At 41.0% G+C, this 60948-nt stretch overlaps 6 protein-coding genes across 13 annotated transcripts in view; 1 reads left to right on the top strand and 5 right to left on the bottom strand.

Moving 5' to 3' along the window:
* Positions 1-747: 747 nt before the first annotated feature.
* On the bottom strand, positions 748-10119 carry LOC137133300 (DNA ligase 1-like). 2 transcript variants are annotated; one of them, XR_010915228.1, is made up of 6 exons: positions 9913-10119; positions 9421-9606; positions 8984-9126; positions 8542-8668; positions 4402-7538; positions 748-1198 (listed from the first exon to the last, which is right to left on the bottom strand). XR_010915228.1 is itself a non-coding variant. In XM_067516779.1 (5 exons), exons 1-5 carry the CDS (start codon positions 10021-10023, stop codon positions 7107-7109), a joined length of 999 nt encoding a protein of 332 aa, XP_067372880.1. In that variant the 5' UTR covers positions 10024-10119; the 3' UTR covers positions 748-7106. The 2 variants fall into 2 exon arrangements, 1 of the variants encoding a protein (XP_067372880.1); XM_067516779.1 differs by having other exon boundaries at positions 748-7538.
* On the bottom strand, positions 10061-11812 carry LOC137133302 (coiled-coil domain-containing protein 141-like). 2 transcript variants are annotated; one of them, XM_067516787.1, is made up of 5 exons: positions 11648-11812; positions 11235-11360; positions 10828-10968; positions 10449-10634; positions 10061-10339 (listed from the first exon to the last, which is right to left on the bottom strand). In XM_067516787.1, exons 3-5 carry the CDS (start codon positions 10924-10926, stop codon positions 10148-10150), a joined length of 477 nt encoding a protein of 158 aa, XP_067372888.1. In that variant the 5' UTR covers positions 10927-10968; positions 11235-11360; positions 11648-11812; the 3' UTR covers positions 10061-10147. The 2 variants fall into 2 exon arrangements, with proteins under 2 accessions (XP_067372888.1, XP_067372889.1); XM_067516788.1 differs by lacking the exons at positions 11235-11360; positions 11648-11812 and having other exon boundaries at positions 10828-11017.
* An 815-nt stretch (positions 11813-12627) lies between these two features.
* On the bottom strand, positions 12628-26467 carry LOC137133299 (coiled-coil domain-containing protein 141-like). The gene is made up of 12 exons (XM_067516778.1): positions 26377-26467; positions 25373-25503; positions 24901-25068; positions 24313-24522; positions 20418-20485; positions 19539-19665; positions 18688-18807; positions 18233-18583; positions 17639-17815; positions 15691-15867; positions 15387-15509; positions 12628-12897 (listed from the first exon to the last, which is right to left on the bottom strand). Exons 1-12 carry the CDS (start codon positions 26450-26452, stop codon positions 12664-12666), a joined length of 1962 nt encoding a protein of 653 aa, XP_067372879.1. The 5' UTR covers positions 26453-26467; the 3' UTR covers positions 12628-12663.
* Positions 26468-31360: 4893 nt separating this feature from the next.
* On the top strand, positions 31361-32611 carry LOC137132809 (trace amine-associated receptor 13c-like). The gene is made up of 2 exons (XM_067515797.1): positions 31361-31437; positions 31777-32611. The coding sequence occupies exons 1-2, from the start codon at positions 31361-31363 to the stop codon at positions 32609-32611; spliced, it is 912 nt and encodes a 303-aa protein (XP_067371898.1).
* A 434-nt stretch (positions 32612-33045) lies between these two features.
* LOC137133301 (coiled-coil domain-containing protein 141-like) lies at positions 33046-42918 on the bottom strand. 6 transcript variants are annotated; one of them, XM_067516783.1, is made up of 6 exons: positions 42808-42918; positions 41504-41704; positions 41246-41406; positions 38727-38849; positions 37134-37367; positions 33046-33724 (listed from the first exon to the last, which is right to left on the bottom strand). In XM_067516783.1, the coding sequence occupies exons 2-6, from the start codon at positions 41577-41579 to the stop codon at positions 33662-33664; spliced, it is 657 nt and encodes a 218-aa protein (XP_067372884.1). In that variant the 5' UTR covers positions 41580-41704; positions 42808-42918; the 3' UTR covers positions 33046-33661. The 6 variants fall into 6 exon arrangements, with proteins under 6 accessions (XP_067372884.1, XP_067372887.1, XP_067372881.1 ...); XM_067516786.1 differs by lacking the exon at positions 33046-33724 and adding an exon at positions 33756-34529; XM_067516780.1 differs by lacking the exon at positions 33046-33724 and having other exon boundaries at positions 34538-37367.
* Positions 42919-59990: 17072 nt separating this feature from the next.
* Positions 59991-60948, bottom strand: part of LOC137133294 (trace amine-associated receptor 13c-like) — a 3010-nt gene continuing 2052 nt past the window's right edge. Inside the window, exon 2 of the mRNA XM_067516774.1 lies at positions 59991-60948. This exon is cut by the window's right edge and continues 47 nt beyond it. Within this exon, the coding sequence (XP_067372875.1) occupies positions 60188-60948 (761 nt within the window). The 3' untranslated portion in view covers positions 59991-60187.

The raw sequence follows: 60948 nt of genomic DNA, 5'->3' as shown, positions 1-60948 counted from the left end.
GCCTGTGTCACGATAAACTTTTAAACTCAAGAAGCTGGAGGAAACTATGCAATTACCTACTTCTGCAAGAACACAGGAACCCAGGTGATACTGAAGGAGCAGGCATTATTTATGTATTCACAGAGTAAACAGTTTGTCTCATTTACATAACATACTCCTGTGCAGTACTTCCTCTATTGTTATTGTGGCAGAGTATATTGTGTTTCGTTTCCACAGCAATGGCTATAATTTAGGAGAAGTATGCAATGAGCAATATGGTGAGCATAACTGAAGCTTAAGTCAGTAATAAGACATAATACACAATGAAAACATGCCTCATATTATTTTATTCAACAGATTTATGTTCTACTGAAGTCTGTCATACATGAATATTTGAAACCAAATTACAATATTTATCAGGTGAGGTGAGAGAGCAGCAAAAATCTCAATTTTAAATCTTTTGTTAACACCTGCTTAACACTGTTTTTATTAGGATTTATTATAAATACTCTATTCACAAGTATTAATCTTTCAGTAAGACACAGCAACACACAGTAGTTCAGACACAGTAGGTCAGGTGAGCACCCGGGATGGCTGCCAATGCCATAGGTGTGAAAGGGTTTTATATATATATATATATATATATATATATATACTAATCTACTAATAATTAGTACATTAATATTAAAATTAATAATTAATATTATAATTAAATTAATAATATTATTAATATTATTCCCAGTACTAATAATTAGGGAATAATACATAACTAAATAACTTAAATAACTACCCTGATTTTAGAAACCAGTTTTCCCATTTACACGACAGTTAAGAAATCAGCAATCCAAAGAAAACTGGACCTGGTTATTTAGGTCCATGTAAATGCACTGAATGACTGGCAGTTGCTGCATGAGCTGCTGCAACCTTTCCTTACATGAATCTGAATCTGTGAATAATCGTTATCATAATCATTATAACAGGTCATTTAGTAATTACACCCCTAAACCACGTCCCCTCTTTCATACAGACATCAAACTGGTGTAAATACAAAGTTTTACCGCCACCACTGACAGTATAATGCAGGTCCAACAATGTCTACCCCCATCCTAGGTTTGTATCATATATACATATATACTCTGGGCTAAACAGAGAGTCCTTCCTTTCTGCACAGTCCAGTGCTTGGCCAAGGCTAGTAGCTACCACCTTTTCATCTTTAAACCTAAAGTGATGATGATGACAGAATGTCAGACAGAACACAGCATTACACCAAGCCAGAGGAGCCACTCTACAGCTCTTTGAATATTTCTAAGAGCTGTAGTAATTGAGGATCAGTGACTATGTCACCAGACAGGATAGCAAATATGTGTGATACTGGATGTGGTTATGGAGCAGTGCTGGTTTGCTTTTTACTGTCTACAAAAAACAAAAAACACATTTACAAACTTGTGCCAATCAATTGCTATTAAAAAAGTCCTGGAGAAATGGTGCCTTAAAATGATAAAATGCTATCATCAAAGTGATTTGAATCATTAACACACATGTCACTGCATGTCCAAGCCACATTTAAATTTTAAATAAGTGTTATGCACTAATCAGCCACAACATTAAAACTAATGTTTTGCGGGTAAAGTGTATGGTTTATGTCAGGTTAAAGTAATGATACTACTATAATATCAAATTAGCCCAATAAATAATTAATTATACAAGATTTAATAATGAATATCCACATTTAATAAATAATGGACTAATAAATATTCATATCAAATAAAAAACAAAACTGAAATTATATTCATATGTAATAATAACAACCAAATATTCAAACAATAAATCTAATCATTTGTTTGAAGACTTTCAGTCAGGATTTAGAGTTCAGCATAGTACAGAAACCGCACTGGTAAAATCTCATGGCCTCAGATAATGGACTAGTCTCTATACTTGTTCTGTTAGATATTAGTGCTGCATTCTATACCACTGATCATAACATTTTATTACAGAGACTGGAACATGAAATTGGGATTAAAGGAAATGCACTAGGTTGGTTTAAATCTTATCTATCTGATGGATTTCAATTTGTTCATGTTAATGATGAATCCTCCATGCACACAAAGTTTAGCTATTGAGTTCCACAAGTCTCTGTGTTACGACCAATACTTTTTACTTATATGTCTCCTTTAGGCTACATTATTAGAAAACACCATAAATTTACATTGCTATGCTGATGATACCCAGCTATATCTATCTATTGAACCAGAAGAAAAATAATTTTTTTAGTGCCTTGCACTACTACTGCAAGGCACTGTCCCATTTGTCACATATAAAACAAATCACTAAAACAGCCTTCTTCCACCTACGGAACATTGAGCTGTGTGTTTTCCAGTGCACAGTCCCACTGGTCATACCAACCTGCCCAATGTTGTTGTTTCTTTTTGTTGCTCTTTTCTTTTCTGTCCCCACTTTCCACTCACCCCAACCGGTCAAGGCAGATGGCCGCCCAGCCTGGTTCTGCTGGAGGTTTCTTCTGTCTCCACTGTTGCCTATAGGCTTGCTCTGCTCAAGGGGGATTTGTTGGGTTTACATATCTGTATAGTCTTTACTTTATTATGTAAAGTGCCTGGATATTACTTTTTTCTTAATTGACTCTATATTATTAAAGTTGAATTGAATTGAATAAAACATCCACATCCAACAATAAAAACCAATGAATTCAGCAGTATCTTCAGCAAAAGATTTGCACGTGCAGCACCATGCCCGTGAACATGCAGTGATTCATAATATTTGAGCTGCGGCAGAGTAAAAGTTACTGTGTGTATGGAATCAAGCAACAGGTAACATTAGCACAGGTAAGCAGGTGTTTTAGTAGAGTTAGTTAATGAACTAGCTGAATAGAAGTCTCTTTATTCACTGAGTACATTCATGTCATCGGCACTGACCACCAAGAAGATGAACTTTAGTTAAATATATTTATTAAAATAAACCCTAAGTATCACTGAATATCCGTCAGGACACAGATATTTTTAGATTTTTTACTTCAAATGTTCTCAATGTATTTAATGTAAAAGTCCAGCTTGCTTAGTACCAGGTTTGACTAACAGCCCAGCAGTACAGCACACCCTGAATAATGAAACACCACATGGAACAATGAATAGGGCAGCAATAATAAACAAAGGCCTGCATAAATTGATGTAATTGTGACATCAAATGCCCAAAGTGCAAAACTTAAAATTAAAAACGGTGAAGCTGTATTTAATTTTTCTGGAAATTTTGTATTTATTGATCTGTTTATATGACCTGGATTTTCATTCAATGCAATGTGCATTTCTTGTGTTTGGTTTTCATAGATAGATGTCGATATTTATAGTTTGAAGGTTTTTTATTATTACATATGAATATTACAAATGTAGTTTTTTATTAGGTATGAATTGTTATTATTTTATTACTTATTAACAGTGGATATTTGTTACATCAAGGTTTATACATACAAACAATTAAATAATAATAAATATGAAAAATAATTCCGGCTAAAACTGACATGAATCACATTTTATTTTATTATGTAGACTTTCGGGGGGATGTGTGTCATTTACAACAGGATCCAGATGCACTATGGGAGGAAAGCAAACCAGTGGAGGCAATGTGATTGTCTTGTTATTTGATTCTGCCATGTGGATTTTAATGTGACACATACCTCCTAAATAAACTTGTTACAAACCAAGCACTCCATTTCAAGGCAACAGTACTTTCTGATGGCAGTGGTCATTTTTAGCAGGATAATGATTGCTGGCACAGTGCAAATATTATTTGGGATTGATTTACTCAATAAGGAAGAGTTCAAGGTGTTTCCCACAGATCTTAATTATTTTGAACAGCAGTGAAATGTGATAGAAAGAACAGCTCCAATTCATAGAGGTCCCATCTCACAACTTACAGCACTTCGAAGATGTGCTGCTGGCATCTTGGTGCCAAATAAGACTAAACATTCAGAGGTCTTGTAGAATCTTTTCATATATGGCTATTTGAAACATGAGGACCGACACAATATTATGCAGGTAGTTTTAAAGTTGTGACTGATAATTGTATACAAATATAATTGTTCAGAGAGAATGCTTTTTCTATTTTATAAATGTTATTTCCCAACAGTTGACAAATTTTCAGGCACCCCATTCCCTGGTAAGTGTTTGGGCAAAACTGAATAGGCCTTAGAAGTGTTTCTTTTTATGTAATTTCCTCCAAAAAATACAAAATATAGACAAATTGCTCATTGTTCTGTTAATCAGTGGCCTATTGCACAGAGAGAGGATAGAGTGTGAAGAAAGAAAACACGTGCATTGGTACGTAGATTGGGAATTATACAGCTAAAGGCAAGTCATACAATCATATTATACAGCTTGTGTGTTATTGTGAAGCTGGTTGCATGCTACCCACCAAGTGAGAGTGGGCTCTGGCTGTCCTGTCACTTCCACCTCTAGCATCACTGGAGAGCCCTCCATGATGGTGGCTCTAGACAGGGGTCTGGTGAAGAAGGGAGGGCCAGGTTTAGAGGCTCATCCCTGGGGAAGAGACTCTGTCTGGCCCATGGAAATAAATGAAGGAGGAGCAGGAACGGGAGGCCCTTGGATCTGAGGAGTGAGCTTGATCTCCTCAACGATGGCCATGGTCTGACAAATGTCTGGATCTTGTTCCGGAGTTAGAAGATGAAGTGGAGAGGAAGGCTGTTGGACGGGGGTGACATGCAGCTTAGCCTGCTGAACAAAAGCATGTGCCTCTGTCTTGAGCTGAGGTGAAGGAGCTGGTTTGGGAGGGCTGCTAGTGGATATGCCAAGGCCATGCACATACTGCTGGGTACACATAGAGGTCAGGGACTCATGGAGGGAATGGACTGTTTGGTCGCTCTGCCTTGTGCTCAATTTATCACTGCTGGTGATGGTGCTATTGGGTGTCTTGATGCTGCTAATGTGGCTTGGTTCTGGAAGAACTGGCCAATGAACATCAGCTAGGTATTCACAACCACTGGAAGATGGACTTTCTTGCTTTGTCCTAATAGTGCTGCTTGCTTTTGGGCAGGCAAAAGTTCTTTCTGCTGGGAAGGACTGACAGTAAACAGTTTGCTGGGTGACAATAGTGCTTGTGGCAAGGGTGCTTGGCATGGAACTTGAGGTTGTTCCTTTGCCGGTTAGGAAAAAAGGCACCCCTTGATCATGGCCAATACTCGAATCTTTGCATGGTTGTGGAAGATTCCTGCTTTTAGAGACAATTGTGCTGGTTTGGGGGAAAGCTGCATAGGGCTTTAGGAGCCCAGAGTGTTGAGGGGGGGCTCTTGCTTCATGGAGACCTGAATCTGAGAGTATGGGGATTTGATCCGAACCATTACCCTGGGGGGCTATATTAATTTGTGGCAAGGTCTTACTCTGGGATAACCTTGATGTGAACTCTGTGATTGATTGGGGTGAACTGTTGGTAGCCTTTGCCAAGGTGCACTGATAGTTTGAAGGGTTGGACTGGAAATTGGGTAGTTGTGTTGGTTTGAGTGTCCATTTGAGATTCAGAAACTGACCATGGCTTTCTTGTTTGGCAATTATTATCCTGATGGAGGCAACTTTCCGAGTAACTTAAAGACTCTATAAAACTGATGTCTGGACAAATAGCAGTTCTGATTTGAGGAAAAGCAGTGATGCCTTTGTGGGACCTAGTATTATCTGAAAGAGATTTTCCCTTCTGTAAATGTGGTCTGTAAACTAAGGATTGGCTCAAGATTTGTAGTGTTTTTATATGGTTTCCCCGTATGTTCCTGAGGCTGGTTAGACTGGGTGTTGTGCTCCAATAACAAGCACTCAGTTTGTGAGCAGTGTTGCTCTTGTGGACTGGGTGAGAGTTAAAGCTCAGTTCAGTGTTGCCCATAAAAAGGCCATCACCACGAGGAAAGCATGCTGTGGTGGTCTCTCCAGTCCTCAGGATCCTGTAAAGAGTGCTGGTTAATGTGCTTGGAGCAGGAACCGTCAAAGGATTCTGGACAAACGAACTGGACTCTGATCTGAACATGTAATATACATAAAAGGAATTAAATCTTAAATCTGGATTAGTGTGCCCCACTCATACAAAAGAAGAAGGCTGGGATCAAAAGTACCCATCAAAATGGGGTTTTGTTTTTGAGTCTTTTCTTGGCTTTTTCTTGCCTTTCGATTTGAAGAAAGCAATCCTAACATCCATGGAGAGTTGCAAAGATAAACAAGTCTAGTATTAAGTAGCGATAACATAGTGTCAATGTGTCCCACTCTGTTAACTTATACAGACAGTGAGACAACAAGGATGCAACAAGTTCTTTTTCTCTATGGCCAGAATAATACAAGGTCAACAGTGACTCCCAAACCCTGGTTTGTTTCTTTATATACAGACAGTGATGACAGCAAAATGCTGCCCAGTGCTGACTTGAACAGGCACTGTAAAAGAGGGGTTGGATATCCCTGCCAACACCTAATGTTTTGTCTGTCTTTCCTCATATGGTCAAATCATGTCCAGAAATTACTGAATTCCCACAACAAGCAGCAACAGGAGATGAAAATTAGATTCAGAAGTAGCTTAGTTTCTGTCATTTCTCTTGAGTCTATGGATTTAGTCTGTTTTTATACAGTTAAGAACTGACTATCTCCACTAAGTCTGCCATAAGTCTGTCTGGGGTAAGATTGATGACCAACTGAACTTTACTGACCAAATCCCCTCTTTCTCTCAGCAGCAGTTTTGCCCTCCACAACATCAGTGCAACCCAACTTATTGTGCCGGCGCCGGGCATTTCTTGTCTCAGCTACTGCAATGTCCTACTGACAGGGCAAACCCTCCAGATGATACACACAGTTCAGCAGCATGTCTCATTTTACATCAGTCAAATCATGTCACATCATGTCAAAAAGGACACGTCACACCACTGTTCAGATCTCTGAACTGGCTTCATCCAGTTCAAAGATCGGACTCTCCCCTACAGGGTGTTAGACTCAACAGCACCATCCTACTTCAACTCCCTCATTCAGGTCTACTATCTCTCCAGTCCACTGCTCTATGTCAATAAACGGTGCCTGGCGCTTACTTCACCGGACGGCAAAAGGTGGATGAGCTACCAAAAATTGCTTCTTTGTACGTCACTTGTAAGTCACTTTGGATAAAAGCATCTGCCAGATGACTAACTTTAACACATACAGAGTGCTCAGTTTTTTTGGACTTAACTCTGTAATTTCATCTAATACAGACCTTGTGTTGCTCTGAAAGCTTGTGGGAGGAGATGGACCATTCTTTTTCTGTCTGGTCTGTTGTTGAACCACACCTTTAACAATATCAGTCTCACTGTGCTCTAATTGGGCATGATACTGGCTGCTGTGGATGCTTTGGGAACTGAAACAGATACCCTCCTCAATGTCTGACTGGACCATGCTGGACTCAGGTGTGTCTGCCAGCGGAGGCAGTGAAATATCATCAGGTGATGGACTCTCGTATTCATTATTTGACAAAGAATCCTCAGTCATTTCTTCTTGTTGCTGAAGCTCCACCTCTGTCCACCCTGCTACTGATTCCTCCTGGGTAAAAAGTATAAAGGAAGACACTGTAAAATGACCATGTACTTGGCTCGGATTGCAGCTGAGCTATGGTATGCAACAGAAGAGTAGAGCAGTTCATGCTAGTTTGTGGGAGATTTATGTTTTACTGGTGTCCTAAAATTTTCTTAAGATTCCTATGTGTTAAAACTAAAGATCTTCACCTAAGGGATAAAAATGTAAGAAAAAAGACATCAATTCCTCTCATTGCCTTTAAGAGCAGTAAATGAGTGAGAGTATGGAGAGAGACTGGGAAATAAAGATCAATATTTCAGTTCAAAACTGAAAGATAATACACTACAAATACTAATGTTTATGATTACAAATATGCTATTAAAGAAAGAATCGACAGGCAGCTGATTATTGGTCCAGCAGCTGCTAAGCTATTGTGGAATCGATATACAGAAAAATTAATTTTGATTTATCAAAATTAAATTATCGGCTGTAACCCAGTTGGCAAAGGCAGTCGTCCATGGACCACAGGGTGAGTGGTTCGATCCCCGGCCCTGGCTATAAGTCGAACTGTCCCAAGGCAAGACACTGAACCCCTAACAGCCCATTCCTCTCCCCAGCTGTGCAATGGCGGTCCAAGCCCGGTAGAAATTGGGGAGGGTTGCATCAGGAAGGGCGTCCGGCGTAAAAACTGCCAAATCAACATGCGGACAATGATCCGCTGTGGCGACCATGAACTCACGTGATAAGCCGAAAAGACAAAAAAAAAAAAAAGTTTAATAAACCACCCAAAAACACTGTATAGGTCACTGTCAGAATCAAAGCATTTTTTTCACACGCTTTATTAATAACTACAATTCCTAGATCATAAGGCTGTACAGTTGTGAAGTGTATATTTACCGAATCACCACGTTTAAGAGAAACATAAAGTTTTGTATCATCTGCATATAAATGAAGCAGCATGTTTTTAAGATATAAAAAAATGCAATCTTGGATAATTGAGTAGTATTATGTTTGAACGAAAGGACATCACCTGCATCCCCGTTTCATGCTTGTCCTTTCCCTGAAACTCCCTCTGGATGTCAGAGAATGATGGGCCAATCACTGAAGAAAGTAGTGTGGCCGGGATGGGGTAAACATGTTGGATAGTCTCAGTGGGACTAAGGGAGAGACACATTAAAAATTAGATTAGCCCAGGAATTGACTTTCAGCTGGCCTCAAATTGTCATGTCAAATTAAAACTCACAACAACTGTATTAATCAACAAATGAAAAAGAAAACAAAGAGTTAGATTTCTACTCTGTACACTGGACAGAACTTATTCATCACTTTATCCATGAAGATTTTAAAAATAATCAAAAACTGTATTGTGTATAACTGTATAACTAGTTTTTGCTGTTTTTTTGTGCACATCTAGAATGTGAGGTGGTTGGGGACAAATTTCATGCAGCGAAATGTTAACTAACTCTGAGTACCTGCTCTTTGAGGCATTTGTCAGTCCATCCACCTCACCGGGGTTCTTCTGTAAATGAGGCTTCCCTTTGTTTGCAGTCTGCCTCTTCATGGGAACCTCCTTCCCATTATGATTTGGGATCAGTTCGGGGGTGTGGCCCATCTTCTTCAGCTTATACTGGAAGCACAGGGCAGATTCAGATGATTCAGATCTTTGTACAATGTTTTTTTTATTGGATTTCACACACATATATAGATTTAGCTTCATAAATATAGACACGCTTTTTGCATTTGGCCTGTGGAAATCACCACACTGAAGATGTGACCAAGGTCTTGACTCGAAGATGAAAATGTAAAATTTGTTCCGTCACTGTATTTCTGTTTGTTTTTATTTAAAACTTTGAAAAGCAGAGAGTTGTTGATTTGAGTTCCAACAACAGTTGGAAGTGATCATTTTTACCATGTCAACAGCCTCCTGTGTGCTGCGATTATCAGTCTGCTCCCTCTTCTTTATCTTTCTGTCTTCCCTCAGCTTCTTCTGTCTCTCCTCAGCTCCTCGTGTCTCTTTCTCTATCCTCTGCTCAATCTTTTCCTTTTCTGTCAGCTCTTTCCTTCCATCATTCTGCTGCTGTTTGAGACTCTCCAGCTGAAAACATCACAAAGATGTTAGTGTAGTTGTAATCACAAATAGAGGTAAAAAGGCAAAAAACGAGCATGTCCACATATGAATACATTATATCATTGCTCTTTCCCACCATGGCGACTTGTTAATACATAAAAACAATTCATCAATGATGCTGCTGGGGTTCTGTCTCTTTTCAGACTGACTACATTTTCTCTTTTTGAAGTTGTTGTATGCAGCTTAGGTCTGCGTAGGTTCACAGCAGGTTCCTGTAGAATTATATAAAACCTCGAGCCATTTTTATAGATGAATCATAAAATCTCATGTTACCTTCAGTTTTGCCTTCAGCTCCATCAGTTCGTCACTCAGCTCTCTGATAGACGTCACCATCTCTAAGTGTTTACTGACCGTCTTCTCTATGTACCGATGCCCCTTCTCCATCCCTAAAACACATCCACATATTCATTTGATACTCTTGCTCTGAAGGCAGCGCTGTGTAGCAGAGCAGTCAGTGCAGCTGCTTTGTTTTACTTTACATCAAACAAGGCAGCTGTTTGATGTAAAGTTACTCGCCGTGGAGTCTGACAGCCAGCTCAGTGAACTGACTGATCCTCTCCTGCTGCTGTGGAACTGTTGGCCAGACAAACTTCTCAAACTGGTGGTGAAGAACAGTGATGGCATCTGTACTGCGACACTCCATTGCAAACTTCCCAACTCTAGTGATGGTGGCAATGGCCTCCTCAGACCACAACTGATACTGTTAACACAATCAATAAACATGATGTGCACACACACACTGTATTAATTGTATTATAAGTTTATTAACTGTGGACTAAACCTCCCACTATTACACCAGCTTTTATCACCTCCTCTATGGATTGCTGCAGCCTGCAGGTCATTTCCAGTGACTTTTGGTGTTGGCTGACACTTCGCTCAAACTCGCTCATCTGTCTCTGCAGCTCATTGATGGCATCCACCTCTCGAGCCACTCCCCCATCCTTGACCTCTAAGCCTAGCAGAGACATCACAGCCTGTAGATGTTTCCTAAGGACCTGCAGGATCAGTCAGAGCAGCACATAACCAAACCCACCAGAGTTTTCTAAATTCCTCATATCTAAATGGCTCATTTCTACTTTTTTTAAACACCTGCAGGTTGGGCTAGATTAAACATATCCAGCCAGGGTCAACACAGCCTCGTGCAGTTTAGAAAATGTCATGAAGGAACAATGAGGAAAGAGGAAATACCTGCAGTTTGTCCTCATACAGATCCACCTGCTGTAGCTGGTTCCTGACAGCCCTCATATTCCTGGTCTGGTCATTTCCCTTCAGGTAGTTAAACTTCATGTTACGAAAATGCTTCTTCAGATCCTTAAAGGAGTCAAGAATCTGAAAAAAACAACAGTTTTAGTCAGTTTTACATTTTCTCATAACATAATCTATCACAGCCGAAAATAACTGATCGTCAGCTACAAGTTATTTTTGAAAACACCTGCTCACCTTCTTAATGTGAATAAACATGCAAGGCCCAACAGACCTTTTGGAAGTCTTAACCCTTTTACCAGGCATTTCTTAAATGCACAAGTAGTTGACAGATGGCTTCATGAGAAATGTAGCAAAGCAGCAGCTAAATGCTGCAAGACCAAACAGCTCACCCAGTGGATGTGGTCGCTGACCAGCTTCTCCTCATGTCGAGCTGCTTCGTTCAGCCAAGTGGAAGAGAGAGAGTCCAGGGTGAGAAGACGAGTCTCCAGCTGCTTCACTTTGAAACATGTCCGGCCCTAACAGAAGTGACACAGATGTTTGATTCAGACAGTGAAAATCAGCTACATGGTCCATTATCACATTATTAATCCTCAGTCAGTCACTTTGTCACTGTCCATCCACATTGTGCTTCTTCAGTGCTATATATTCAAAAACAGGAATGAAGATGTAAAACAAGCAAGAAATAAACCATTCTGTCAAAGCTGTAACTCCTGTTAAAAAGAACAGAACAAAAAAATAAATAATAAAATCTGTTACAATAGATGTTCTCTACAGCGTGTGTGCATATGTGTGTGTGTCGTACACTGTGGCTGACAGCAGTACTGATTTCTGTCTTCAGTGCTGAAGCCTTTTGACAGACTCTGGATCTGCTGCTCTTCTTCTCTGAGTTGCCTCAGCTCAGCCTCACTGGATCCACAGAAACCAGTTGAATCAGTTGAATGTCTAGCAGGGTCTGACTGGATCAGCGCCGCCCTCTGGACACACAGAAAACAACACTAACATCAATAAAGATCAGCTTTCTGTATATTGACAGAGTTTATCAGATGTTTTGGGACATTTCTCACATAATAAATGCTTAACCTCCACATCATGACCTGTTTTCATTATATATGATTAATGAGCAATTTGTCATTTATTGGCTCAAATTACAAATACTTTGTCACATTCAAATGGTTATGAACAACTGCCTGGTGTTTCCTACATTTCCTGTTGCTTGTGTCACGTTGATCAAAATGCGTTTTACTGGTTCTCTGTTCAAGAGTCTGAATTCCGTTTCTATAAGAGCTTTCAACAAAAAAAAGGGAATTGACAAATTTCAGGTCATTCCTGAAGTTCACTAAAGAAGTGTTTGATCATAGGTGCATTTTACAAACCTTTAGTTGGTAAGCAAACTGGATATAGATAATTTCTGACAGTGAAAGAAAAAGAAAATAAACAGGTTTTCTTTGTGCTGCACAGTGCTCTGAAACATTTTATTCTGTATCTCAGTGACAGTAAAAGCAGTGAAAGTGAAAATGTGAATGCTGCAACCGTCCCCTGGTGGATGGGCAGGGCCCCACCAGATGGGGTTACATTCGAACCCTCGGCATTCTGCATCCCAACCTGCTGCTCTACCCATTGAGCCACCAGGCCACTTGAGAAATGAATTCACGGTTTTTTCAAAATGTACCCTTAAAAGTACCAAAGCAACTGAGAAAAACTGCTTGAAAACTCCTTACACTGGAGGAGCTGCAACCAGAGATGACTGGTAGCACTGAAGAAAGGTGAGGGGTCTGTAATGTCAAGTCCACTGAATAGTTCGGATGTGCTTTTGCACAACTACTTCTTTGCTCCACTAACCTGTTTGGATGTAAGGTGGAAGCTACTGCTCAGCTCCAGAATTAATTCAGTTTGCTGGATTTTGTCATTTACTCTCTTATGGAGCTTCAGCAGCTCTGACAAATCCTCGTCCCCCATAGTTCTTCCCATCAAAGCTTTGGCCTTCAACCTGTCCTGGACGGCTCTCACAGTCTCCCAGCTCTTCTCCATGTACTCCACCTCAGCATCAAGTTGCTGAAAAAGAGAAGAAGTGAATTAACAATGAAGAAATGCTCTTCTAAAATCAAAGAATAAGCAGGTGAGACATTCATCAGCCCCAAAAGCTCCATTGGTCACAACTGTCACAGTCCTTAAGGCCTCAATTTTCCCCAAGGTCCCCTCTACAAGCAGTGTCCAATGATCCTAGGACTCCTAGGATGGTCAATGTCAATGTGTCTTTGGGCAAAACACTAAACCCCAAGTTAAACCTGGCAAATCAGGATATTGCTTTCCATGGCAGCTCTGCTTTGTCCAGTAGGTTTGGTAAAAAATAACTATAAGTCCAGACCTTTTATCATAGTTAAACTGAGTCCCAGAGCTCATTGTTTCTTTTAATTGGTTCTAGCTGTCCCCAAAGTCAAACTTTCCTGGTTATTCCAACAGTCCCAGGATTCCCCAAGGTCCAGAACTACCAACAACGGGACATCTAAACTACCAGTTATTTATGTAGTCAAAAGTACACAGCCGTCCCAAAGATCAGTCCTATTCACTGCTGTAGTTCAAAGACCAAAATAGTCAGTACAAAGGTTCCTGACAATCCAAATTCCAAACTTTCCTCAAATCCTCGTGATCCCAGCTCATTTCCAGAATTCCAACTGTCAGAGCCCGACGAGTGGAGATATTTGTGAAACTAATCCCAAAAGTTAGACTTTCCAAATATTCCTAACAGTCCCAGAGGCTCATGATCACAGTCATACAGACCAATGAGTCCAAAATGCCTAAAGGTCACAACAAACTCTGCAGTCCACAGGTCAATACGTAATATAATTAGCGCTGTGGCATGCTTCTTTGATTTCTTTCCAGTCATAGGACACCAGGGACTACAACTGCTCATAGTCCCAGAAATTCCAAATCCCAAAGATTTTTGTAGTCTCAACAGAAACAAAACCCTCTGTTCCCTAGGAAGCCACAGTCATTAACAATCCAAAATCTCTAAAGGTCGTAGTAGTTCCAACAGACACCACAGCCCAACGTCTGAAGTACACAATAAATACCAACTTAAACTCAGACAAAACTGAAGTCATAGTATTTGGGCCCAAAAATCTCAGAGATATGATGTCCAACCATATTGCCCAACCATATTGTTACCCTAGATGGCATAAGTCTGGCCTCCAGTACTACTGCAAGGAACCTTGGAGTTATTTTTGATCAGGATCTGTCCTTTAACTCACATATAAAACAAATGTCTAGAACAGCCTTCTTCCACCTACGGAACATTGCCAAAATTAGGAGCATACTGTCTCTAAGTGATGCTGAAAAACTGGTCCATGCATTTGTTGCCTCTGGGTTGGACTACTGTAATTCCCTACTTTCAGGATGCCCCAGTAACTCCCTAAAAAGCCTGCAATTAATCCAAAATGCTGCAGCAAGAGTGCTGACTGCAACTAGCAAGAGAGATCATATTTCACCTTCACTAGCTTCTCTCCATTGGCTCCCCATTAAATTTAGAATAGAATTTAAAACCCTGCTTCTTACATATAAAGCTCTGAATGGTCAGGCTCCATCATATGTAGAAGATCTCATAGCACCATATCATCCCAGTAGACCACTTCACTCTCAGACTTCAGGCCTACTTGTGGTTCCCAGAATTTCCAAAAGTAGAATGGGAGGTAGAGCCTTTAGCTATCAAGCTCCTCTCTTGTGGAACCAGCTCCCAGTTCAGATTCGGGAAGCAGACACCCTCTCTACTTTTAAGTCTAGGCTTAAAATCTTCCTTTTTAATAAAGTATATAGTTAGTTATAGTTATGCTGCTATAGGCTTAGACTGCTGGGGGACCCACCCCCCAATGCACTGAGCTCCTTTCCTCCTCTTGACCCTCTCTCCTCTCCTCTCACCCCACAATTGTCACCACTGTATGTCATTAACTCTGTGTGTTCTCTCCCGTAGTTGTCTTTGTCCTCCTCTGTCCCCCTCTCTCTGTCCCTTTCTGCAGGTGTCCCCCGGCTTTGAAACTGTGTGTCTACCAGCGTGCAGCTACTGGTCCTACCAATCTGCCCGATGTTTTGTTGTTGCTTTTGTTGCTCTGTTCTTTTCTCTCTCCCCTTTCCACTCACCCCAACCGGTCGAGGCAGATGGCCGTCCACCCTGAGCCTGGTTCTGCTGGAGGTTTCTTCCGTTAAAGGGAGTTTTTCCTCTCCACTGTTGCCTATGGCTTGCTCCAGGGGCAATTGTTGGGTTCTCTTTATATATCTTTATAATCTTGACTTTATTCTGTAAAGTGCCCTGAGATGACTTTGTTGTAAATTGGCACTATATAAATAAAGTTGAATTGAAAATTGAATTGAACAGTCTGAACAGTCCTTCAGAGCAGTAGACTTGAGTATGTGATATTTAAAAGTAGAATTCTCACAGGTCTCATTGAGTATCAGCAAAGGTCTCTGAGCTCCAAAGTTCTAACCATTCACATCACTCACCAAAAAACTGCAATGCACCAAAAATTCAAGTTACAATGTACAAGACTTACAATAAAATGAGGTCTGGCCTGGCTGAAGCGTTCCAGCAGGCTTGAGGTCTGCAGGTCTGAACCCAGATCCATCAAAGTGCATGAGTCAAGCAGCTCAGAAACACATTTCAGGTCTTGCTGGTTCTGAAAATATACAGTAATATTGTAGTGGAACATAACTAAATACAAGTACTGCAATGAGATTGAGATGAGATGCTTTGTATATTTCTGTTTCTTTCTTCATGTTAGTGGATACATACATCTAATGAATTTCATACTAAACCATATTTTGTTCTTACTTACTTCTATCTGATACATTGAGTACCTTAAAAAGTCTCTCCTGGTACTTTTTGCAGTACTTCATGTCTTCCTGCTGATACTGGATCTGGATTTGCTGGAAACTCTGCATCTTGTTTACTTCCTGTTGGGTTCTTCGAAGTCGCTCCATTGTCTGCTGCACCACTGACACTAAAGACAGCAGGTTTAACCCAGATCCTGACACCTGACACACACACAAACACAGTAGATGATATACTTCATCCTCCCTATGTTTGCATTGCCTATTCAGTGGCATCTAGCAATGAGATAACAGATTGTAACAATCTGATTATCCCCCACATCTACCTTCAAACTGCAAGAGTCTGCGGTGTCTGCCAGGTGTCATGCAATTAACATTTTCAACTGGTAACGTTACAAGCTAACATTAGCAAGGGGTTGGGAAAAAGCTGTTTTATGTGAGGAGTTTACACTGGCTGCGAGATAGGGTTAAGGGGGTATTTTTTTAGTCCCTCTGCAGAGTTTAGAGGGAGAGGCAGCTCTCATGGAGTATTTAGGGCCAAGTGGGAAATTATTTTAGAGCCAGTTATTGGCTACTGCTCCTGTGTAGATATAAAAGACTCATTGTAAGATAGTGAAGCACAAAAAGTAAATACTGTATAAAATGTTCTCTAACAGAGCCCTCTAGAGTGGCTGTAGCTCAGTTGGTAAATCAGTCTTCCATGAACCACAGGCCCAGAAGTTCGACTCCAGGTCCTCCTGGCTACATGTCCAAGTTTCCCTGGACAAGAAGCCGAACCCCAAAGTTGTCCCTACTATCTGCTACTTATTTGTAGGTCGGTTTAGATGAAAGCATCAGTTAAATGACTCATTGTAATTGTAAATCACACTGCGCCTTCAACTGGGCCTTTTGTACTATTGTAATTGCAACTTTAGAAGAAACTTTCTCTAATCACAAATCAACTATTCTCATACCAGATCATATGTGATTTATTAACAGCTAATCTCATGTCCAATTCAATCTCACCATCATCTGTTCTCTTATGTATGTATATATATATATATATATATATATATATATATATATCATGTTATATCATCTCATCTAAACTGAGGTTATGTAATTTTTTCCAATCTCATGTTATAACAAAGAAAGGATAAAACGAAGTATGCCATCTAGTATATCATTTTTAATAATCATTTATCTAATTTTTTAATTTTGTAATTTCGTGCCATTTTTTTCATTTGATTGTATTTTGATCTCATAATCCCTCATTGTATTATTAAATGATACAATTACGATTTCATACCACCCTGTCTACTCTGTCCCTTTTTAATTATGTTCTGGTTTTTATATCAATTAGTTTTACTTAAATTTTATGTTATGTAAATCACTATTTTATGGCTTTTCATATCATGGTATTTAACCTAAGTGTATTCTCATATTTTATATACCTTTCTGTCATTAATTGAATCTATGGAGGGTTCTTTTCTTCACTTTATAGATGTTTCCTTTTTATGCAAAATTATCATATCATGTTATATTTATCTGTGAAGCCAGATGAGACAAATCAATTAGGCCCATCCTGAGCCTAGTTCTGCAGGATGTTTCTTCCATTAAAAGGAGTTTTTTTTCTCACCACTGTCACCTCAATTCTGCTCAAGGGGAATTTGTCAGACTCTACATATCTGTATAGCTTTGACTTTATTATGTAAAGCGCCTTGTGATTACTTTGTTGTGAAATGATGCTGGATCAATAAAGTTTAATGTAATTATTGGAGTCTAATCTTTTAACATATCATCTTTGATCATTGCCTGGTTATAGAATCTGCTTTAATCTAATCATTTTCTATTTTCAACTTTTTCTCTTTTTATTAAACCTCATGATATTTCATGTTGTCTCGTCAACTGAAATAATGTCACTGTATAATCTCATATTGTCTCGTGGTAATTTCACACAACAAATTAATGTTAAGAATCGAGATAGTCTGGTTACCATGGTAACGGTGTGGACGTAGTCGTTTCCCAGATACTGAGCAGTGAGAAATGTCTGTAGCATTTCCTCTTTCTTCTTCTGGGGTGACCCAATGTCACTACAGCTGACTTGACTCTCCTCCTCTTTCTCTGGTTTCCTCCTGTAGATCTCCCTCAGCTCTTCCATCTCCTGCTCCACCTGGACAAAAGAAACTGTGTCAGGTAACAGCACAGTTACTGTCACTACACTGAAGCGCTCTATGCAGTGATGAGTAATTCAGCAGAGGAGGTCCAGTAAATAGAGTTTAAACCGGGTGATTTGCCACCAACATTGCTTTGGGTTAACTTTACGTATTAGATGGCTTCAAACACACCCAATATGATTAGGTTTCGACTCAGAGTTAGTTATATATTTATTATTACTGTTTTCTGTGTGACAAAAATATTCTATCAGTACAAAAATCTGGGATCTGACTGATTGTGAACATGTGTATCTTTTGTAGTCATTTACATGACATACTTGTTACATGATACATGATATATGTTGATGTAAAAAGTGTTGACCTTCCTGTGTCCAACAGTATTTAAAACATGGACACTGGCTACAGTTTCTGACCTGCTGTGCCTTTCTGAGGAAAGAGATATAAGGTTGGAGCAGCTGCAGGTTTGCGTCAATCTTCCTGTTCAGACTCTGCAGCTCACTCAGAACCACCTCAACTCCACCAGCAAGCTCAGGACTTATTGTACAAGGTGCATCAACTACTTCTGGACCAGACCAAGTGGACCTGGATCTGGTCTGTTTGCCTGTGATGCCCCTCTTCAGCTGCTCTGTCAGGGCCTTCAGAGGGGACAGCTGTCTGTTGGCTTCACTAGGACAATAGTGGCTGGTTCTGGTCACCTGATCTGTTTGCAGAGCTCTGATCTGATCCAGGATCTGCCTCAGCTTCTCTGCATCGTGATCTGCAGACTTGACACAAGCAACAGTCTCTGCAGTGGTAATTCACAAATTCAGCATCAATTACTAAATTCATCCAAAATGAATCCAGAATTGAGGAACTAATGTGTGTGTACCTGAGCCTGTGTGTGCAGCTGCAGGTGTGTGTTCAGAGAGTCCTCAGCTTCAGGGAGCTGCCGTCCTACTTCACAGCTGTAAGATAACACTCTGTTTCCCTGTTGCACCCAGCTCCACACCTGCAACACACACACAGTTTCCACTACTTCAGAGGACCTGCATAGACTTACATTAGTTCCTAGAGACTTACAGTGATCCTAACTTTAGACCAACCTATCTACCTCCTAATCTTTCCCAAAACCATTGTCCTAAAATGTATTCACACTGTTTGATTTACTGCTAGAAAAGTCCTGAGCCAGTGCAGAGAGCAGCCGTATCAGCACAGATCTTGAAATATTTAAAGCATCAAAATCCTAGGTGTTAGCCTGCTCCTCCTTCAGAGCTGGACTCTAAAGAGTAGCTTCCTCCTGCAGATGAGAAGGGACATTATCACGTGGATACAGCAGATAGTGACTGAACTTGAACCTCCAGTATTTGAATCAAGTATGTCTTGCAAAATCCAGCTATGTCAATGTGTCCTGTGTCTAATGGAAATATAATGTATGTAGCTCAGTTGGTAAGGCATCCACAGATTACAGGGTCAGTGGTTTGATTCCCGGTCACTCCGAAGTGTCCCTAAGTTGCTCCTGGTGGGTCAGGTGACTTTGCATGGCATCTACTGCTATCGCTGTGTGTGTGTGTGAATGGGTGAATAGAAGGCAACATTGTAAAGCGCTTTGGATAAAAAGCCCTATATCAGGGGATATTTACTATTTACCAGGTAAATAAGCATGAGGTTGGATTCTATTAATGGACCCTTTCCTGCTATTAATAGCAGAGAAATTAAGTTATTAAAAAACACAAATGTCACCTTGTCCATGAGCTGTTGACAGGACAACAGCAGCTGTTGTCTCTGGTTGGTCAGGAAGGTTTGGTGGGTGTGGACTCCACTTTGAGTCTCCTTTCCCATCATGCTCTCCTGTCCTGCCACCTGCCTACTACAAAAGAAAACAACATTCAAGTGGATTGTCTGGACTTTGAGGGAACTGAGTGTTGAGAGCAGGAACATTACAGAAAGCCTTTGTGGATTTTTTGCTTTATGATGATCAGGTCATTCACCGTCCTTCACATGTCCAAGGACAGAAAACATCGGCTGAGCCTGGTCCAGATTAATTCATGCTGTTGTTGTATCAGAGCTCACATATTAAATAATGCACTGTTGGCTATTATAATCAATTTATTTACTTTTATTTACACATTCATTTACAGATGGAAACATCCAAATGATTTAATACAGAATAAGCCTTTCAGACTTTGGTTTCCTTCCAAGTTCAATCAGGAGAAACAGAATTCTCCATTAATGCACAACTATATTTAACAGAGATTCTGGTGTCGACCCTGTCTATTACGAAGGAAAGAGGTGGAGCCCCCTTAACAGCAGCTGGTGGGGTTAGGGGCCAATGACAGAGTAAAGGAGTGGAGGTGTTTTCCTGTTTGAACGTGTTCTAATAGCTTCACTCTTTGTGCCTCATACAAGTTTGATCTAACTGCTACTGTACACATTTTTGTGTACAGTGTGTGTGTCCCAGACATCTGCAACATCCTTCGTACAGGAAGATCTACATCCCTGATAAGATCCCTTATTAAATGGGATGTGACAAATACAGTGCTTGTGTTATTTACATGAACAAAGGTTTAAAAATCTATCTCAGAGTAAGTGAGACGTTTCAAAACTGCAGTGTTTCCTTACCTGGTAACTTCTCTGTGCTGCTTGGTCTCATCCTTCCTACTCAGTTCAGAAAAACTGACATCTGCAGCCTGAGACACACAAAACATTGGTAATAAATATTCACTGACAACCTTTTTAACAAATACCATTAAATCAAAATGTCTGGAAACAAAATGTAATTTAACATTTACATCACCAAATAAAAACAAACAAACCAGAGAAACACTGTCATCCATCGACAAACTAAAGCTTTAGTTTAGCTTCAATTAAATAGTCCCAGATCCCTAAATCTGAATCAGATTCTGTCTGCTCAAACACTAAACCACTCACTTACCTCTGATCTCGATCCAGGCTTCACATAGGATTTGAATCCTTTCTTTAAAACTGATGGGGAACCAGACTGAAAATGTCCCGTCTCTTCTGATTTAGATCTCACCTGCTGCCTTCCACCCTCTGAGCTGGATCCAGGATTTAAATACGACCCAGATGTTGACTGCACATTTTTTCTGGAACCAGGCTTCAGAAATGATCTGGTAACAGATTCAAAGGTTCTGGTCTCCTGTGTTCTAGGAACGGACTGCAGTTTTAATCTGAAACCAGACAGCAGGCCTTTGAATGCAACCGCAAGGGGGCACAAGCCAGTGTCTTCTTGTGCCAGTCCCAAGTCTGGATAAATGCAGAGGGTTGTGGCAGGAAGGGCATCCGACGTAAAACACATGCCAAATCAAACATGCGAATCGTGACAAAGGCTTCCATACCGGATCGGTCGGGGCCCGGGTTAACAACGACCGCCACCGGTGCTGTTGACCTACAGGGTACCGGTGGAAATTGGACTACTGTTGGTCGAGGACGAAGAAGAAGAGGAGGAAGGTGTGTTCGTAGGCAGAGAGAGAAGAGGAAAGCTAAGAATGTAGGACTGACAGTAGGGACTTTGAATGTTGGTACTATGACAGGGAAGGCTAGGGAGTTGATCGACATGATGCAGAGAAGGAAGGTGGACATACTGTGTGTCCAGGAGACCAGGTGGAAAGGTAGCAAGGCTAGGAGCTTAGGAGCAGGGTTAGAGTTGTTTTACCATGGGTCAGATAGGAAGAGAAATGGAGTAGGAGTTATATTGAAAGAGGATTTTGTGAGGAATGTTCTAGAGGTGAAAAGAGTATCAGACAGGTTGATGAGTCTGAAGCTGGAAGTTGAAGGGGTGATGTTCAATGTTGTGAGTGGTTATGCCCCACAGGTAGGATGTGAGTTAGAAGAGAAGGAGAAATTCTGGAGTGAGTTAGATGAAGTGATGCAGAGCATCCCCAGAGGTGAGAGAGTTGTCATTGGTGCAGATTTCAATGGGCATGTAGGTGAAGGGAACAGAGGTGATGAGACTGTTATGGGCAGGTTTGGTGTTCAGGACAGGAACGCAGAAGGTCAGATGGTGGTTGACTTTGCAAAGAGAATGGAAATGGCTGTAGTAAACACTTTCTTTCAGAAGAGGCAGGAACATAGGGTGACGTACAAGAGCGGAGGGAGAAGCACTCAGGTAGACTACATCTTATGTAGACGTTGTAATCTGAAAGAGATCAGTGACTGTAAAGCATTGGTAGGGGAGAGTGTAGCCAGACAACACAGGATGGTGGTGTGTAAAATGATGCTGGTGGTGAGGAAGATAAGGAGGACTAAGGCAGAGCAGAGGACGAAGTGGTGGAAGTTGAAAAAGGAAGAATGTCGTGTAGTTTTCAGGGAGGAGCTGAGACAGACTCTGGGTGGTTTGGAGGTGCTTCCAGATGACTGGACTACTACAGCTAATTTGATCAGGGAGACAGGTAGGAGGGTACTCGGTGTGTCATCTGGAAAGAGGAAAGCGGACAAGGAGACTTGGTGGTGGAACGAGGCAGTTCAGGAGTGTATACAGAGAAAGAGGTTAGCTAAGAAGAAGTGGGAAACTGAGAGGACTGAAGAGAGTAGACAGGAGTACAGGGAGATACAGCGTAAGGTGAAGATAGAGGTGGCAAAGGCCAAACAAAGAGCATATGAGGACTTGTATGCTAGGTTGGACACTAAAGAGGGAGAGGTGGATTTGTACAGGTTGGCCAGACAAAGAGATAGAGATGGAAAGGATGTGCAGCAGGTTAGGGTGATTAAAGATAAGGATGGAAATGTATTGACAGGTGCCAGTAGTGTGATGGGAAGATGGAAGGAGTACTTTGAAGAGTTGATGAACGAGGAAAATGAAAGGGAACGAAGAGTAGAAGAGGTGACTGTTGTGAAGCAGGAAGTAGCAAAGATTAGTAAGAGTGAAGTGAGGAGGACATTGAAGAGGATGAAGAGTGGAAAGGCAGTTGGTCCTGATGACATACCTGTGGAGGTATGGAAGTGTCTAGGAAAGGTGGCAGTAGAGTTTCTGACTAGTTTGTTTAACAAGATCTTGGAGAGTGAGAGGATGCCAGAGGACTGGAGGAAAAGTGTACTGGTACCAATTTTTAAGAACAAGGGAGATGTGCAGAGCTGTGGCAACTACAGAGGAATAAAGCTGATGAGTCACACAATGAAGTTGTGGGAAAGAGTAGTGGAAGCTCGGCTAAGGGCAGAGGTGAACATTTGTGAGCAGCAATATGGTTTCATGCCTAGAAAGAGTACAACAGATGCAGTATTTGCTTTGAGGACGCTGATGGAGAAGTACAGAGAGGGTCATAGGGAGTTGCATTGTGTCTTCGTAGATTTAGAAAAAGCGTATGACAGGGTGCCGAGAGAGGAGCTGTGGTATTGTATGAGGACGTCTGGAGTGGCAGAGAAGTATGTTAGAGTGGTGCAGGACATGTATGAGAGCTGTAAGATAGTGGTGAGGTGTGCTGTAGGTGTGACAGAGGAGTTCAAGGTGGAGGTGGGTCTGCATCAAGGATCGGCTTTGAGCCCCTTCTTGTTTGCTCTGGTGATGGACAGACTGACAGATGAGGTTGGACAAGAATCTCCATGGACTATGATGTTTGCAGATGACATTGTTATTTGTAGTGAGAGCAGGGAGCAGGTGGAGGAAAATCTAGAGAAGTGGATGTCTGCTCTGGAAAACAGAGGAATGAAGCTTAGCCGCAGCAAGACAGAATACATGTGTGTGAATGAGAGGGACCCAGGTGGAACGGTGAGGTTACAGGGAGCAGAGGTGAAGAAGGTACAGGACTTTAAGTATTTAGGGTCAACGGTTCAGAGCAACGGTGAGTGTGGAAAAGAGGTGAAGAGGCGAGTGCAGGCAGGTTGGAACGGGTGGAGAAAAGTGTCAGGTGTGTTGTGTGATAAAAGAGTATCAGCGAGAATGAAAGGAAAGGTGTTCAAGACGGTGGTGAGACCAGCAATGTTGTTCGGCTTAGAGACTGTTGCACTGAAGAAAAGACAGGAGGCAGAGCTGGAGGTAGCAGAGCTTAAGATGTTGAGGTTCTCTTTGGGAGTGACGAGGATGGACAGGATCAGGAATGAGTACATCAGAGGGACAGCTCATGTTAGATGTTTTGGAGATAAAGTCAGAGAGGCCAGATTGAGGTGGTTTGGACATGTTCAGAGGAGAAACTGTGAATATATCGGTAGAAGGATGCTGAGGTTGGAGCTGCCAGGCAGGAGGTCTAGAGGAAGACCAAAGAGGAGATTTATGGATGTAGTGAGGGAGGACATGAAGTTAGTTGGTGTGAGTGAAGAGGATGCAGAGGACAGAGTTAGATGGAGGCACATGATTCGCTGTGGCGACCCCTGAAAGGGAGCAGCCGAAAGGAAAAGAAGAAGACAGCAGGCCTTTGCTTTCTGCTGAAGCATATTTGCACTGCATGTCATTGTTTACCTCTGATCTGGACTCAAACAGGAGGTTTCTGGTCCTGTCTGATTTGGATCTAGGCTTCTGGTCCTTTGTCTCGTTCAGTATGGAGTCAGGCTGCTGGTCACTGACCTGCTTCAGTGTGGAATCTGACTGTGTATTTAATGCAGGTTCATGCTGAAGCTCTTTAGACTTGTATCCAGAGTCTAGGACTGCAGCTTCTCCTGATCTGGATCCAGGGTGCAGATCTTTGGTTCTAGAATGTGTCGCCAGGTCACTCATCTCTGCTGGTGTTGATCCAGACTGCCAGGTTTGGTACGGGAACTTGTCAGGACTCCAATTCTGTGGTTAAGAGAGTTTAGAGTTAAGAGATTTTAGGTTTTAGGCTTTAGCCAATTTCTTTGTACAGCTGCTTGGGAACACATAGACATTTTGAACCCTGTCATCCGAGAACTGAGATTGCAGCCGGAGAAATATTCATACCCTGAACAGCACCTGAATCCTGACAGACTGATGACTGTACCTGTGAAAAACTGTACACAGTGTTTAGAACATCTGCACAGGATCCAACCAAACACATTTACAAAGAACATGGACACAAGAGCCCACACTCTTTCTGATAATGTATTGACACTGTTTTATTGCAGAAGTCAAAGTTCTTTTAATCATTTTTGTACAATGTCTTTAAATAGATTAAAACATTTTTAAATGGTAACTTACCATATAGCTGCTCTGCCTCAAGCTTCCTTCTTCCTTGCAGTACTTGATGCTGCTCTCCACCAGCTGGATCTGCAGCATGGCAGCCTGATCCAACTTCCTCCTCCGATCATGTAGCTTCTCCACCAGCTCCTCCAGCTTCAAAATCACCCCTGTGCTGCACTGGGAACCCTAGGATGAAATGCAACCAGGTAAGAAGTTATAATGTTAAACTTGCTTTTATAACTGGAAACAGCTCCTCTGTTTATTGAGAAATGCATTCTGGGAGAACATTTTCCATGGTCGCTAGATGAGGCATTTATTAATGTATTCATTGACTAATTCTGTGTGTGAACACACCCTCCAATGATGAAAAGAAAAAGCAAATATAGTAGAGACAGAAATACAGCTGCTCAAATACAGATTCTTTAGCAATCTGCCACAAATTTAAAGAAAAGCTCAGGTAATTCTGGAGCAGAGCTATTAGATGTTGGACCTCATCCTCCTGCTCTTTGTCCTCCATTACTGCTCCTCTCCTCTGGAGGGCCTCAGTCTTCTGCAGCTGCCTGAGTTTGTGCAGCAGAACACTGCTGCTGCTTAACACCTGCAGCGACTTTTCCAGAAGTTCTAAGACAAAAACACAAACATACAATAACTGGTCGTGAGGGACAAGAGAAACATGATTTATGCTGCACTGAACCACAACCTTCCACTGTACGACTGGTATTGAAACCACTCTAGTCCTTTTGCTTAAGACCAGTTTTACACCAGGTACACACACATATATATATATACACATATACACACATATATATATATATATATATATATATATATATATATATGTGTGTGTGTGTGTGTGTGTGTGTGTGTGTATATATATATATATATATATGTGTGTGTGTATATATGTATATATGTATATATCCCAGTTTATGCATCATTTAATGTATTTGAAAAGTTTTAGTTTACAAATGGTGAGCACTGTTTTAAAATCTCTATAAGCCTGATTTAACCAGTTGTTATATTACTACTACAACTACTACAACAAAAACCAACCACCCAACAAATCAATTAAACAGTTTTTAGATGGGCATCAACAGTTTCCACCCACATACTAATTCAGCCATTCATCAATGAAAACCAGTTACACCAGTTTAAATTATATGCAGCCTTTCAAGTTAAACTATGGTTTAAACCACTTTTTCCTAAACCAGACAATCTAGAATTTTACCTGGTTTAAACCATTTTTAAACAAAATGAACAGAGAAAAATTTGGAAAAACTAAAGCAGTGATAATAAACAGTTGATCTCAGGTTAAAACTGACTAACACCATCTTAAGCAAAATCATTATAAATACACGCGGCCCTTGATTTTAAATCAGTGTAAGATAAATCAGACCAGTTTATCTCTGCTTTCAACCACAAAATATATGGTTTTAACAAGTTTTTGAAAATGGGTTAAATACAACAGTAGATTGCGTCTGTTGAACTGGTTACCTTTTCTCATGGAGCCATATATGACCTGTATTTCACCAAGTTGTTTGTGGTCTGGTCTGATCCTTAGGTCCTCCATTCTGTCAATGCTGGTATTAAACTGCAGACAGAAAGAAAGATGCAGAAATTTGTTTTGTCTCTCTTTAACCTGGATTAGCCTCTTTGTCTGTTCCATAGACTTCTATTTTCTAAAAACTATTAAATAAAACATCAGGCAGACACCACAATAAATATATTTCTTCATTCCAAAATCACCAAAAATATTAACATAACATAACACAGGCTTTCCATGTAGGAGACAGTGGGTTTTAAACTCACCCATGTCATAAAATTGGAAATGAATTAATATGGCACCACAGACGGCCATCTTTATCCAATGCTCTCTAGAACTCTGTCTATTTTTTTTACTGTATTAGGCTATTCAAACCCAATTCCATATTATACATAAGATGGTGACATGTTCGGATGCAGCGGCTCAAGGCACTCCACAACTGTGAACCTTTTTGTGATTTCCTTGTTTTGTTCTGTCATGGAAATACGACCCACAAGCTGTCTTGATAGGCATTGGACCTCCATTTAGCGCTGAAGTCACAAGTGCTTTAACATGGACTCTCAGCATCCTGCAGACTGTCAAGAGCCCCGTAGATTGTTGTTTGGCCCAGCAGGCGATGGAGATAGCGCAGAGACAGGAGGCGGGGTGTAGAGGTACAACTTCCTAATCCATGACTGCTGTCAATGTTTTCAGCAAGAGCAAAAGGTTTATCTGTGTTTATCTGCTTGATAGCTGATATAGACAACCACTGATCACCAGAGTTTGAGGTCATGTCTGTAAATGATAAATGGCCTGCTTTTCTACCTATTAGCACTCAAAGCGCTCTACACTGCTTCTCATTCACCCATTCACACTCATAATCACACACACTCACATACCGATGGGGGAGCAACTAAGACCAACTAAGTTTCAGTCCAGTGTCTTGCTCAGAGACACATTGACATGACCAGAGGAGCCATGGACAACTGTGGGATTGGTAGACGACCGCTTTACCTCCTGTGCCACAGTAACCCCCTGTACAGTACAGACCATTTTATTTGTAAGAGCTAACAGTAGTCATTGTTATTGCTGTTTACACCCGATAGATGCTACTGTACCACGGCGCTCAGACATCTTCAATATCTTATAAAGAAACAACAGAGGGCCTGCAAAGTTTCAATATCTTATAAAGAAACAACAGAGGGCCTGCAACGTTTTAAAAAAGCTTTTGTCAGTGATGCCACAGGACATGGTAGTCCAGCTTTAATCTAATGTCAGCTTAGTTATCTTCTACACTAGCTCCAGCAGGCTCCTTGCATCTCTGCTTATAATTTATCTGAAGTGGTGGGTCTCTGTGATTGACAGTCACAGGCAGCCAACTACGAATGGGTCTGTTGTATTCATAAAAGTTCTTTTAACATAGTCCTTAACACATTTGAGGTTGCAGAAATTGACAACAGGCCTCTGATGAGACTGTAGTAAGGGACTGGGATTTCTCCAGTGAATGATGGTAGAACAGAGGATTTACAATGCTTTGTAGAAAATGTGTGGGAGCTGTCGCTCCATAGATAGCAGGAGAAGACACTCTTTGACACAGCCAGTTTTCTGATACTACTGGCAGATGCATTGGACAAATTATTGAACTTGTGTCATCTATCCTCCTATGGATGAGCACATTATTTTGGATCAGACGGGATCTGAGCTCTTCTGCTGGCAATTTACTCTGCTTACATACAAGTTAATGTGCCAGGATGAGCATCCGTATTGTGGGCAGGCCTCAGGTCAGCAATCACCGTGTGAGGTTGAGAAAACATCTTATAGTTCTTATGGATCTGCTCTTGGTGTAAATGGTGTAGCATCTGTTCAAATTTACTCTCCATGTAGCAGCTGGCAGTAAAGCTGGCAGTTGGTTTGTCAGTAAATTCACGAGGACAGGCCTGACTTTTAGCCCCCACAGCATATTCCTGCTGTGTGATGGTAACAGCAGTAATGCAAGTTCCTGCAATGCCTGCATCCTCCATCCACAAGAGTCTGTCATTTCAGACAAGATGCACTCCATTCTCTTCCACAAGGACAGTAAGTTGCTCCACAGAAGTTGGTCCTCTCCAGCAGACCCATCTTTTTTTGGAGCGGGTCAGCCAGGTGCCCAGGGCTCTGAATATTCCCTCCAGGGAGAGGTCCCTGATCAGTCCATCTCAGTTGAGGTGACAACAGAGGTGCACCCGTTTGGTGTGTGTGCTTTATGTGCCAGAATTTTTTTTTAATATCATGCAAACACTATATTCATCCTGCAGCCAGACATAGGTGGTCAGCAGTGTGCACACAGCTTGCTGATGTTGTCTGTGTTGAGCAGGTGGCCTGTAGTAGCCTTTCACTAGTTGATGAGCTAGAGCACTCCACCGTCATTGCTGACACAGCTTTATGCTCTAGCAGGAACAGCAGGCTTATGGACAGGTGCCTTGATAGATTGTATCTGGTTATGAATATCCACACTTTACTGGCCAGCACAGGTGCTGTTCTGGCCCCATATCCCCACTACCTGCACGGTCGAGGCGGATGGCTGTCCACCCTGAGCCTGGTTTTCCGTTAAAGGGAGTTTTTCCTCTCCACTGTGGTCTATGGCTTGCTCCATAGGGAATTGTTGGGTTCTCTTTAAACATCTTTATAATCTTGACTTTATTCTGTAAAGTGCCCTGAGATGACTTTGTTGTGAATTGGTGCTATATAAATAAAGTTGAATTGAATTCAATACCTGTTGTGTCACTGTGACCAACTGTGAGAGTCCCAGGAATGTGTGCAGCAGAGACACAGGTGGCACAGATGCCTGACTTCTGTATCTACAGGGTAGGCTCTTGTACCTTTTTTGTTCCTGGCTAGGCCAGAGAGACAGAGCCCTTTATTGCATATGTCCTTTAATTGTACTATCAGAGAGCCGGGGGGCATTGGGTCAGGGAAGCCTGACATGCTGTTGAGAGGATTCTGTATTTGTTTTTACACAGCAATGCAGTGAACAGAAAGGAGGGCATGTGGGTACGGCCTGTCCCAAGTCCCTAAGCTAAATTGCCTACACATTTCACTTGGGACTGTTTACCACGAAAGGGGGGCCCACAGAGTGGATCTAATTGCAGCCAAAGCCCCTTACTTCCTGTTGCTAGCATGTCAGCCTATGCTCTTGACTTGGCCTTTAGCCTGCAAGGGTGGTGACTTTAAGTCTTACATTCTCCTTGCAATTTGTCCTATGCCTGCAGGCAGACTGCAGCAATCTTTGCCACTTAGACTAATGTTTGATCCCCTTAAGGCCATCGTCTGCTTCAGTGGCCCTGGTAGATGAATCAGGATGTACTGTCTCCTTCCAGACTGTTTTCAAGAGTATCCCATACATGAGGAATATGTAACACAGTGGACAGATAGTCTTTTCACACACTGCGGTTGCAATGTAAGACAGTTCAATATTAGCACCTCTGTTACCTGTGAAGAAAATTCTGGATAACGTCACAAAATAAAGCTAATTTAAACCAACATAACTCACTTGTTTAAAACACACTGAAGGCCTAAAGAGTCTCTCAACAAATATGCCATATTTTTGGTGATTTTGGATCAGAATCCTGGATTTGGATTTTCAAAAGCTGTGCCACTTATTAATCAGGAGAACAGCAATGTTACTTATTTCATTGCATGAAAATATTTATGTAATTTATAGGCAATTGTTTTCGCACTTTAAGGTGGGCTTATTATTGTCATTGTTCACATTTTACCTTTTATTTTATTTATTTTTTTGGTTTGGATTTATGTTTACCTTCCTGGTAACTTTATAGAAGGGATATGGCAAAAATATTGTAATAGCCTGGCTAGCTAACCAGTTAGTGGACTAGCATAGCGAGCCCCAGGAGATTATGGGTAGAGACATGTAAATAGTTCTGTGTGTTTAAAGTGTATAATGTGTGTAATTTCCTTTGCATTCATGATTCTAGGTGTGTGTAAATGTTCTGGTTCTGTTAGTTGTTTTTATTCTGTCATACGTGGTTTTGGCTGGCACAGTGGGAGAAAGTGTTGTGTATAGGATTGACCCTCATGGTGACCAGCCCCTGTTTGGTGGTTCCAAATTAAACTTGGCTATCTCTGGTTACAGAGGAGGCTGTAAAAGGCAAGAGCTGTCTGTTGATTTGGTTTGTGCAGCGTATAGGGCACAAGTCTTCTCTCCTCAGCCTGCCATTTTGGAAGTTTGCTCCCATTGTAGCCTGCTAGTGCCCAAGCTAGTTGCTTAGCCTAGCTTAGTTAAACTAGCGTAGCCTCAGCTTTGCAACCTCCCAAACTTAGTTGCTGTGGGGGAGAGCCACTACAATATAATGTAAGCTAAATTTCTCACATGCTTTAAATGAAACTTTTTATCAAAAGTAAGGTGAAGTGATTTGAGTTATATTTAACCCACTAGCTTAAACAAAGCAAGCCAAACTTGCATACAATCAACAAGCTCCAACATCATTAATAAAGCTAGCTGGTGTTCAATGAATAAAAACTGACTGAGATTAATGCAACATCCCTTAAGTACACAGAACATAATGGCACTACGTTTATTGAACCTAACTCCATGAGGTCACATTCAATTAATAAAGTTACATTAATTTAACATTTTGTTGCATTTAATTTGCTATTATTTATACTATTAAGTCAATGGGATTTTGTAGGATCGGTTGACATAACTAACTTAATTATAACATTTAATTTCTTTGAGTGTAGAAAAACAAACTTGTAATTGCATCAGTACTGTGACCAAAAGAGGGAAAGAAACAAGGTAGGAGACAGTTGAAGTTATGATGAAGTATGTGATGCAATTATCAAGAGAGAGACTGAGCTGTAAAGAGAAGGGGAGGGTGAGGTTTATGTGAAAAACTAAAATATCAGTTGTCTGACAGAGTTTCAGTAAGAAGCTTTCAGGGTTTCAGCTTCTCTCCGAAGATGGAGGACCAGGACAGAGCAGAGCTCTGCTTTCCACAACTCATCAATGCCTCCTGCAGGATACCAAAGATCCATCGGTCTAAAACTCTGCACATGTATTTACTGTTCTTCATCTCTGTGTTCACTGTGATACTCAACTTGCTCGTCATCATCTCAGTCTCCCACTTCAGGCAGAGATAAACTCAGCAGAGTTTTTGTCAACTTAGCAGAAATTACAACTGATCCTTTTATAAGTCTGAACAACCTGATGTTGATTTTGTGTTAGTTTGATAAAAACTTTACATCTTGGCACTAGATATATGTCTAGGTATATATTCTGCTTTGAGCCTTAAAGGTTGAGGTGTGCCAAATATAAGGTATATCATTTTGTAATAATGTCTGATATCAAATTTAATTGAGCTTTTCTCCCAATGCAGGCAGCTGCACACACCCTCCAACCTCCTCCTCCTCTCTCTGGCTGTGTCAGACCTCCTCTCGGGACTTGTGGTAACACCGTTAGGAGTCCTCAGACAAACAACCTGTTGGTTTCTCGGTGACCTAGTGTGTTCTTTCTATAATTATTTTAGCTGCTTTGTTAACTCTAATTCAATAGGAGACATGGTTCTGATATCAGTCGACCGCTATGTAGCTATTTGTCACCCTCTGCATTACCCCACCAGAGTCACTGTAACAAGAGTTAAAATGTGTGTTTATGTGTGTTGGATCTGTTCTGTTCTCTACAGTGGTATGTTTTTAAAAGATGATCTAACTCAACCAGGCAGGTACAAGTCCTGCTATGGAGAGTGTGTGATCATCATTGACAACATTTCAGGAACTGTTGACATTGTTTCATCATTTATTGTTCCAGTTACTCTCATAGTAATTCTATATCTGAGAGTGTTTGTGACGGCTGTGTCTCAGGCTCGTGCCATGCGCTCTCATGTTGCAGCCATCACAGTCCAGCATTCAGGGACTGTAAGGACTAAGAAATCTGAGCTGAAAGCAGCCAGGACTCTGGGTGTTGTTGTAGTTATTTTCCTAATATGTTTCTGTCCAATATACAATGGCTCTTTTATAATAGACAGCTTTAACAATGCTTTACCTGAAACAATTGTGTTCACTCTGATGTCTGTTAACCCCTGTCTGAACCCTGTCATCTACGCCTTGTTCTACCCCTGGTTTAGAAAAGCTATCAGACTAATTTTCTCTCTTCAGATACTGCAGCCTGGCTCCTGTGAGACCAATATGCTGAAAACAGAGACTGTGCAGTGACTGAAATGTGATCTGCTCTATGGACAAAGAAATTCATTTGTACATGTTCTTCAGTGTGTAAACTTGTGAATGTGTTAAATGTATCTGTTATATATTTAATATTTAATCCTTACCAATAATTCACCAATTCTGGTTAGACTGTGTCAAGGGCACTAATTGTACAGAATAACTGCTGCAGACTAACCCTGTGCCTCATTCAGCTTCTTTATCTCTGAATGTTTCACAAATGCCTTCAGGTTTATGTCTTTGTGAATTATATACACTGTACTTTCTCCCCATGCACTGATGAATTGCTTTAAAGTGAAGGCCTAGATTCTAAAATGTGCAACACACAAGAAAACAGATCTCCAAACATAATGGTAAAAGCTTTGCAGGTTTTTATTAAAATTAACCAAATACTAACCAAATTAAATCTTTTTAACTGATCCTATGATGTTTTTCATTCATGGATGTTCCTCAGATGCCGACTGTAACCTTTATACTTCCACTGGTGGCTGGTGGAGTAGGATTTGAACATGCGGCCTTGTGTATTCCAACCCAATGCTTTACCACTGAGCCAACAAGCCCCCTATTAAATGCACTTATATAGCACGTTTCTACCTTATCAATACCCAAAGCACTTTAAACAGCTTGTCACTTACACTCACACCCTTATGAGGGACCTGTCCTGAGACACCACAAGCAACTAACTTGGGGCTCCTCTATGCTTTTCCGCCTGTTACTCTGATTTCCCGGTTGCTGGAGAGAGGAGTGTCTCACTGTCATCCTTGTGGCCTCAAGGTGAATAGAGGCACCGTGGTTTCCGGCACTCTGCCAGATGCATGCAGGCCCCATGGCAGGATCAGGATCAGGGAGCTCCCATGGCATGTGGACGCGCTGTCTCAGGTAACGGGATGATCCGCAGCCCCCCAGTTCTGCTCAACCAGTGGGTCTAGCCCCTGAGAGGGAGCGCCTAACCGACCAGGGGTTTTCGCTCCACGTGGTCGCCACCATTCAGGGTGCAAGGGTGTCATGTACCACTTTCTCCTATGTAGCAAAGTGTTCATCTTTTTAGCGCTGGTGCTCGGAGAGGGGCGTGTCTGCCCCTTCATGCCCTCTTCCTCGGTTGAAGTCCTTGATTGCAGATGTAAATAATAGTAAAACATATTTCAAATATATTTAATTAGCATAACTATTACCAGGATACATACAAGAGATACACAGAATGGTGAGAATACAGGTAATGCTTTAGTGCAGAGGAACAGAAGGAACAGAAGCCTTGGTCTTCCATGGATGAATGGTTCATATAATGCATCCTAAGTCTACAACTTTATGGGGCGTTTTCAAACAGCGTTGAGGCTGCATAAAGGCAGTCATTGTGGTTACTGTTATTATTTAGATTAACTGGGCTTGCTACCTTTCGTCACATAAATCTTGATGGTAAAATTACTCAAAAGCAAATTGTGTTCCTCCTGATGTTGGTGACTGTCATCTGTCACTTATTGGCCATTCGTAACCACATCTAAGTCCAGTGGCTAACACTATCATGTTATTTAGCTGCTTAGCTAGCACTTTTTCCACATATAGCTATCCACATATTCTACACATAAAAAACACATGTAAATATTTATTCCACTAAATGAACTCCATACAAGGAGTGTATGGCTATTTGTTCTGATTAGCTACTTTTTACATGGTTGTAACATTCCAGGGACCTTTCCACATAAAAACTGCAATGAGTAAAACTATGGGTAAAAGAAAAAAGAAAGCCATCAGTGCTCAGCATAGAGAGAGAAAAGGGGAGGGATGAAGGTCAAGAAAGAAATAGATAAATCAGTTGTCTGAAGCTGTCAAGGCTGCAGCTTCTCCTCCTCCTCTCTCTGAGGATGGAGGATCAGGACAGAGCAGAGCTCTGCTTTCCACAACTCCTCAATGCTTCCTGCAGGAAACCAGAGATCACTCAGTCTGATGCTGTCTTACTGCATTTATTGTTCTTCATCTCTGTGTTCACTGTGGTTCTCAACCTGCTCGTCATCATCTCAGTCTCCCACTTCAGGCAGAGATAAACTTAGCAAACCTTACAATTGATTCTTTTTATAAGTGTGAACAGTCTGATGTACAAGAAAATGTTACTTAGAGTTAGTGTATGAATAACTTCACATCTTGACACCAAACGTATTTTCTGCTTTGCTGACAATGTAAGACATGTCACTTTACATTAAAGTCTGATATTACATTACATGTCTTTGTCTCCCTGCAGGCAGCTGCACACACCCACCAACCTCCTCATCCTCTCTCTGGCTGTGTCAGACCTCCTCTCTGGACTTTTGGTGACACCGTTAGGAGTCCTCAGACAAACAGCTTGTTGGTTTCTTGGTGATCTCACATGCTCTCTGCATAATTATACAGGCTCGTTCACTATCTTGGCCTCAATAGTAAACATGGTTCTTATATCAGTCGACCGTTATGTGGCTATTTGTTGTCCTCTGCATTACCCCACCAGAGTCACTGTCATAAGAATTAAAATATGTGTTTGTGTTAGTTGGACCTGTTGTGTTTTCTACAGCAGTCTCATTTTAAAAGACGATTTGAATCAACCAGGCAGGTACAAATCCTGCTATGGAAAGTGTGTGGTTGTCATTGACTACATTTCAGGAGCAGTTGATATTGGCTTTACATTTATTGCTCCAATCACTGTGATCATATTTCTGTATATGAGAGTGTTTGTGACGGCTGTGTCTCAGGCTCGTGCCATGCGCTCTCATGTTGCAGCTGTTACACTCCAGCATTCAGGGACTGTAATGACTAAGAAATCTGAGCTGAAAGCAGCCAGGACTCTGGGTGTTGTTGTAGTTATGTTTTTGATATGCTTATGTCCATATTACAATGGCACTTTTATAACTGACAGCTTAAACAGTGCCTTACCTGCAACCCTTATGCTCACTCTGCTGTGTGTTAACTCCTTTCTGAACCCTGTGATCTACGCCTTGTTCTACCCCTGGTTTAGAAAAGCTATCAGACTAATTTTCTCTCTTCAGATACTGCAGCCTGGCTCTCGTGAGACCAACATGCTGTAAACAGACACTGTGTAGTGACTGAAATGTGATCTGCTCTATGGACAAAGAAATTCATTTGTACATGTTCTTCAGTGACTGAATTCACAAATTCCAACAGTGAAAATGTGCAGTTCTTAAAGTTGTTACTGTCAGACACATGTACTGGGATGCTTTAGGTAATTCTTATACAATCAAATATCATAGACGTATATTGCGACAATTACTCAGAGCTGCTAATATTAAACCTATATGTTTTTCACTCTGCTTGATTCAACTTCTGGTTAAAATAATAATTTAGCAGTTTTTTTCTCTACATTGCACTACTTAGTACTGACAGGTCTTGGCAGTGAATCAATCACAGTGCAGAATGAAAACATATAGGTTTTAATATTGCTATTTAATCAATACTTAATCAGCAGAATAATTACATACAATGTTATATGCATGTTGCTAAGCATAGTGGGATATGCCATTTTCTGCCTCCAACAAATAAACAATAGAAGTTTTTCTCACAACATTGCAAAATTTTGTACAGGCCTTCAGCCTTAAAGTAGCAAGAAATATTCTCTGGTTGGTTTCTTACTTACCTTGTTTTCATTTTTTGTAACTTTGTAATCTTAGTACACTGAACTTGAACTGTGTGTTATTTTAAATATTATTATCCTGGATTTATCTTAATAGTTATAAGATCAATAAATATTAATTTATAAGTGTCCAATGATGTGTTGTTTATTTCTTTGGTGATAGAAAACAGAGATCAATTATCTGGACAATCCCCTTGGTTTAATGTGTGAGTAATTAATTAGCTGTGGTTAATCAATGATTGTATTTCAAGACAGTATATTTCTATAACTATTCCCTACAACAAGGATAAATTAATATTCAAGTTTGTTACAGTAGATCGCACTTCATATGAGACAAGTAAATATTCTAGTCTGTTGTTGGTACGGATATGTGTCTAAAAAAGTTTCATGCCCAATCAACACCATAAAGAAATTGAAAGACATTTCATTAAAATTTCTCTTAATTTATAAGTACATTAACTATGTTCTGAATGATTTGCTACAAACATATAAATAGTTTTGACTGGCTGTGCAACATGGTATGTGATAGAACTGCAAGTTAAAGCCATTATTCCTTCTTTTCAGGCACTCAACAATAAAGCTAAATGTCACTTTTGGTGGGTGATGTAGGTAAATACCCTGATCTTCTGTGGCATGTGTCGTGCCTTTCCAGAGATAAAAAGAGTAATGGTAACTGTTTCCAAGTCACACCCCTGGCCTAACATACTCAGAAAAACCTGTATTATATTCAGTCAGACATTGTTAAAGTACAAGCCAACAAAACTTCATAGCACAAAACCTTGTAATGTTTTACTTTCTGTAAGATGATCCATGATCGGTTTTGTGTGGTTGCCTGATTCCCAATACTAAAGGATTGAGAATTAAAGGATATCCTAAGTTTTCATATCTCTGGAGGCCTCTTACCTCCTGTGTTCTGTTGTAAAAGTCCGAAGCCAGTGTTAGGACTTCCTGTCGTCTCTCAAGAAGATGAAGGAGCAGAGACCATCCCTCGCTCAGAGATGCTGCCATGGCCTTGTTCACTACTTCTTCCTTCTTAGTTTTGATGCTCTTCTTCTGCTCCATCATCCCTTCATCCCTCTTCTTCATCTCTGTCTGTCTGCTCCTTTCAACCACAGCTAACACTTCCCTCTCATATTTCTGTGATAACACAGTAGTGCAAAAAGAAGGTTTATGATAAGATTGCAAAGAAAATTAAAAGCAAGCAAAATAATTGACTTATTACAAAAAAGGAAAATAATCACTCCTCAGTCAATAAGAAGACATTTGCTGCTGTGGTTTTAATATTTATATTAACATATTTACATAAACTAAAAATTTTGAATTGAATTTTAAGGCAACTGCTGTTGTCATGTTGTTCTGTACCGTTATTAGTGTTACAGCAATTGTAGTCATCTCTTACAACATTAGAGAAAAAATTTACTGGATTCTGCCTCCATTATCTTCCACTTAACCAGAGTTGGATAACAGTGGCAGAAAGTTTATTAAGGTTTTTTTTTTTAATTTTCCCCAGCAAAAACTTGCAGCTCCATTGTCAGGATTCTGAGGCCTATCCAGGCCAGATATGTTTATGCTCTTTCATGTAGTCTCCTACCAGCTCAGTGTGCCTGAAAGACCTGCGATGGGAGTTGTCCAGGAAACACTTTTAGAAGATGCCCGAACTGCCTCAACAGCAGTAACTCTAAAATCCCCAGTTTTCTGGCAGAGACATTTATATTGATGCTGCATTAACGGATTAGCCCATTTTGTTGTCCAGGTGGACACCCAGGTATTTGATTTCTGAAACGAATTGTAAAGAGGCTTGACAAGAGTCCCAGACTTCCTGAAGTCCACCACCATTTCCTTTGTTTTTTTTTATGTTGAGTTGGAGATGATTGTGTTCACACGATACTCTGTGACATCTCCACCCTGGATACATCCAACAACTGCAAAGTCATCAGAAAAGTTCTGAAGGTGGCAGGACTCTGAGTTGTACCTGAAGTCAGAGGTATACAGGGTGAAGTGAAAAGGGGATAGAACAGTGACCTGTGCTGCAGGTTACTGTGTCAAACACACAGTTTTGCAGACGGATATACTGGGGTCAGTTAGTGAGGTCAGTGACATAGTCCAAAATCCAGGCAACCATGGAGGTGTCAACGAGCATGCTCTTTAATTGCTCCCCCAGCAGGACAGGCTGTATTGTGTTAAAAGCATTAGAGAAGTGATAGAACATAATCCTTAATCCTCCAAACCCAACTGGAATGGGTCCAGAGATGGTTTCACCAGAGGCCGGATGAAGTCCAATACCAGTCTTTCCAACACTTTCACGATTTGGGAGGTTAGAGCCCCAGGTCTGTAGTCATTTGAGACACTGCGGCAGCCACTTTTGGTACTGGCACCCGGAATGAATTTTTCCATTCCACAGGCACACAAGCCTGATTTCCGCTTTCCATTTCTGACTCTATGCTACACACACTGTTAGCAGGAACTTTGCTTTTATTTCTCTTTCTACATGCTTACCTTGAGTTTCTCTATCAGCTGCTGCTGTTCCTGGATCAGTGTCTGATTTTCAGCCTTACTCAATCCAATCTCGCAGAGGCCAGGATGGACCTGTACGAGTTGGAGGTGGACCAGGGATCCACTCTGTACACACAGACACACATGATATAAATCAACAGTTTCCATAAAGTATAGCCTGCTGTGTTATGTTATATCTAGCTAAAGGGGCCCAAATGTCATCTTTTCATGCCCAAGTGAGTCTGGTCAGATTTTTTTGTGGTCCTAGATCCAATTCATATTTGATCGCTCACAATGAGATCACTGTCAGGCTTGATGTGCTTTTTAATGTTTGATTTCTGGGATTCAGATGGAGATTAGGACAGAAACACAATACAAAATAAATTAACATTCACGTTTACATACTTTTTGGACTGTTTTAAAAGTGTGAAAAAGGTAAACTGTGGGTAAAGTCCACAATAAGTCCAAAATAAACCAAGCAGAGAGAGAGCAAAAACACATCACAAGAGCTTGGATTATTCTTAAAAGAAGGAAATGACTGGCAGCTCAACAACATCAAAAGGCCTGGAAGACCACAGAAGACTACTAAAGTGGATGCCTATAAAGAAGAATGCTTTGTCAATGGCCCGCCTTTCTGCGACTGTGGCGCAGGAAGATAGAGCGGTTGTCCACCAATCCCACATTGGTTGGTTCGATCCCTAGCTCCTTCAGTCGCATGTCAAAATGTTCTTGACAAGACACTGAACCACATCTTAGTTGCTCCTGGTAAGTGTTGGCCAGCTGCATAGCAGCTCCCTTATCAGTGTTTCAATGTGTGTGTGATTGTGAATAAGAAGCAGTGTAAAGCACTTTGAATGCCAATAGGTAGAAAAGTGCTTTATAAGTGCAGACCATTTACCATTCCTTCTAAAGAGTCTTCTTGAATTGGCTTAATGTCAAAATCTACAATCAAGAAATGGTGTAAAATACAGAAGCACAACAAGGTGCAGATCACTGGTAAAACTCGAGAACAGAAATGCTAGATTAGACTTTGCCAGAAAACACCTAAAAAAACTTCTGAAATAAGATTCTTTGGACTGATGAACCCAACATTAACTTGTATCAGAATGATGGGAGGAGAAAAACAACAGCTCATGACCCGAAACATCAACATCATCGTCTGTCAGACATGGAGGAGGCAGTGTTATGGCAAAGGCATGTATGGCTGCCAGTGGAACCACGTCACTGGGGTTTATTAATGACCAGACTGTTCATGCAAGAAATGGTATGAATTCTGAAGTGTATAGGGTCATTCTGTTCATACTATTGATACTAATTCTCTTTTGTTTTTGTTGTCTATAGAGTGAGGTGTGTGTGTGTACTTCCTTTACACACACACAGCTGTACTTGCTACTTAGGGAGAACGAAAGAAGTAAAAAGAAACCGGACATTGAGGCCGGTCCTCACAATTTCAAATAGGTTACTGAATGGAAAGGTAACTGAAAGTAGCTTTAGGTTAGGGGTTTGACATTGTATTATGTCATTGAGTGTCCTCACAAAGATACAACTGTGTATGTGTGCATGAGGAATGCTGCATTCCTCAGATACCTGATACCTGATTCCCTGAGGAATCTCTGGCATGTTAACTGGGACACGTGAAGCATGGCCACATACATACTTAAAATACATAAATACTTAAAAACACTTACTGACTATTATCACATGTACATATATACATTTACATAGAATGAAAACATTTTAAATACAGTCACATTTAAAGCATTGAAAGGCTTCAGCTGCTGGACTCAGAAACACACACTTCCCATTACAGCAGTATCAGTAAATAGTTTGTGCTATAACAGGAAGCAGCACATGGACAGAATATAGTGTCTGACTCATATCTCCTCACATTGCCTCCAAAGAAAGAATGTCACTTTATTATTTTGCTTAAGTCAAAGCTGAAAATCCACCAGCTAAATTAACTGTTGAATAGACATTTTAATATTTGCTTAATATGTCATAATGTAGTGGGTCCTAAAGTCAAGGCTTACACAAGATAAATTTAACTGAAAACCCAACAAGTGCTGTAACTCAAAGGATAACAAGAGAGAATCTGTTTCTCAAATCATTTATTTTGAATGTGACAGCCTAATATTAACCATCAAATAGCTCTGTACTAGATTTCGATTTATTTAAAGCTCCTAGAAGTTGTGCTTTTTGGTTGAGGCTGCTTTTATCCAAACCACATTAAAAATGCAGATCAAAACATTAGGATTCAGAGTCTTGTTCAAAAAATCTTAGACATGTGGACCAGAGAAACTGGGGATAGCACTGTCAGAACTGCAATTAGTGGACAATCACGTCACCTCCTGAGCCTGACCACCTTCTACAGCACAGATATTAGCAGCTGAAACATTGGTTGTGCCAACTTTCACCAGTAACATATTACTTTTAGAGTTTCCTCCAGTTTCCTGGATACACCGGACTTAGCAGCAATGAGTTTGTGATTGTCTGTTCAGACAGAGAGCTCATGCACAGCCTACCTTGAGGATAGAGATGACTATCTGTGACCTGCCGGCCTGGATGGCAATGGTGCTGAGAGTGGTGAAAGAAGGATTCTTGTTTCCTTCCTTTTCTCCTCCATCTCTGATGATGATACTTCCCACCTCTTGTCTTCCACATTCCACAGTCTCATCAGTTTCTGCTGTTGTCATGAAGATGAAATCCTGCTGTTACAAGTTCAAAAACAGTAGTGCGTGTAAGCTTGTCACTAATGTAATCTTAAAGCAATCTTCTCTTACAAGGTTTTCTCATACTTCTAATACTTTTTCCAGTTTTCTCGTGCTTTTCTGTTTTCACTGATTCCTTTCTTTTCATTAAATTGGCAACAGTGGCTTCAGAAATTCTTCAAAACAGGTTGTGTTGGGAAGTGTGAACACCTCCAACAGTTGTAATCCAGTTGCTGGTTGATTCCTGTTTTTGACTGTCCACGGTCCAATCTCCTGAAAAACGGAGGAAATATGACTTAAAGAAAAAAAAAATACAGTATACATTATATTCCGTCAGTCACGGAGGATGTATTCAGATCCTTTATGTAACTAAAGGTGCTTATGATGGGAAAATTCACAATTACAGGTAAAGTCAAAGTAGTAGAGTGTAAAATCAGATGGTACAGATTAGTACTTAGGAGGTTATCAGATCATCAAAGGACCAAAGGAGCATGCAAACTACAAACAGAAAGGCCACAGATGGCAGGTGGATTTAAACAAGGGACCTACTAGCTGTAATGTGACAGCCAATAGCCATCCTGTTTGCCAGCGCTGTACCCTTTATTTTCAACAACTATTTGTACTAATTTAAAAAATAAGGGGTGGCTTCAGCTCAGTTGGTAAGGCAGTTGTCCACGGACCACAGGGTCAGGGGTTCTATCCCCGGTCCGGCTATATGTCTAAGTTTCTCTGAGCAAGACACTGAACCCCTAACAGCCCATTCCCCTCCCCAGCTGTGCTGTGCCAGTGCAAGCCTGGTGGAAATTAGGCAGGGTTGTGTCAGGAAGGGCATCCAGCATAAAAACTGTGCCAAATCAACATATGGACAATGACCTGCTGTGGCGACCCTGAACTCATGGGATATGCCTAATGGACAAAGAAAAAAAACTTATTTGTTTCTCTTATCCTCTAAAATGATCTCTTATCCTCCACCTTTTCCCCCTTCCTTGCCATAGTCTTGTCTTTTTTTTCTTTTTGTACAAATGATAAAGATTTACTCCTCCTTTTATGGGTTTAACTTATTCACTTCAACTTTATTGCTATAGCACCAATTCACAACAAAGTCATCTCAAGTCACGACTAAAGATATACTCTACAGATATGAAGAAAATTACTTCATACTGAATGTACAGGGGAACCTAATATTTAGTAGGTGGTATAGTTGTTAACAAATACATTCATAAACTTCTGATCAGAGCTATTTTACAGTGTGTTACACGCCCGTTTTGATTATATCTACGGGTTAAATTTTACCCCTTAAAGTTTTAAATTGATAAAGATGTGACAAAAAAAACAAAACAAAGCAACTCAACACATAAAAACTAGAGCAACAGTACCTGAGCCACTTGAGTTGATATGGAGACGTTTTCTTGCTGCTGCTGCGACTGTGGGCCCATGAAAGACATTGACAGGGAAAGAGCTGAGAGAGAGGTGGTAAAAATAGATGTGGTTTCCAGTGGGATTAGCACACAGTTGAATGACAGAGAGACATGTGCCTCCTGAAAACAAACACTCCTCCCGCTCTCTTTTAATAACACACTGTCAATATATCAGCACATAAGCAAAATGTAAAGGTATAAAACTCATCTAAAGAAAAATGCAGATTCAGCAAATGAACTATTTCATAATGTTCAATAAACATTGCAGTGATCTTCTATTTAGTAAATGACTGAGACATTGAAATGAAAGACAAAATTAGTTTCAAGAACTTTAGATAATTAGAAAAATTAGATAATTAGAAAATGCACATTTCCACCCACTACTGTTAAGTAGAGTAGGAGCTAATTTAAGTGACACACATTTTATACTCGAGGGTCATTGATATTGAACTTGCTTCTTTTGGTTCTAGTTTGGGTACTACTTGTAAAAGAATCTTATTAAACATTTCTATATTAAAATATCATTCTACTTCTAGCTAAAAAATGACTCCAGATGACATCAATTGGAGGAACCTTCAGTTCAGATTATGTCATCTTGTTGTTCACACTTTGGAGGTTGTAATCATGGTCAACATGCTTTTGCAGAGCTTCTCCAGTTGATATCATCTGAAATCTGTGGAACTTCCAGTCTGCAGTGGACAAGGCTGACTTCATTCCAGCTATTGCTCTCCATTGGCCCATCAGCTGCTTGCACTTACAAAAACATGGATCACACAAAAAACATGGCCAACCCAGCTGCAATTTCCACTAATATCCTGACAAGGCTTGTGTTTGTTTGGCGTTTTGTGTTTATTTTTGTGTGTGTTTTTGTAGTTGATTGTTTTGACGAGTCGTAATGTTGATGACAGTGTTCTTCTTACCTTTTGAAGCTAAGCCATCGCAGCAAGAGCCAGCGGAGGTGGCCCTCCACCTAGATGATATACCATTCGAGTTACGTCGGGGATACAAGCGAAGGCGAATAAGAAGGAAAAGAGGCTCCAGAGGAGGGATACGGAACAGACTGAGGTGAAGGGGCAGCAAGCTACCCCTAGCTGCTAACATGCTGTCAAATGTCCAATCGCTACGGAACAAAAGTGAGGAACTCTCCACACTCGTGAAGTCGGATCTGGACTATCGCCGAACCAGCCTGTTCTGCTTCACAGAGACTTGGCTTTCTGAGGATGTGGACGTGCAGTTTGATGCATTTAACTTCATTTGTTTTGACAGAGACACTTCAAGAACAGGGACGTCGATTGGGGGCGGAATCTGTATGGCTGTAAACAGTAAGTGGGCAACAAATATCACAGTGAGGGAGACGGAGTGCTGTAAACACTATGAAGTAATGACTGTATCCTTTTTACCCAGAGAGTTTTTTTTTAGTGTATGTACCAGGACCTGATTTTAATATGGCAGCCGAGCACATCGTGAACAGTTATAACAGAGCTATCAATCAGACTGGAGATCGGCCTGTGTTCATACTGGAAGATTTTAATAAGTGTGACATTGCCCCACATCTGTCCAATTTGGATCAATTTGAATATGTCACTGCCCCCACTAGAAAACACTAGACTTGTGCTTTGGCAACATCCTAAATGCTTACACTTCAAAATCATGTCCACCCCTTGGCCTTTCTGACCATAATGTTATTTTGTTACTGCTGAAGCACTAAGGGGATGTTTTGAGTTGACTGACTCGGACTTGTTTTTTAATGACTGTAGTGATGACTTTAATAAGCTGAGTGAGGTACTGACCTCATATATTTTGTTCTGTGAAGGCATTTTTACCCCTACCCAGCAGATAACTATACATCCAAACAATAAAAGGTGGATTACTAAGGACATGAAAACCTGCTTCATTCAAAAGAAAAAGGCCTTTCCATTAGGGGACAAATAAGGGTGAGTGAACTGGAGAAATTGTTCAGGAGGAAGGCCAAGGTTAATTTTAAGAACAGAGTGAAGTAGAAATTAACATCAAGTAATGTGAGGGAGGCACGGCAGGGGTTAAACATTATGATGGGCAGAGCCACTAAAGTTGCAGAGGCTGACTGCCCAGATCCTGCCTCCTTCACAGAGCAGATAAATAACCTCTGTAACCCCTAGCTCCGCCATTCAAGCTCTCACTATCAGCAAACAACTTGTCACATCCATCTTCAGCAAAGTCAGCCCCAACAAGGCTGCTGGACCAGAAGGAATCAGAGGCAGAGTGCTTAAAGAATGCTCCGCTCAACTGGGTGGGGTTCTTACCAGGCTCTTTCAGCACCTTCTGTGTACCAGACAGTGGAAGGAATCCATAATAATTCCAATCCCTAAGAAGACACCTGCTAAGGACGTCCAGGACTACAGACATCGGTGCTTTGACATCGGTGCTCTGCAAGTGTATGGAAAGAGTGGTGTGTCAGCAGCTGACAAATATGCTGCAAGACAATTTGGACCCACTTCAGTTTGCTTACAAGGCAAGGCCTGGTGTAGAGGATGCATGTCTCTCACTTCTTAATACCGTCACCAAACAGCAGGATTCTGCACATCCACATAGCAGAATTTTATTTATGGACATTTCCTCTGCTTTTAACACTGTACAGATAGTCTCTCCAATCTTCATGTACACACCACATTGATTTTATGGATAGAGGAGTTCTTACAGGACAGGCCCCAACATGTGCATTTTAATGGTTTTAAATCCAGTACATTGGTTTTGTTCTGCCCTCTGTTTGAGTGCATTTATAACTGCTAAAAAACCTTTACATAGCTTTGTGTATAGCGTTTTGTGATCAGCAGTGCCCCCCTCTGGTCAGCTAGTAGTAGTAGGTTTAGAGCCTGGAATTCCCCTAGGAGTTACTGAAGCACAGTAGAGGAGAGAGCGTGATTGATCGCCTGCCGCTAAATTTCTTTGTAACGTTGTAGCCTTGGACATTATTTGTCCGTAAGTATTTTGTTTATTACTCTTTTTTATGCTGTAAACATACTGTGGTTGCTGCATTATTATTTTGCTTTAAAATCGTTTATTTGGAGCTATGGTAAATTGTAGTGCTCATTGCTGTTGTGACTCAGCATTTTTTTGTTTCAATGTTTGAAAACTTGGATTGTGCCTATAAGATGTATGTTATGTTATTTTCATTTCTATTGTTGTTTGTGTTCAGTTTTACAGTGAATAAGTGAGTAAAGTAAAGCAAGAGAAACGAAGAGTGAGTCTTCATTAAAAACATTCAAGAAAAGTTACGCCTTGTGCTTATTGGAGGACTTCACACTCACCATGTTAGCTAACTGTCTAGCATAGAACAAGTTCCACTCTTTGCGAGGACAGTATAGTAAAAGGACAACTGCACAGCGGGCACAACTTAACAAGATAATAAGCCGTAAAATTAGTCTACGCTCAGGCAAGCAATATAAGCCAGCTCCTCAACAGAAGGACGAGAAAGTTCACAAGCAGCAAGAACCTAGCCAAGGTGCTGATATCCTTGCTTGGTCACTTCATTCCCGTTCTTCAAGGCAGTCAAGTCGAGTCTTCTCAGCTAGTTCCACAGCATTAAGAGCTCATGCTAAAGCAGAAGCTGCACGCGCCCAACTTACATATGCGGAACAAGAAGCCAATATTATAAAGCAAAAAGCTGACCTGGAAGCCAGTCTTCACATTCTACAAAGCCAGATAGCCATTGCTGCTGTTACAGCTGAAGCTGCTGCCTATGAAGGAGATGACATATCTAATACGAGTGAAATTAGTCAACACTTATTAGGCTTACCCATTAGTACAGCTGAGCGCACCTCGGAATATGTCTGGCAACACTCTAAAGCATGCTCTGAGAAAACCCCATTCAAGATTGATACACAACAATGCCACAAAATAGCAAGAGAGGCTTATGAAAAAGCCATTCCTAATGATAACAAAATCCAAGTGGTGGAAAAAGGAAGAGCAAATGTGAAACAAGAGCAAACAAATAAGGACTCAAAATCTGCAGGACAGCCATTTTATCCACTAAACCAGTCTTCATCTGAAGCTCAAGGGGTGCAGGGGAGCTCAAGGGGTGCAAGACATCACAAAATATTTAATTCGACGAGAAATGTTGAGTCCAGGGCTTCTTACATTTTATGACAAGCCAGAACATTACTGGTCATGGAAGGCATCATTTCAAAGTGTTACTAAGGACCTCAACCTTTCAGCTAGAGAAGAGTTAGATTTAATGATAAAATGGCTTGGTGTAGAATCCTCAGAACAGGCAAAGAGAATTCGATCTGTGCATGTGTTCAACCCCACAGCAGCACTCATCCTAGGGCAGAGATTAGAGGAGTGTTATGGTTCACCAGAAGTAGTTTAACATGCACTGCTGAAAAAAGTTGAAGAATTTCCCAAACTTACCAACAAGGATAATGTCAAGCTCAGAGAGCTTGGTGATGTTCTTCAGGAAATAGAGTGTGCAAAATTGGGTGGATATCTGACAGGTTTGTCATACTTGGACACAGCTCGTGGCATAAATCCAATTGTGGAGAAGTTACCCTACAGTTTGCAGGAGAAATGGATTGTTGTGGGATCCAAGTATAAGGAAGAATATGGATTTGCATTTCCCCCTTTCAATTGCTTCTCAAGCTTTGTAAGACAACAGGCAAAAGTAAGGAACGACCCCAGTTTTGCTCTAACAACACTCACCAACCAGAGCTCAAAATATGAGAAATACACAAAAAGTGGAAACAGAACCTCTATAAATGTGCACAAAACAGATAAAAAAGAGCCTTCAATCCTGCAAAGTATTTTGACTAAAACAACAATAGAAAGCCCTGATAAGCAATGTCCTATACATAAAAAGCCCCATCCTCTCAAGAAATCCAGGAGCTTTAGAGCTAAGCCTATTGAAGAATGGAAGTCATTCCTTAAGGAGAAACACATTTGTTACAGGTGTTGTGGGTCAACAGAGCATGTGGCAAAAGACTGCAGAGTAGCAGTTAAGTGTATGGAATGTGACAGTGAAAAACACATCTCAGCACTACATCCTGGTCCTCCTATGAAAGAGAACCCAGAAGATGATAAAGATGATGGTGGGGAGGTGAGTGAAATGTCTTCTACCCCGGTTACATCTAAATGCTGCATCTAAATTTGTGCTAATGCAAAGAGGCAGTACTCCTGCTCCAAAATCAGCCCGGTGATAGTATATCCCAATGGACAAAGAGAAAATGCTAGAAAAATGTATGCAGTGCTGGATGAGCAGAGTAACAAGTCACTTGCCAAATCTCAGTTTTTTTATCTTTTCAACATCAAAACAGCAGCAGACCCATACACGCTTAAAACCTGCACGGGGATAACCAAAACTGCAGGCAGAAGGGCTGCAAACTTTATGATTGAGTCAGTAGATGGCAAAATAAGGCTTCCACTTCCAAACTTAATTGAGTGTGACATGATTCCTGATGACCGGGAAGAGATCCCACTTCCTGAGGTGGCAAATCAGCATCCACATCCATCAGCGAGTTGCAGACAAGATACCCCCTGTGGATCCAAACGCTCCCATCCTTCTGCTCTTGGGTAGAGACATCCTTCAAGTGCACAAAGTGAGGGAGCAAATCAATGGACCCCACAGTGCTCCTTACGCACAAAGGCTAGACTTGGGGTGGGTTATCGTGGGTGATCAATGCCTGGGAACAACACATAGGCCATCAAGTGTCTGTGTCTTAAAAACGCATGTCCTCAGCAATGGTCGTACATCTTTTCTCAGTCCATGCACAAACAGAATTCAGGTGAAGGAGACATTCCATGTTACATCAACACATCTTAGTTGTTCTCCAGGTTTGTGTACTCAGGATGGATGCATTAGTGGGTGTACAGACACACTGGGATATGCAGTATTTGACAAAACAAGGGATGACGACAAGCCGGCACTGTCAGTGGATGATCAAACTTTCCTTGAAATAATGAATAGAGAAGTTTATCAAGATCAAGCAAACAGCTGGGTGGCATCATTACCATTTCGCTCCCCCAGACAGCCCCTTCCAAGTAACAGGGAGCAATCCAGCGTTTTAGTTCTCTTAGGAAAACAATTGACAAGAAACCTGAAATGAATATACAGTACATTGATTTCATGCAGAAAATGATTGACAATGATCATGCAGAGCCTGCACCTCCTCTGGAAAAACATAAAGAACATTGGTACTTGCCATCATTCGATGTGTACCACCCCCAGAAACCTGATCAGTTGAGAGTGGTGTTTGATTCAAGTGCAGAATATGCAGGAGTCTCATTGAACAAAGTATTACTGTGTGGTCCTGATTTAAACAACACACTTTTAGGGGTTCTTCTACGGTTCAGAAAAGAGCCTGTAGCATTCTTAGCTGATGTTCAACAAATGTGTTATTGTTTTGTAGTACGAGAAGACCACAAAGACTACCTTAGGGTTCTGTGGTATGAAGACAATGACCTCAGCAAGAATGTGAGGGACTAAATGGTAAATGGTCTGCACTTATATAGCGCTTTTCTACCTATTGGCACTCAAAGCGCTTAACACTGCTTCTTATTCACCCATTCACACTCACAATCACACACACATTCATACACCGATGGGGCAGCTGCTATGCAGCTGGCCAACACTCACCGCGAGCAACTAAGTTGGGGTTCAGTGTCTTGCTCAAGGACACTTCGACATGTGACCGGAGGAGCCGGGGAATGAACCAGCAACTGTGAGATTGGTGGACAAATGCTCTACCTTCCTGCGCCACAGTCGAATGAAAGTTCATGTATTTGGAAATAGCCCATCACCAGCGGTGGCTATTTATTGCATGAGTCGTGCTGCTGGAGAAGGTGAGAGAGAACACGGCTATGATGCCAAGCGGTTCGTTGTGAGAAATGTTTATGTTGATGATGGACTTGCCTCTGCTCCCACTGAGGAAGAGGCTGTTGACATCTTGAAGAAAGCTCAAAAGATGTTAGCAGAGTACAACCTGAAGCTACATAAAATAGCATCGAACAGCAACGAGGTAATGGAAGCCTTTCCACCTGATGAGCGGGCCAAAGATTTGAAAGATTTAGACCTCAGATTAGATGATCTCCCCCTACAGCGCAGTCTTGGAGTCCTGTGGAACCTGGAAACAGACAGTTTCACATTCCAAGTGTCCCAATAAGATAGGCCATAAACCAGGAGAGGTGTTTTGTCCACTGTAAATAGTGTGTATGACCCTCTAGGATTTGTGGCTCCTATAACTATGCAAGGAAAAGCCCTACTTCGAGAACTCTCAACCGAGAGCAATGACTGGGATGAACCACTTCCTTCTAAAAAGGCAGAGGAATGGAATAGGTGGAAAAACTCTTTGAAAGATCTACAACATCTCCAGGTAGCAAGATGCTACGTTCCATTGTCTCAGTCTTCTGCGCAGAGAAGGGAGCTTTGCCTCTTCTCAGATGCATCCACAATAGCAATCGGAGCTGTTGCCTACCTGAAAGTCACTGACAGTGACGGTCAGTGCTACGTTGGATTTATCATGTGCAAATCAAAACTAGCCCCACGGCCTGCACACACTGTCCCACGACTAAAGTTATGTGCTGCAGTTTTGGCTGTGGAAGTACATGAGCTAGTCAGAGATGAGATGGACATTAATCTGGACGCTGTAAACCTTTTTACTGACAGCAAAATAGTCCTGGGTTACATATACAACACCACCAGAAGGTTTTACACATATGTTGCTAACCGAGTGGCTTGAATTTGCAAATCTACACTTCCTGAGCACTGGCACTTCATCTCTACAGAGAATAACCCTGCAGACCATGCCATCAGACTTATTAATACATCTGAATTTCAACACACAAACTGGTTGTCTGGACCATCATTCTTAACACAACGCAACTCAGAGCTACCGCAGTCTGATGTTTTCAATCTCATACAGCCTGAAGAAGATGTAGAAATACGACCTGATGTGACAACTCCTCTACAACTCCTCTCCAAATCTCCAAAACCTCAGAATTCAAGTTAAAGTCCCATCGTTTTGAAAGATTTTCTCATTGGATGACTCTGTGTCGCACCATAGCATCACTTATTCGTGTTGCAAAATCATTCAAGACCTCAGGTCAGGCAAAACACCATGGCTGGAGACGTTACATGCAAAGAAGCACCTCAAACAAACTTTCTCAAGCACAAGTTGCGATCATTCTTACTGTGCAGAATGAAATCTTTGAGGAGGAATACAAATGTCTCAAAATGAAACGGTCCTTACCAAAACAAAGCCCACTCAGAAAACTGAACCCCATCATTGATGAAGATGGATTACTCAGAGTTTGTGGTCGTCTGGCACCTGCAAGTCTGACAAAAGAAGAAAAGCATCCACTTATAATTCCAAGCACCCACCACATTGCTACTCTCTTAAAACTGGTCCATGCATTTGTTACCTCTAGGTTGGACTACTGTAATTCCCTACTTTCAGGATGCCCCAGTAACTCCCTAAAGAGCCTGCAATTAATCCAAAATGCTGCAGCAAGAGTGCTGACTGGAACTAGCAAGAGAGATCATATTTCACCTTTACTAGCTTCTCTCCATTGGCTTCACATTAAATGTAGAATAGAATTTAAAACCCTGCTTCTTACATATAAAGCTCTGAATGGTCAGGCTCCATCATATTTAGAAGACCTCATAGCACCATATCATCCCAGTAGACCACTTCGCTCTCAGAATTTAGGCCTACTTGTGGTTCCCAGAATTTCCAAAAGTAGAATGGGAGGTAGAGCCTTTAGCTATCAAGCTCCTCTCTTGTGGAACCAGCTCCCAGTTCAGATTCGGGAAGCAGACACCCTCTCTACTTTTAAGTCTAGGCTTAAAACCTTCCTTTTTAATAAAGCATATAGTTAGTTATAGTTATGCTGCCATAGGCTTAGACTGCTGGGGGACCCACCCCCCAATGCACTGAGCTCCTTTCCTCCTCTTGACCATCTCTCCTCTCCTCTCATCCAGCAATTGTCACCACTGTATGTCATTAACTCTGTGTGTTCTCTCCCGTAGTTGTCTTTGTCCTCCTCTGTCCCCCTCTCTCTGTCCCTTTCTGCAGGTGTCCCCCGGCTTTGAAGCTTTGTGTCTTCCAGCGTGAAGCTACTGGTCCTACCAATCTGCCCGATGTTTTGTTGTTGCTTTTGTTGCTCTGTTCTTTTCTCTCTCCCCTTTCCACTCACCCCAACCGGTCGAGGCAGATGGCCGTCCACCCTGAGCCTGGTTCTGCTGGAGGTTTCTTCCGTTAAAGGGAGTTTTTCCTCTCCACTGTTGCCTATGGCTTGCTCCAGGGGGAATTGTTGGGTTCTCTTTATATATCTTTATAATCTTGACTTTATTCTGTAAAGTGCCCTGAGATGACTTTGTTGTGAATTGGCGCTATATAAATAAAGTTGAATTGAATTGAATTAATAAGGTACTACCATGAGAAAGTAGCACATCAGGGATGCCATATCACGGAGGGAGCAATCAGAGCAGCAGGATTCTGGATCACTGGGAGTAAACGTCTGGTCTCATCCGTTATCTACAAATGTGTCGTCTGCCGTAAGCTTAGAGGAACACTACATATCCAAAAGATGGCCGATTTGCCTGTTGACAAGCTCTCACCAGTGCCAGCCTTCACTAACGTAGGCTTTGACATCTTCGGTCCATGGATGGTGATGACACGTCGAACTAGAGGAGGCAGTGCAGACAGCAAAAGGTGGGCGGTGCTTTTCACATGTATGTCAACAAGAGCTGTACACATTGAACTTGTTGAATCCATGTCCACATCCAGCTTCATAAATGCACTGAGAAGGTTCTTCTGTGTTCGTGGACCTGCAAAATTTCTGCGGTGAGTTAGAGGCACAAATTTCATTGGTGCCTGTAAAGAGTTGAAAATTGATCACAATGATGTGATACTAAACAACTATCTTCAAGAGAAAGGTTGCACATGGCACTTCAATCCTCCACATTCCTCACACATGGGTGGTTCATGGGAACGGCTTATTGGAGTTGCAAGAAGAATCTTGGATGCAATGCTTCTTCAGTCGGCACATGCTCGACTCACACATGAAGCATTGAGCACTTTCATGGCTGAGGTTATGGCAATAATGAATGCTAGACCACTGGTACCAGTGTCCACTGACCCAGACATGCCAGTTGTTCTTACACCAGCACTGATCCTAACTCAGAAGACAAGTGCTCTGTCAGCACCTTCCGGCAACTTTGAACCAGCAAAACTCTATACTAACCATTGGAAGCACGTTCAATGTCTTGCACACACTTTCTGGAAGAGATGGAGAGGAGAATACCTGGCCTTTCTTCAGAGCCGCAGAAAATGGACAGAAGATAAGCCCAACATTAAAGAAGGAGATGTTGTATTGCTCAAGGACAGTCAGGCTCACAGGAATGACTGGCCTGTTGGACTTGTCATAAAAACATTCCTCAGTAGTGACAGCAAGATTCGCAAAGCAGAAGTAAGAACAGTAAAAGACGGAGTTGTGAAAGTGTTTCTGAGGCCAATCTCAGAGATGGTTGTTCTTTTCTCTGAAGGAAAGTAAATTAGACTTCTGCATTATTGTTTTTGTGTAAGGTTAATTAGTTCTAGTGGTACAATTACATTGTACCAGGAGAGGAGTGTTCTGCCCTCTGTTTGAGTGCATTTATAACTGCTAAAAAACCTTTACATAGCTTTGTGTATAGCGTTTTGTGATCAGCAGTGCCCCCCTCTGGTCAGCTAGTAGTAGTAGGTTTAGAGCCTGGAATTCCCCTAGGAGTTACTGAAGCACAGTAGAGGAGAGAGCGTGATTGATCGCCTGCCGCTAAATTTCTTATAACGTTGTAGCCTTGGACATTATTTGTCCGTAAGTATTTTGTTTATTACCCTTTTTTCTGCTGTAAACATACTGTGGTTGCTGCATTATTATTTTGCTTTAAAATTGTTTATTTGGAGCTATGGTAAATTGTGGTGCTCATTGCTGTTGTGACTCAGCATTTTTTTGTTTCAATGTTTGAAAACTTGGATTGTGCCTATAAGATGTATGTTATGTTATTTTCATTCCTATTGTTGTTTGTGTTCAGTTTTACAGTGAATAAGTGAGTAAAGTAAAGCAAGAGAAACGAAGAGTGAGCCTTCATTAAAAACATTCAAGAAAAGTTACGCCTTTTGCTTATTGGAGGACTTCACACTCACCATGTTAGCTAACTGTCTAGCATAGAACAAGTTCCACTCTTTGCGAGGACAGTATAGGTTTTAAAAAATGGACTGCCTCAGGGCCGTGTTTGTCTCCTATGCTGTTCTCTGTCTACACAAATAGCATCTGTTGCAAGGGAGGAATGAAATTTCTATGTAAGCAGACGACATAGCCCTTGTGGCTCACGTGACTGACACCCATACTCTGTCTCTATACCAGCAGGAAGTCAACAGGATGGCTCAGATATTTTCTGAGAACTCATTGGAGCTAAATATTAAAAAAACAAAAAAAATGTGTTTTGGGATTAGAGGAAAAACCTCACCGTTGCTAACCCAAACACTGAATATTCAGGGCCAGTTGGTGGAGCAAGTACAATCTTTTAAGTGCCTAGGGATAGATATTGACACGTGCTTGTCCTTTGCACAAATACTGACTCCGTGTACAAAAAAAGCACAATAGCACCTCCACTTGCTGAGGAAGCTAAGGGTCTTTCAAGTAAGTAAAGGCCTTTTAAGTTTGGTTTACAGATCACTCATCGAATCCATCCTCATTTTCAATATTACAACTTGGAATAATGTTCTTATCATTAAACACAGAAACAAACTTTCACGCATAATTAATCAGGCCAGCAAGATAACTGGATCACTAAAGACTCCTCTATCTGAACTTTATAGCCGATTGGTGGAGAAGAAAGCAACCCAGATTTTTAAGGACCCCTAGCATCCTCTTAATTGTTCCTTCACACTGCTGCCATCAGGAAGGCATTACAAAGTACAATTGGCCCATAAAAACATCTACAAGAAATCATTCGCCATCAGTGCAATAACTATTCTAAATAGTAAGAAATAGACATTTTTATTATGCTGTTGCTATTGTTGATGTTTTTAACTGTCAACTGTATTGCTTATTGTATGTAATACATGTGATATGTGGAGCCTGTCAAAGATGAATTTCTGTCACTGATTGGGACAGACAATAAAGTTAATCTTAATCTTAATCTTAATCTTTCCTTCTCTCACACTCCTTGCTCATCATGTTGGAGGGGTTGAAATGGACTCGTCACTGACACTTGGAAGTTTTCCCTAACAGCACCCCTCAACAATCTGTCATCCTTAGAATATAAACACAGATTACAGTCAATAGGATTGTGATCTATTGACCACCAAGCCAGCAAAGGAATTTCTGTGATGACATCCTCTTGTCCCACTTCCCTGAAGAGGGCACTCCTCTCATGATCTTGTAAGACCTGAACATCCACCGGGAAAGCCACCAGGCAGTTGACATGTTTGCTCTTCTAAACACATTTACTATGAGACTGGTCCCCACTCCCATGACCAACAAAGCTGTCAACAACCTGAACCTCATTCTCTCCTCGTACTGCACCACAGATAAAATCTTGGTCACTCTTCTGCATTTATCAGGCCACTTCTTCTTTCAACTCACAGTCTTCCCCAGACCGTTGCATTCCGCCGTAACCTCAGGTCTCTCAAACCAGAGCAGTTCTCTTCACTGGTCTCTGCAACTCTGCCCCACCACAGGACCTTTCCACACTCGACACAGATGCAGCTACGGCCAGCCTCTGAAATACATTGTTTTCTTTCTCTTACTCACTGTAAAACTGAACACAAATAACAATAAGTTTCAAATATTAAAATAAAAATGCACTGAGTCACAGCAATGATAATCACCACAATTTACCATAATAGCCCTGATAATGATTTTCTATCTCTAATTTAATCAAAATAATAGCAGTTGTAAATGCATTCAAACAGAGCGCAGAACACTCCCTAAACTAAAGCCATAAAAAGCGAGTTGAAAATTGGTGAAGTTGCCCTTGAAATCATCATAAAAGATCTGAATTAGAATTTAAATCAGATTTATTGGCAAAGTATGATAACACTTACAAGAAATTTGCTTTGGTCATTGGTTCCTCTCAAGGACATGTTCAAGGAGTAACAATGCAATCAATATGAAAATGAAAAGTAACATACAAAGGGGAAAAAAACAAAGGTACGTAAGAATTTCCTAAAGAAGGCAGACCCAGGTGCAGTGTGTGTGGCAGTTCCAACATAATTACTTGGGTATTTAAAGTGCAATGTGTGTGTTTTTGTGTGGGCATGTAGTGGTTAGGTGTGTAACTATGAGGTCTGCTGTTATTGAGTGTGATGGCCTGAGGAAATAAACTGTACTGGTTTCAGGTGGTCAGAAAGACCTCTGTAGCGCCTGTCAGAGAGGAGAAGGTGGAAGATGTTGTGTCCTGGGTGAGAAGGGTCAGTGGTGATTTTCTTTGCCTCCTTCCTGGGTCTTGATGTGTACAAGTCCTGAAGAGTGGGCAGGGGAGCACCAATCATTCTTTCTGCAGTTCTTACTGTGTGCTGCAGTCTGTTCTTGCCCTGTTTGGTGGCTGCTCCAAACCTGATGGTGATGGAGGAGCACAGGACAGACAGTGTAGAACTGAATCACCAGCTCCTGTGGCAGCTCGAACTTCCTCAGCTATCAAAGAAAATACATCTGCTGCTGAGTCTTTCTGGATATAGAGTCCATGTTGTTCTCCCACCTCAAATCATGTAAGAGAGTGGACGCCAAAAATTTAAAGGATTTAAAAGTTGACACAGACCTGGACGATATGAAGAGGGGAGGAAGTGTGGTGGATAACAGTTGTGTCAAAGACAGCCTTTAGGAACTTGACAGTGGAGTCGCTCAAGCTGCAGTCGTTTGTAGAGAGAGAAGAGCAGGGGGGAGTGGACACATCCCTGAGGAGCACCACTGCTGGTTTTCCATATGCTGAATGAAATTTTTCACCTCCTCACCTGTTGTGTTCTGTTGGTAAGGAAGTTGGTGATCCACTGACAGATATAGGGGGATACAAAGAGCTGGGAAAATTTGGAGGACAGGAGTTCTGGAGTAATGGTGTTAAACACTGAGCTTAAATCAACAAACAAAAGCCATGCATATGTCCCAGGGCTGCTGAAATGGTCCAAGTTGTACTGCAGTCCTATGTTACTTGCGTACCAGGTTTTCAGCTGCAGGCTCAAAAACACTCCAATGCTGTTTTTCATTTCTTTAGGGATGCTTAAGTCACTAATTCGTCTATCTAATAAAGCTTCAGCTCACAGTTCACTGACAGCTTTAGATCACGTTACCATGGTTATAATTTCACTATCATTATTACCACTACAATCCACTCATACTGGGCAACTCCGTAATTTTGAAACTCTTGAAAATTACAATCTTGAAAACAGAATTGAACAATATGAGAGAAAGTTGTGTGATGGAATGTACTTGAATTGAATTTACCTTCCTTAAAAAACATCCATTGTTAAGCTTTTCTTACCAGGTAGGAGGTGTTAACAGTCCAGGTGAGGTCTTTTGTGATGTGGACCCACTGAAAATTGAAGCTCTCCTGTCTTGGAGAGATGGTAAAATGGAGAATTCTTCTGCAGAAATGCACTATAATCTTTTTTTGTTAGTAGCATTGAGTACCAGGTTGTTGCCTTTTTATCACCCTCAGAGATATTAAACCACTTCCCTCTGGGCTGTCTCCATGTTGTCTAAAAATCAGGAGAACAATAATTACGTTAACCAACATCAGGACGGGCAATATCAACTCTGAACCTGAGATGGATTTTGGTGTGGATGTGTTACACTCTGAACAATAGTGGTTAATGGTTTTAATAATGTTTTTTGTCTTTTGATAGAGTGGCTCTGTGACTGAAAATGGATATAAGTGAAAAAAAAACAAGTTGTATCATATTATGTCATTTCACCGGTGAGGTTAACAATATGATTTGTGAGGTGACTTGGGCTGCAACAGTGTTTAAAGACATGGAATTAAAAATGCAGGACTGTGGGAATCCTGTGTTTAGGGTGTGGTTGGATTCAGTTAGATGTGATTTCCAACTTTCTGTGGTCAGTTGGTTAAATGCGCATTAAAACTTCCAGCCCAAACTTATACAGCGATTGTTTATTCTTCTTAAATGTGCAGTAGGTTTGTTTAGCCTTCTCTCCTTCAGGATATACAAGGTGGAGACTCTGGTTCTCTCTGATGGTTGCACCTTGAAGTCAGTGTTGCTAATGTAAAGCTATGTTTCTATGTTAATTTATTGCTAAGTTAACTTAAAGATCATAAGATGATAATTTGACAGTTTAGAGTTTCAGCTTTTATTTGATGGTATTTATATATATATATATATATTTTTTTTTTTGATGGCTTTTATATGTTAAAAAAGATGAAACACATTTTATATGAGATAAAGTATAGAAAATAAAAAAATGTACAGTTAACTAAAGTAAACAAAAAAGATAATTGGTTGCATATCCCTTATTTCCAAGACTACAACAAACTTATGGCTTACTAACAAAGCTAAATAGTCAGTTTCTTGCTTTGATGGCTTTCTGGGTGTTTACTGCAGCCTCCTTCAGTTGTTATTTGTTTTGGAGGGTTCTCCTTTCAGGATCCTCTTCAACAGGTGAAACACATTTTTTATTGGGTTATGACCTGGAAATGGACTTTGTTGGTTTAAACTCTTCCACTTCTTCCTCCTGATGAAGTGCTTTATTGAGTTGACTGTGTTTTGGATCATTGTCTTGCTGCATGACGAAGCTCCTAGACATTAGTTTCAACTCATTTCTCAATAAATGTGCAGACGACCTGTTTCTATTTACCTATATATTCTGCTACTGCCATCATCAATGACGTCATCAGTAAATATCAGTGATGGTGTTCCATAAGCAGCCAAGCACCCCAAACCATGACACTGTCTACTCAAAGATGACCTCGTATGGTCTGGATCATGAGCAGATTCTTTATTCCTCCACCTGTTGGTCTTTTCATGACTTTGGTTAAGATCTATCTTCGTCTCATAAATCCATAGAACTTTGTTCCAGAACTGTTGTGGATCATCTCTGGACTTTCTTGACCTCCTGATTTTTCCTGCTGATGAGGGGTTTCCAACTTATGGTACAGCCTCTGTATTTCTGCCCAATATGTTTTCTTCAAATGGTGGATTGTAATACCTTCAGCCCTGCTCTGTGGAGGTTGTTGCTGGTGTTTTTTTCTCACTGCTTCCATGTTTTCTTTATTCTATTGTTGTTTTCCCTTGCTGACCTGTTTTGTGGATGTTGATCAGTACGTAAGTGTATTTTCCTTATGGAGAATTGTTGCATTGGCTATTCCCCACCCCTTGTCTAATGATATCTGAGATCAGATGTAATTAATAATTGGGAACAGACACTGACATAATTAGTTTTTCCAATTAAGGTTTCTGCTAGAGATGTCCTGATCCAAAACTAGATATTCTATAAGACCAAACTGGGCACATTTCAAAGGATCAGTATCAACCAAAATAAAGCAGATCTAGTTCCAATCCATATTCAGTTTTATTTTGCTGTATTTGAGCGTATTAAGGCTCTGAGCACTTCCAATGCATAAATAATCTAAACTCTGTACAGGTCCTTGAATGCATCCAGAGCATACTGATGGCCTAATGATGACACTTTTTTGATTTAAAGTCCACACACAGCAGCCAGTGACAAATCCATACAAATCAGATTTTCAAGATGATGTTTATGATGCGTTGGTGTCAGGGAGACACTGTGGATTTGCAAGAGACACCTGGAACTTCTGGTAGAGGTGGTATGTGTGTGACCAGCCAGTTTCTGTTGTATAAAACAGTTTTTCACAGTATTATGGAGTTTGTAGAGCCAGTGTATGTCCTACATGTGAAATGACAATTAACTCTCATGTCCTAAAAATGATATTGTGTCACAGTGTGTCAGATTCTGTACATTTAACATTAGAGCTAGTAAAGGTAAATGTTAGTATTGGATCGGTATCGGCTGATACCTAATACTAAAGGTATCGGATGCAGTATCAAATACAAAAAAACATTGGATCAGGATGTCCCCAATTTCCATTGCAGTCAAGATTACCACATTTCCCTCTTACTCATGTTTAGCTGAACTGCGTTAGAGAATATTTAATTATTACTAGAAATGGGCAAATATCGCTTATCTTGACAACAAACAATTCTACCCTATTCAGGGTAGATGCCCTGACGGGACTGCTCTCAGTATTGTGATACATTTTTTAGTTTTGTTAAACTGAAACAGCAGCTACTTGCATTTTCTCTTAATTTATCCCAAAATAAGGGTCGTATTTAAAATGCAGCTTAATGTCTCTCTATAGCATCTTGGTCTCACAGGAACCAGGCTGCAGAATCTGAAGCGTCACAATGTGTTTTACAGCTTTTCTAAACCAGGGGTAGAACAAGGCATAGATCACAGGATTCAGACAGGAGTTAAAATACAGCAGATAAATCTGTAAGGCAACGTCCAAGTTGTTCCCACCTTTAACACTTAAAAAGTAATATGGAGAAAAGCACAAAAGAAACACGACTACAACAACACCAAGGTTTCTGGCTGCTTTCAGCTCAGATTTCTTAGCGGCTACATTCACTGAAAACTGGAGTTTGACAACTGAAACATGAGAGCGCATGGCACGAGCCTGAGACACCGCCACCACAAACACTCTCATATACAGAACTACAATGACTGTGATGGGCCCAGCAAAGGTCAGAATAAAGTCTACCGTTCCTTCAATATAACTAATGGCAACTGCACACTCTCCATAACAAGACACATATCTGTCCGGCTTTTTGAAGAGGTCTCTCAGTATCCAGCTGCTGTACAATACAGAAAACATCCAGCACAGACACACACAGAGGTTCACTGCTGTCACAGTTACTTTGGTGTGATAATACATGGGCTCACAGATGGCCACATAGCGGTCCACTGATATAAGCACCATGTTTCCCACTGAAACAGTATTCGTTATAAAACCTAAAAGGGAGTTCAGAATACAGACGATATCACCGAGGAACCAGCAGCCTTGCCAGATCACGATTCCAACCGGCATCTGCTGGATACCGACAATGAAATCTG

Source organism: Channa argus, chromosome 9 (assembly GCF_033026475.1).
Source record: "Channa argus isolate prfri chromosome 9, Channa argus male v1.0, whole genome shotgun sequence".
Lineage (NCBI taxonomy): Eukaryota > Metazoa > Chordata > Actinopteri > Anabantiformes > Channidae > Channa > Channa argus.
This window is presented reverse-complemented; position numbering and strand designations above follow the sequence as displayed.

Bases quoted from the DNA above. Each gene is read 5' to 3' on its own strand.
- LOC137133299 (XM_067516778.1), bottom strand. From the start codon at position 26,452: ATGGAGGACCTAAGGATCAGACCAGACCACAAACAACTTGGTGAAATA. The intron at 25,069-25,372 runs GTCCAACATCTA...ATTTCATCCTAG, and splicing joins ACAAAGAGCAGGAGGATGAG to GGTTCCCAGTGCAGCACAGG. The intron at 19,666-20,417 runs GTAAGGAAACAC...TTTCTTTTGTAG, and splicing joins CAGCACAGAGAAGTTACCAG to TAGGCAGGTGGCAGGACAGG.
- LOC137132809 (XM_067515797.1), top strand. From the start codon at position 31,361: ATGGAGGACCAGGACAGAGCAGAGCTCTGCTTTCCACAACTCATCAAT. The intron at 31,438-31,776 runs GTCTAAAACTCT...CTCCCAATGCAG, and splicing joins AGGATACCAAAGATCCATCG to GCAGCTGCACACACCCTCCA.
- LOC137133300 (XM_067516779.1), bottom strand. From the start codon at position 10,023: ATGGAGAAGGGGCATCGGTACATAGAGAAGACGGTCAGTAAACACTTA. The intron at 9,607-9,912 runs GTAACATGAGAT...TGATGTTTTCAG, and splicing joins AGCTGAAGGCAAAACTGAAG to CTGGAGAGTCTCAAACAGCA. The intron at 9,127-9,420 runs GTAAAAATGATC...TATAAGCTGAAG, and splicing joins CACAGGAGGCTGTTGACATG to AAGATGGGCCACACCCCCGA.
- LOC137133301 (XM_067516780.1), bottom strand. From the start codon at position 41,579: ATGAAAAGAAAGGAATCAGTGAAAACAGAAAAGCACGAGAAAACTGGA. The intron at 41,407-41,503 runs GTAAGAGAAGAT...TCATGACAACAG, and splicing joins TAGAAGTATGAGAAAACCTT to CAGAAACTGATGAGACTGTG. The intron at 38,850-41,245 runs GTAGGCTGTGCA...CTGTGTGTACAG, and splicing joins TAGTCATCTCTATCCTCAAG to AGTGGATCCCTGGTCCACCT.
- LOC137133302 (XM_067516787.1), bottom strand. From the start codon at position 10,926: ATGAAGTTTAACTACCTGAAGGGAAATGACCAGACCAGGAATATGAGG. The intron at 10,635-10,827 runs GTATTTCCTCTT...CTGATCCTGCAG, and splicing joins TGTATGAGGACAAACTGCAG to GTCCTTAGGAAACATCTACA. The intron at 10,340-10,448 runs GTGATAAAAGCT...TTGTGTTAACAG, and splicing joins TGCAGCAATCCATAGAGGAG to TATCAGTTGTGGTCTGAGGA.